Here is a 72,089-nt window from a genome sequence, read left to right on the forward strand (position 1 = left end):
TGTGGTATTCTAAGTGTGTCATTGGGCTTTGTGGTATTCTAGATGTGTCATTGGACTTTGTGGTATTCTAGGTGTGTCATTGGACTTTGTGGTATTCTAAGTGTGTCATTGGGCTTTGTGGTATTCTAAATGTGTCATTGGACTTTGTGGTAATCTAGGTGTGTCATTGGACTTTGTGGTATTCTAGGTGTGTCATTGGACTTTGTGGTATTCTAGGTGTGTCACTGGACTTTGTGGTATTCTAAGTGTGTATTGGACTTTGTTTTATTCTAGATGTGTCATTAGACTTTGTGGAATTCTATGTGTGTCATTGGACTTTGTGGTATTCTAGATGTGTCATTGGGCTTTGTGGTATTCTAGATGTGTCATTGGACTTTGTGGTAGTCTAGGTGTGTCATTGGACTTTGTGGTATTCTAGGTGTGTCATTGGAATTTGTGGTATTCTAGGTGTGTCATTGGACTTTGTGGTATTCTAGGTGTGTCACTGGACTTTGAGGTATTCTAAGTGTGTCATTGGACTTTGTTTTATTCTAGATGTGTCATTGGACTTTGTGGTATTCTAGGTGTGTCATTGGACTTTGTTTTATTCTAGATGTGTCACTGGACTTTGTGGTATTCCAAGTGTGTCATTGGACTTTGTGGTATTCTAAGTGTGTCATTGGACTTCGTGGTATTCTAGGTGTGTCATTGGACTTTGTGGTATTCTAGGTGTGTCATTGGACTTTGTAGTATTCTAAATGTGTCATTGGACTTTGTAGTATTCTAGGTGTGTCATTGGACTTTGTGGTAGTCTAGGTGTGTCATTGTATTTTGTGGTATTCTAGGTGTGTCATTGGACTTTGTGGTATTCTAGGTGTGTTATTGGACTCTGTGGTATTCTAGGTGTGTCACTGGACTTTGTGGTATTCTAAGTGTGTCATTGGACTTTGTGGTATTCTTGGTGTGTAATTGGACTTTGTGGTATTCTAGGTGTGTCATTGAACTTTGTGGTATTCTAGGTGTGTCATTGGACTTTGTGGTATTCTAGGTGTGTCATTGGACTTTGTGGTATTCTAGGTGTGTCATTGGACTTTGTGGTATTCTAGGTGTGTCACTGGACTTTGAGGTATTCTAGGTGTGTCGTTGGACTTTGTGGTATTCTAGGTGTGTCATTGGTCTTTGTGGTATTCTAGGTGTGTCATTGGACTTTGTGGTATTCTAAGTGTGTATTGGACTTTGTTTTATTCTAGATGTGTCATTGGACTTTGTGGAATTCTATGTGTGTCATTGGACTTTGTGGTATTCTAGATGTGTCATTGGGCTTTGTGGTATTCTAGATGTGTCATTGGACTTTGTGGTAGTCTAGGTGTGTCATTGGACTTTGTGGTATTCTAGGTGTGTCATTGGACTTTGTGGTATTCTATGTGTGTCATTGGACTTTGTGGTATTCTAGGTGTGTCACTGGACTTTGAGGTATTCTAAGTGTGTCATTGGACTTTGTTTTATTCTAGATGTGTCATTGGACTTTGTGGTATTCTAGGTGTGTCATTGGACTTTGTTTTATTCTAGATGTGTCATTGGACTTTGTGGTATTCCAAGTGTGTCATTGGACTTTGTGGTATTCTAGGTGCGTCATTGGACTTTGTGGTATTCTAAGTGTGTCATTGGACTTTGTGGTATTATAGGTGTGTCATTGGACTTTGTGGTATTCTAAGTGTGTCATTGGGCTTTGTGGTATTCTAAATGTGTCATTGGACTTTGTGGTAGTCCAGGTGTGTCATTGGACTTTGTGGTATTCTAGGTGTATCATTGGACTTTGTGGTATTCTAGGTGTGTCACTGGACTTTGTGGTATTCTAAGTGTGTATTGGACTTTGTTTTATTCTAGATGTGTCATTGGACTTTGTGGAATTCTGTGTGTCATTGGACTTTGTGGTATTCTAGATGTGTCATTGGGCTTTGTGGTATTCTAGATGTGTCATTGGACTTGTGGTAGTCTAGGTGTGTCATTGGACTTTGTGGTATTCTAGGTGTGTCATTGGACTTTGTGGTATTCTAGGTGTGTCATTGGACTTTGTGGTATTCTAGGTGTGTCACTGGACTTTGAGGTATTCTAGGTGTGTCGTTGGACTTTGTGGTATTCTAGGTGTGTCATTGGTCTTTGTGGTATTCTAGGTGTGTCATTGGACTTTGTGGTATTCTAAGTGTGTATTGGACTTTGTTTTATTCTTGATGTGTCATTGGACTTTGTGGAATTCTATGTGTGTCATTGGACTTTGTGGTATTCTAGATGTGTCATTGGGCTTTGTGGTATTCTAGATGTGTCATTGGACTTTGTGGTAGTCTAGGTGTGTCATTGGACTTTGTGGTATTCTAGGTGTGTCATTGGACTTTGTGGTATTCTAGGTGTGTCATTGGACTTTGTGGTATTCTAAGTGTGTCACTGGACTTTGAGGTATTCTAAGTGTGTCATTGGACTTTGTTTTATTCTAGATGTGTCATTGGACTTTGTGGTATTCCAAGTGTGTCATTGGACTTTGTGGTATTCTAGATGTGTCATTGGACTTTGTGGTATTCTAGGTGTGTCATTGGACTTTGTGGTGTTCTAGATGTGTCGTTGGACTTTGTGGTATTCCAAGTGTGTCATAAGACTTCGTGGTATTCTAGGTGTGTCATTGAACTATGTGGTATTCTAAGTGTGTCATTGGACTTTGTAGTATTCTAGGTGTGTCATTGGACTTTGTGGTATTCTTGGTGTGTCATTGGACTTTGTTGTATTCTAGGTGTTTCATTGGACTTTGTGGTATTCTAGGTGTGTCATTGGACTTTGTGGTATTCTAAGTGTGTCATTGGACTTTGTAGTATTCTAAATGTGTCGTTGGACTGTGTGGTATTCTAGGTGTGTCATTGGACTTTGTGGTATTCTAGGTGTGTCACTGGACTTTGTGGTATTCTAGGTGTGCCATTGAACTTTGTGGTATTCTAAGTGTGTCATTGGACTTTGTGGTATTCTAGGTGTGTCACTGGACTTTGTGGTATTCTAAGTGTGTCATTGGACTTTGTTTTATTCTAGATGTGTCATTGGACTTTGTGGTATTCTAGGTGTGTCATTGGACTTTGTTTTATTCTAGATGTGTCATTGGACTTTGTGGTATTCTAAGTGTGTCATTGGACTTTGTGGTATTCTAGATGTGTCATTGGACTTTGTGGTATTCTAGGTGTGTCATTGGACTTTGTGGTATTCTAGATGTGTCGTTGGACTTTGTGGTATTCTAGGTGTGTCATTGAACTTTGTGGTATTCTAGGTGTGTCATTGAACTTTGTGGTATTCTAGGTGTGTCGTTGGACTTTGTGGTATTCTAGGTGTGTCATTGGTCTTTGTGGTATTCTAGGTGTGTCATTGGACTTTGTGGTATTCTAAGTGTGTCATTGGACTTTGTGGTATTCTAGGTGTGTCATTGGACTTTGTTTTATTCTAGATGTGTCATTGGACTTTGTGGTATTCTAGATGTGTCATTGGGCTTTGTGGTATTCTAGATGTGTCATTGGACTTTGTGGTATTTTAAATGTGTCATTGGACTTTGTGGTAGTCCAGGTGTGTCATTGGACTTTGTGGTATTCTAGGTGTATCATTGGACTTTGTGGTATTCTAGATGTGTCATTGGGCTTTGTGGTATTTTAAATGTGTCATTGGACTTTGTGGTAGTCCAGGTGTGTCATTGGACTTTGTGGTATTCTAGGTGTATCATTGGACTTTGTGGTATTCTAGGTGTGTCACTGGACTTTGTGGTATTCTAAGTGTGTATTGGACTTTGTTTTATTCTAGATGTGTCATTGGACTTTGTGGAATTCTATGTGTGTCATTGGACTTTGTGGTATTCTAGATGTGTCATTGGGCTTTGTGGTATTCTAGATGTGTCATTGGACTTTGTGGTAGTCTAGGTGTGTCATTGGACTTTGTGGTATTCTAGGTGTGTCATTGGACTTTGTGGTATTCTAGGTGTGTCATTGGACTTTGTGGTATTCTAGGTGTGTCACTGGACTTTGAGGTATTCTAAGTGTGTCATGGGACTTTGTGGTATTCTAAGTGTGTCATTGGACTTTGTGGTATTCTAGGTGTGTCATTGGACTTTGTGGTATTCTAAGTGTGTCATTGGACTTTGTGGTATTCTAGATGTGTCGTTGGACTTTGTGGTATTCTAGGTGTGTCATTGAACTTTGTGGTATTCTAGGTGTGTCATTGAACTTTGTGGTATTCTAGGTGTGTCGTTGGACTTTGTGGTATTCTAGGTGTGTCATTGGTCTTTGTGGTATTCTAGGTGTGTCATTGGACTTTGTGGTATTCTAAGTGTGTCATTGGACTTTGTGGTATTCTAGGTGTGTCATTGGACTTTGTTTTATTCTAGATGTGTCATTGGACTTTGTGGTATTCTAAGTGTGTCATTGGGCTTTGTGGTATTCTAGATGTGTCATTGGACTTTGTGGTATTCTAAGTGTGTCATTGGACTTTGTGGTATTCTAGGTGTGTCATTGGACTTTGTGGTATTCTAAGTGTGTCATTGGGCTTTGTGGTATTCTAAATGTGTCATTGGACTTTGTGGTAATCTAGGTGTGTCATTGGACTTTGTGGTATTCTAGGTGTGTCATTGGACTTTGTGGTATTCTAGGTGTGTCACTGGACTTTGTGGTATTCTAAGTGTGTATTGGACTTTGTTTTATTCTAGATGTGTCATTAGACTTTGTGGAATTCTATGTGTGTCATTGGACTTTGTGGTATTCTAGATGTGTCATTGGGCTTTGTGGTATTCTAGATGTGTCATTGGACTTTGTGGTAGTCTAGGTGTGTCATTGGACTTTGTGGTATTCTAGGTGTGTCATTGGAATTTGTGGTATTCTAGGTGTGTCATTGGACTTTGTGGTATTCTAGGTGTGTCACTGGACTTTGAGGTATTCTAAGTGTGTCATTGGACTTTGTTTTATTCTAGATGTGTCATTGGACTTTGTGGTATTCTAGGTGTGTCATTGGACTTTGTTTTATTCTAGATGTGTCACTGGACTTTGTGGTATTCCAAGTGTGTCATTGGACTTTGTGGTATTCTAAGTGTGTCATTGGACTTCGTGGTATTCTAGGTGTGTCATTGGACTTTGTGGTATTATAGGTGTGTCATTGGACTTTGTAGTATTCTAAATGTGTCATTGGACTTTGTAGTATTCTAGGTGTGTCATTGGACTTTGTGGTAGTCTAGGTGTGTCATTGTATTTTGTGGTATTCTAGGTGTGTCATTGGACTTTGTGGTATTCTAGGTGTGTTATTGGACTCTGTGGTATTCTAGGTGTGTCACTGGACTTTGTGGTATTCTAAGTGTGTCATTGGACTTTGTGGTATTCTTGGTGTGTAATTGGACTTTGTGGTATTCTAGGTGTGTCATTGAACTTTGTGGTATTCTAGGTGTGTCATTGGACTTTGTGGTATTCTAGGTGTGTCATTGGACTTTGTTTTATTCTAGATGTGTCATTGGACTTTGTGGTATTCCAAGTGTGTCATTAGACTTCGTGGTATTCTAGGTGTGTCATTGAACTATGTGGTATTCTAAGTGTGTCATTGGACTTTGTAGTATTCTAGGTGTGTCATTGGACTTTGTGGTATTCTAGGTGTGTCATTGGACTTTGTGGTATTCTAGGTGTGTCATTGGACTTTGTGGTATTCTAGGTGTGTCATTGGACTTTGTGGTATTCTAAGTGTGTCATTGGACTTTGTAGTATTCTAAATGTGTCGTTGGACTTTGTGGTATTCTAGGTGTGTCATTGGACTTTGTGGTATTCTAGGTGTGTCACTGGACTTTGTGGTATTCTAAGTGTGTCATTGGACTTTGTTTTATTCTAGATGTGTCATTGGACTTTGTGGTATTCTAGATGTGTCATTGGACTTTGTGGTATTCTAGGTGTGTCATTAGACTTTGTGGTATTCTAAGTGTGTCATTGGACTTTGTGGTATTCTAGGTGTGTCATTGGACTTTATGGTATTCTAGGTAAGTCATTGGACTTTATGGTATTCTAGGTGTGTCATTGGACTTTGTGGTATTCTAGGTGTGTCATTGGACTTTGTGGTATTCTAAGTGTGTCATTGGACTTTGTGGTATTCTAAGTGTGTCATTGAACTTTGTGGTATTCTAAGTGTGTCATTGGACTTTGTTGTATTCTAGGTGTGTCATTGGGCTTTGTGGTATTCTAGGTGTGTCATTGAACTTTGTGGTATTCTAAGTGTGTCATTGGACTTTGTGGTATTCTAGGTGTGTCGTTGGACTTTGTGGTATTCTAGGTGTGTCATTGGACTTTGTGGTATTCTAAGTGTGTCATTGGTCTTTGTGGTATTCTAGGTGTGTCATTGGACTTTGTGGTATTCTAAGTGTGTCATTGGACTTTGTGGTATTCTAGGTGTGTCATTGGACTTTGTGGTATTCTAAGTGTGTCATTCGACTTTGTGGTATTCTAGGTGTGTCATTGGACTTTGTGGTATTCTAGGTGTGTCATTGGACTTTGTGGTATTCTAAGTGTGTCATTGAACTTTGTGGTATTCTAGGTGTGTCATTGGACTTTGTGGTATTCTAGGTGTGTCATTGTACGTGTTGAGTCTAAGATGCAATAAATAATCAAAGGATTTTTAATAATTCTCCCCATAACAATAACAATGCAATTCTTCACTATGTATATGCGCGGAAAATATAAGTACATGCGAATACCATATATACCATGTCTTGCAAAAGTTAATAGACTAGTGTCGTGTAAATATAAGTACATGCAAATACCGTATATACCATGTCTTGTAAACGTTAAGACTAGTGTCGTGTAAATATAATTACATGCAAATACCATATTGACCATGTCTTGGAAAATTTAATAGACTAGGGTCGTGTAAATATAAGTACATGCGAATATTATATATACCATGTCTTGCAAAAGTTAATAGACTAGTGTCGTGTAAATATAAGTACATGCGAATACCATATATACCATGTCTTCGAAAATTTAATAGACTAGTGTCGTGTAAATATAAGTACATGCGAATACCATATATACCATGTCTTGCAAAAGTTAATAGACTAGTGTCGTGTAAATATAAGTACATGCGAATACCATATATACCATGTCTTGCAAAAGTTAATAGACTAGTGTCGTGTAAATATAAGTACATGCGAATACCATATATACCATGTCTTGCAAACCTTAATAGACTAGTGTCGTGTAACTATAAGTACATGCGAATGCCATATATACCATGTCTTGCAAACGTTAATAGATTAGTGTCGTGTAAATATAAGTACATGCGAATACCATATATACCATGTCTTGCAAAAGTTACTAGACTAGTGTCGTGTAAATATAAGTACATGCAAATACCATATATACCATGTCTTGCAAACGTTAACACTAGTGTCGTTTAAATATAAGTACATGCGAATACCATATATACCATGTCTTGGACAATTTAATAGACTAGTGTCGTGTAAATCGTAACACAATTTGATAATTTATATGCAGTATTAAAATATAATAATAACAACTTTTGTACAACAATTTAAGGCTGCTGTTAGTAACTCTGAGGGCGCTCTATAGAGTATGTTTGACACGATCTTTGAGCAGAAAGTGAACCAATGAGCAAGACTGCATATCATGCTTGTCGTAACCATAGCGACAACAAATTCCTGTTAGCTCCATGTCCTATTTAAACACAACATTCATTTTTATATAATTTATCTGTTATTTTCATTTTGATAATTGCAGTGCACTTTTATGAATACAAGTTCTTCATTCCGAATCACGCCACCAGTGAAAAACGACTGAATCATCTCGTGTTTATGCAGTGAACCGAGTCTACGACTTCAAATGTTAAGTGCCACTAACGGCAAACCTTATTTGAAACAAGGTGTCTTTAGAAATTGCGATATATATTCTCCTGTTTAACTACTCACTAGTTTGGGTAAATTTGGACTACAATACATTAATTTTAAAGCTAAATTGTATTAGTAGTTTCCAATAAACTAACACGCTTATATTAACACTGTATTTTTCATTGGATACAGTAACTGTCGTGTGTTCTGAGAAAGAACGGTTTTTAATTTGTACTAAATTATAATTATATTAGGTATTAATATACATCATCAAAATTACACGTGGTAGTATCTATTTAAAAGGTTATGGAAGATTATGTTTTTGTGTTGCTTGTATGTGTTGTATATTGTTAGTAGTAGAAACATCGAATTCATATACTGCGGTGCAAGAAGACTATAGTACATTTGTAATAATAAATGGTACGTTAACAAGTAAAATGTGACTAATGGGGTACCATTAAACAAGGAGTGATCGAATATAATTTGTAGATACGGATGACGATAAAATAGCAAAACGTGAGAGTTGATTTTAAATGTACCTATTTGTTTGTACATGTTTCATAGCGTCAATTACCAGTGCTTAATGTACTCGCAAATTTTCTGGCAATTGTGAAACAAAATTTAGACCAATTTAACTGTTCAGGTAAACAATGACAAGATACAAGATTATAGAATACAATAAGTTGGTCTCAATCTCGCTTAGATTCAAATGGTCGTCAAAATCTTGTTAAGAATGTGAGTTTCACTAGACTTTGCAATACGCGCTACTTTCATCACCTCGATGGCGAAGGGTGAAAACTAGATTTGAAGGGTGGTGGTCGTCGCGTCGCGCAAGTGCGACATTTGTGTTAATAAACATTGATTTTCCCACATTCCAATGCACTTTTCTAATGAAATCACGAGTATGAGTTTTGCCCTTGGCGTCAATCGCACTAACTAAACTGGCCGAAAGGACGAGACTAAGATGCACGCGAAGACGCTATATATAATAACGTGACATAATCTCAAATGTACGTTGAATGAAAATCAGTTCAAAGTTAAAGAATGGAATGTCATACAATATCACTAAAAATTTTAAAATTAAGAGATGTAGGCTTTGGAACTTTTTAATAGCACTTTTGTCATCTGGAACATACGGTTGATTTACACAATATTATATTAGATTGGCAAACAGTGGTAATGCTTAAAACTTTGAAGCAAACAACCTTCTTATAGATCTCCGGTTATCATCTGACAACTATGTATTTGTGTGACCAGACCGTAGTCCAAATCGGCAACGTTATTGTCTTTTGTTGCTAATGATATATTATTGTTGTTGACTATGTTGCTGTATAAATGATTGATGACGTCATTGCGATGTTATAGTGTGATTAGGAGGAGGTGTGTCTCGCAATAAGTATGCATTGTGTATTGGTGAATTGGACACGCTACCTACATATCTCACAAGCAGATAAGCCGCGCAATAGTTTTTACCTGCTGTCAAATCTTTACGACAGTTATTTACTCGCTCATTACATATCTGGATATATTCAGTATTTATAATTTCATGTATTTCAAAAGTTGTGCTATATTTTTGTTTGTTATAACTTTGTTATAAAATCAATTCCGTGTGGGTAATATAACACCGACACTTTGTATAAGAGGAAAATTGGATGGAATTCTCATTAAAATTAAACAACCGTTATGCAAATTAAATAATGGTACAAATTAAGTAACCAAGATTATAACAGTATACCAAAATGTGCACTAACATGTGCGTAGACGTTGCTGTTTATTGTCATTTGTGATGAACAGATTAACAGATATTTAGATATTTAGCTGCAGATGGTCCCATTAAAATGGTTACAGAAAAGTAATGAAAACAAAATGACTTAAACAGCCATGATATAAAAAACTGTAATGAAAAAAAATACCTTATTATGCAATCAAAGATTCTGTCAAAAAGGCGAAACATCTTGTATTCAAAACATTGTTACTGTACAACTAAAATGAAGTATACAAAATTTATTAGAACTAAGAAAAATATAAAATGGATGACACTATTCAGAATGAATATTGGTCAATACTAAAACAGCTTTGCTGTTCTAAAAACAATTATAATCAGTCCATGAGTAATATGTCATGAATTAGTTTTCGCGTATCTGTTGTCCGACTTATTTAGCTGATTACTAGTGAATGGCTGTGTTATGTGTGTCATCGTTTACGCTCATGGATGTCCTGGGCGGAACTTGACTCAGTGATTTGGAACTAATTACGATATAACCGTCGCTTTCCGGACTACTATTTCTGACAGTTGGGTATTCGCAGTTAGTAATATAGTGAACGATTAATCAAAAGATATGACGTGTCCAGTACTTAGTTTGATTGGCTATGTGCGATTTGAATGTGTTAGAGTCTTTAAACTTCTTTGTAATTGGTTAAGGTTTTGAAAGTGAATAAAGGAGTGTTAGTTAGTCTTGGCGAGAACACCACGAGAGACGCAGTCTTGGGTCAGTCTTTCGATAGTCTTGGGGACTTTTCCCCAGGGCGCTGTGTCTTATAGAATACTCGACTGACCGACTAAAGACGAGAGTTGATACGTATTTCGTTGTGTGCGTCTATTTGACTGTAAGGTTTAAGTGACTTTCCCGGTCCGGTACCTCAAGCAGACGAAATATATGGATTTCCCCCAGACACGTGTGGAAGAACCCCCGACCCCAGAGGAGAAGAAATTCCCCGTGATAAATACAAGCTGAATAAACCGTTTCATCAATATATATAATGAATATACTAAAAACAAATAGCAACAACATATCATAAATAAGAAGCATAAATAACTATTAGAAACGTGATTAAATACTCGAAATTAAATCATTAGTTGAAAATTTGATAAAATAATTTAATTGTATCCAGTGGATTACCAGTGAATAATTTCCTAAAATCTGGAAATCAAGATGTTCCATTTGTTCCATTACATAAATCAGGAGATAAACTAGACCCCAAAAAATATCGAGCAATTATTTCGCCAGCTGCTTATCCAACTATTTACATAATTATCAGTACTAGATATAACTTATCCTATCTTGAAAGCATAGTGACAGATGTACAGTTTGATTTTAGAAACGAAAAAGTCGCACAACTGTTTTCTTATAGCATAAATCTAGTTAAAAACTGTCTAGTATTATAGCGCATTATAGAATATTGTGTAATACGATTGGCTTTGGTGAAGGTTATGTTTGGTTTTAATAACCAACCTAATGTCCTCTTGGATGTAATCTCCCAAAATGCAGCACACTATCTCCGAGTTCTCCCTAGTTGTGTAATGGAGTGATGACATTGCAGTATGTAATTGGCTGTTTAGAGTTTATGCTCCGCGTGATCATCTGGAGCATAAACTCAACATATGTCAACATTAGCGATTGTTGAACATTAGTGTAACGACCAACGTCCGTAAAATGCTGTTACAAAACAGTTGTCATTTGGTTTTTTGGTGACGAATACTTTACCATTAATAAAACTCCCCTGCACGGTAAACTTCTTTAAAATTGTAAAATTGCTGTTATAATAAATTCTACGTGAAAACAAAAAAAAAACAAATACTATAACATCAAGGGAATCCATGGTATTTGTATATGTAAATGATTGGGTATTGGTGCCATGACAAGCGGGTGATCTACGATGTACATGAAACGTTACGGAAGTTTTCGTCCATTGGCCATCTTTAACACAACAGCACTCTTTTAAGAATAGATGAAATAATTTTGATAGATTCCCATTAGATTACAAAAGGATTTAACCAATTATCAAAAAATATTTCTACATCAAAGTTTTGACTATTCTTTCTGTTTGTAAAGATAGAAGCAGATACTTAAGAAACACAGCGTTGAATGTAGGATACTCGGTTGGGATAGTTTTACTGAAATGGGGCGATTTTATCATTTATCATGAAGAGTGATGAGGAAACGACACGATGTTTCAGCCAATAGTGTCACCCCGTTCAAGCAACGGCTTTCCTATATGCAAATGTACGTGATAAAAATCTTGTACAGGTTTCGTGGTGTTAAGTAATTTTTCATGACATTTCTGGTACCCCCATTGCATGTATAACACACTCAGTTTTGAATATGATTAGTTCAATTATATTTTTGTAAATATTGTTTATTTCTGCCAGGTTTCAAAAAACGGTACTTAGTTTGCTCTCAGACCTCATTTGCATATGGGTTGTGGAAATACCGATTTCAGGGACGAATCGAAATAAACTGCAGTACATATGTAATGCTAATATTTATCTTTGGTAGTATTATACATTAGATAACGATAATGGAAAAAACTAATACAATTAGCGGTTATCCGACGTTTCTGTGTATGTAAATGTATATAGTGACTGTGTCCTGTTTTTACTGTCTCGTATGACCGACAGTTAATGAAGATTCATTCGATTCGAAAAATACTTGGAGATCTATTATTTTCTTCCAAAGATTGCATTGTCATTAATGAGTTAGCTCTAAGAGTAAGTGGTTGATCCCCTTAATATATCCTTCACTGACAAATCATACGAACCCAAAACGTTTTAGGCAAACTATTGTTTTAAATTAATAATATGTGATCACTGTATGATGGATTAATTTTGCACGCTTACCGAACATTATTTCCTGAACTTTATTGCAGTACAGTATATCGTCTATGCTTTACTATCGTGTAATATGCTCTGTGAACGGTGTCATCTTGCTTTTTCAACTTACGGAATGCTTACGTATTCTGGGATATAGGAATGCAATGTATATATGTCGGGAATATTGTCTAGTAATTACACACAGTCTATATGCATTTCATTGGAGATTAATGTGTTGAATCGAATGAGTCACGATATTACTGTAGGGGTTCGTGCGTGACAGAGCGACAACAGTGGACATAATTAACTATAAGCATTGACGTCATAACCACTTACGCCTTTAGTCATTACAGCCGCTGAACTGCAAACAAGGCTGAGAAGACAGGAATACAGGTTACGAAGGACAAAGCCAAAACAATTGTCAATAGTAGTTTCACATATTGACAACGTTAAGCTTATACGATCGTTAACATAGCAATAGACGTCATTCCATAAGAACACTTAATAGCACACGCAAAAACAAATTCGCCAACAATGTCAACATCGGCCTTCTTTTTTTATCACGTGATCGAGTACACATAACATAAAGGCTCATATCCCAGCAGTGTTCGCTACTATGATGTTTATATATAACTCTTAGAAAAGTCAGCAAAGATGCCAGCTATAAAAGCAGTCTAAAATACATCAATGATTTTCCAATCAAATGCAATTTATCAATATTGGCTACTACATTTGATGTTAATAAATAAAACATTAATATATTATTATCATTATCAATATTATTACATAGAAATAGTTTATTGAATTTTACCATCATTGGTAACTGGTTTCCCTTGGTATGTAAATACACACATAACACATAGATAAACGTTCTATTCCATGCCAACAGTTGACACTTGCCATTTCAATAATCATTCTGTGCGCAGTGTCTGTGCAGGAAGAAGGTAATTTCTATATGACGCTAATGGCTACAAACTCAGAAATTGAATCGATAGAGAGGGTGTGAAAGTTGATAAAATGAATATAAATGATATATTTATACACCAACGCAGCGAGCATTTCTATCGAGAGGTCGAATTTCATGCAGGGTTCATTCAGATATGTCGATGTTTTCTTGAAAAGGAGTCACTTTATTATCCAGCGGATTTGTACGCGTCTTGACAAATATACTTTCAAAATGTGAATTAATTGAAAATCCGCACTACATTAGCAGTAACAGGGAAGTGAGTTTTCATTAACACAATTCCACAGATCAGAGGTACATGCACGACGATTCCTCCTACACAATAAACTACTCTCCTGGTAAAAAAAAGTGGTATGAACAGGGGCGTGTAATACATATTATTTTTGAAGTAATACTGAAATGCACTGCTTGAGAAAGCGTAATCAATAAACGTATGAATGTGAGAATGGCAGTCAACAAATTAGAATCATTTGCCTGAATCCCAGTGTTCCTTATGTTTTCATAGTGCTTTGATAGTGGCTTTGCGTAGTTTTTCTGAATTTCGATTGATGACGTTGAACAATATGAAGGTCATGGATAGAATATGAAGTGAACATAATTCGGGATATTTGCCTTAATTATGCGTGACGGGTTTCCTATTTTAATGCATTTGATTTCATTCAATTATATGTCTTATTGGTTAGCACTTCATACGCTGTACTGACGTTGGCATGTTTCCTATTTCTGGCACTCAGAATTAGTGTCCAACGCTCTGCTTGTTGAATTAGAATGTGTTAATCAAACTAGGCAGGTCAGATTTATTAGTGCCCAGCAGGGTCGCTGGGAAAATAAATACATTGTATTAAATTCTTTACAAAACTTCTAATGTTCATTCATTTACATGAAGCTGAATGGTCAGCGGATGAATTAGAAAAATACACACTCTTACCCATGGTATCGTACCGAGAGGACGTTTGAAACAAATGAACCATCTGAGTATGTCCATGATTGTACAATGTGGATTGGAATTACTTTGCTAAGTTTGTTGCTTTGAATTTTTAACTCTGGTCGTTTAGATGTTTTAATGAAATTGACTGACTCATCACAAACCTTTTATGCAAGTAACAATGCGTGGGTTGTCGTTATTTGCTAATCTAAAGTGTCAATCGTGTATCCATAGTTTACCAAAACAGAAACAAGTATAGCGTTTTAAATCGTAATTAAACGTAATAGCGTTAATAGGAATTTATTTTTAAAGCGAAAACTAGTGTCTTAATTGAGTATAAATATTTATGTCAAACAGCACGCCTCCATTGAGGAATAAAACGTGCAAAAACGGCGCATCTGGGAGTTCTTCAACCAAGGAATGTAATTTGTTTCTTGACACAATAATGAGAACACATGGAAGTAACTGAATACAGATAGGACTATAAGGACAAATGAAAGGTTACTATGTGTATGTGAATTTGAGGAAACGTTTTATTGGAACAGATATGCCGTATTTGATATTCAATTTATTCCATGAATAAGGTTCGGTATTACACACCCAAACAAAGAATATACGCGAAATACATGGTTGTGACCGTAAGGTGCGAGCAAATATTTGTCAGAATAATAAACCTTGCAACAATTCTAAACAAGTATATCTTTGAAACCAAAACAGTAATTTACTTCTTAATGTTCTCGTAATAACACATATCCCATTGTAAAGAAAGACAAGAATTTATACAAGTCAGTTAAGCTGTGTGTCTTCTTTATGCATTTATGATTTACCAGTACTTAAATAAATGTCCATGGTGTCCTGTCATATTATGCAAAAGGTGTTTATGTGACAAGATCGCTACGATTCGTGTTTGTTTTGACAAATAACTTTAGATTGTTGTCAGATCTCTTTTGAACAAAGGATTGTTGATTTTTTAAAAGGTTTGTTAATAACAAATTAAAAACAACAAAGATAATTGCAAAACCATCTATTCCCCAACTACGTGTTAACCGATTATTTGCTGGTATCATTAAAATGCCTGTATAAAAGTCGTGTCTATCTCTGTATTCTTATAAATCAGGATGAGAATTTTTGATATATGTGTTACTAAATGCATACAATTTTGCAATGCATTATATAATACAGTAAGCAATAATTCAACTTAAATCTAATTTAAACCATCGTCCGATTCGCACGGTTTCAAAACTGGTCATCCTGTCTTTATGAACTACGGCCGAATAAAAGAACCTTGGCTGGCGACGATGGATTTAAACTTTTTAGCCATTATGATGGCCGACACATTCAGGCCAGCTGCTTTAAAGTTTGCAGTGAAAAGTATGGTAGTAAAAGTATGGTTGTCAATCACTTACCCGCTGTATAATACGTAACACAGCATCATAATGTAATTCTGCACGGATGACAAAATCAGTTTTAAAGTTAATCATGTGATTGTTACGAACAAGAACGGAACACAGGGAAACACATGTGCACCCTTCAGACTGGACCTTATCTTTGAAACTTTGAATGCATATCTATAGTTCGCTGAACGGTTCATTTGATTTATTCGTGCTGTCGTTATTACATTATGGTGTTCTATTGGAAATAGTAATCATTTTATTTAACTTTAGTAGTTGAACAATTGCGATGTGACTTGCATTACCAAGTCGGTGTAAATACTTGCATTCATGCTGCTACTGAATTATGTTAAATCCAAACACGCTTATGCTGAGTTGCTAAGCCAATTGTTAATGTGACATCACGTGCGTTAAAATTCACTGTATGCTACATTTGTCTCGTCCAAAGAACAAAGTTTATATATTAGATCGAAATCAAAGAAACATTCGCTTAATTTTTGTGTAATATTAGGAACTGTATACGAATGTGATAAATACATATTTCTTACTTATGTAACGTCTCCTTGAGTCCGTGACTTGTTGTAACCCTGCCCCTCCCACGAGTCTTTTTTCTGGAATTCACTTGTTCGCGATGACGTCATTCTTGTTCAAAATACAGAATATAAAAATATTATCTACAAATCAGGTGTGTCTAATGTGTATGCTTTGCATTCCACCAACGTTGACTTAACCGTATTGTCTGTCGTTGTAGTAAGGTAAAATAACCAAGCTGTAAATACGTTTGAAATAGAAATATATTGTATTCTTCGCGTGTTTGACTTTCCTGACAATTCTACATCAAATTTAGTTCTCGGGGAGAAAAATCCCTCAAAATTGACATTGCGACTGAGCATATCGATCGGTATCCAAATAGTGATAACTCATGTATGTATGTATTTTGTACATATGTTCAGCTGTATTTCGTACATATGTTCACGTTTCTGAAATATATCGCAAAGATAAGTTCATGTTTTTATTATACATTGGACTTTTACACTTCACGTGTGAGTACAAAGAGTCGTGCATTCCGTAGATTATCTTACTATTATTTCATATCCATAGTTTCCTGACACGTGGTTTGCTGCGCTACAACTAGTCCACTAATCAGTCATTGTATTCCCCCTGAGCACACCTATATATATCTACTGTCAAATTATCCTTAAGCAATTATCAAGAATTGTATAAAAATTGTAAACTTTGAATAAAACAATCTTTCGTAACTTATAATACATAAACTGTAATAAAACAGTGATTGATAATATATTTCCATTAAAATTAACTTTATCCAAATTACTTTCTAATTTGTATATCGAGATACACTGCCAACAATACAATCACAACGGCTTTATCTTTTATTATTTCAATATTTGTTTAAGAATTTCTGAACACATATAATGTTTACCAATATATCCCCACCATTTTAACGTTTAACAACCACAGTCGTCGATTTGAATCTAACTTTTGTATGTTAAATACGTGATAGTCCTAACGCGGATTCGATGAATTTGCACGAGTCACGGTTCCTCTAGTTCAACCTCAAACGTATCAAAACTTGAGTGGTGCTCGAATTAACATGCCTGATGTATCTTTGTGTTTAAGAAATCATTTCCTTCCTTCCGCAAGTCGCCTCCCACGCACGGTATGGGCAGTTGAAAAGCCGTGATCGTAGCCATGCTGTCAGAACTTCCAGGGGTCTGATCGAGCGAAACAGTCGATAGCTCTTCATCTTCTCGTGCAGAACATTATATTGGTAGGTAAGTACCGTGTTGTTTTACGTACGTGTCCTTTACCAATCAGACTACGCACATAAGATGTTATAGACAGCAATCTACTCATTCATAAAGAATTATATGACTACACCCTGTGTTTCAGAATAGGTATTGAACATTCAGATGTTCATAGAATCAGTCAGTCATACAGTCAATTTATCTGGATTCTGATTTGTATTCACGCAATAGCGTCAGTAGTGTCAGCCTGCACAGTAACAATGTATCACTGAATCCCATATTATCAAACCCCGCAATGATAATTTTCTGGTCTTTTCGCGTGTTTTGCGTTCGTGGAAAAAGAATCACCTTTTAATCACGATTTAATGACAAAGTGATGTTTTACAGATTTACCTCGTTTGATCTTTAAGTGCGCTTCAATTGCTCTTGAATAATTAAGTCATTGCATTGTATTCAATCCAATTCTATTCGTCTCGTATTTCCTGAACTCTACGGCGCGGCAGAAAGTAATTTTTTTACCTCTAGGTACATTTAATTTCCCAATGAGAGAGAAATGCATTTAAGTATCGCCGCGTGTTACATAAATTGTAATCTTGTATTTAGAAAAGAACGAATGAATATTTGTTGTAACTTTGTTTTCTCAGCATCCCATGTTTAGGTTTTTAGGTAGAGCGCGTTCATGTTCGTCTTATTCATAAATAGATTTATACGATGTTGTAAGTTACGTAATAACATCGTCTTGCATGCGAAGTGCAACGTGAAAGGCAACGAAACATCATTCAAATCGAAACTAATAAATTGTAAACGAATGCATTTAATGTTATGACATTCTTTATTGATCGATGTATCAGTAAAAATCAGTGTATAGTTAGCTAGTTACAGTTTGAATACACGTTCTGTGGTACCGCATACAGAAACTTTTTGAAACTGTTATTAAATAATGTTACAAAAAAGATACAAATCATTCTGTTCTTATATAACATGGTTGATTATCGCTGTGCTACCTTCTGAAAATACTTCAACTGCAGGACATCTTATTTCGTTACTTTTAAAGTTCACTAGTATTCTGAATGAAAAATAATATTAATGTCACTGGTCATGCTGTGAGATTATTCATTGATTGAGTACATTGCCATGACGTCATACTTCGTTTACATTACACAAACTTGTGTTTTCAGTGCTTTAATATGGTACACATAGAAAGGCATAATACTGCGATCAAGCAGAGAGTCCATGTATGGAATATGCACTACTAAATGTAATGACGCCCACATCACGGATGCCAATTACCCGTTCAATTAAGTGAAACGCAGATTAACGAGTTACTGATGAGTAAAATTGTCATTGACAAAATGTCAAACCACTTTAAATGGCTACCTTGAGGCAGAGTGGCACTCAAGAGGACGGTCACCTTGTCTTCAATATCGTTTGGCTGAAATCTGAAGGCATTGTATGTACCATGCAATTAGTCAAACCCCCAATCACTGGAGATTATCAATCGACTGCACGACGCAAGACAGCGATATTCGTCTTCTCGGGTGTAAAGCGTGTATCGCATTTCCCTTGTATGACAATGTGTTTGAACTAGTCGAAAAAATGTAACTGACATACGACGTATTAGCGAAAGAAAATAACGTTGGACAGTGTTTTGTTCAGTTCTGAGAAAGTTAATATCAAATGTAAATTTCAACAGTTCTACAGTTTACACACGTACTATGTAGATAATTACACCACACTCTCACCCATTCCCAATTGTGACAGTACTCGTTAATAATGATAGATAAAATTGTGTATTATGTATAATTAATTGTCAGGGTTACATTATTTAACTGAAGCTTAAACTGTTATATTGCATGCACTTCTACATTAAAATATTTGATTTCACTAGTCATTGCCTTAAATGGAAACAAATTATTTAGACTGTTTGTAATTATTTCCTTAACGCTATTTCTCAGGGTTACCCTAAAAAGGGGCTATAAGGTGTTTGGTTGCCATGACGATAACGACCTCCGAATGTTGCCGAGATAATATAACCACAGGATGGTATCGTCTTGTCTAATATATAGTTAACGTCATGGCTAGTTGTCAATTACATGTTCAAGTTTAGCTGACTGTGGACTTTACGATACTAAACGAGTTTTTTGATAAAAGGTTACTACTTCGTGGGTTTTTATAAAAATGTTCAATTTAGGCAATTTACTGTATCCTGTGGACCAAAATGATATTAACTGCCATTCTCTGTTATTATACATGCCCTTGGAGTTTACTATTTGATATTGAAGACGAATAACGTTTTGTAATAATTTTTCTTTCTTTGAAACTTTTAGAAGCAATTACATCTAAAAGTATTGTTATAACCCACCATTGTTTTAAAATTGTGTTAACTTAATAATATCTGAGAATACCACCTTATTCACAAATTTGCCTGCTTTTGTCTACCACGCTTCAAAACTGAGAAGAGAATTAAAGAATGATTCACTTTGACCATTGATATATTCTGTATTTTGGGCCACGAGCCATATATTACAATAAAATTCATATACATTCGAAACAAAGTCGTTGAGAACCGAAATAAACACAGTTTATGTCTTAAATGAAAATGAAATTATGCTGGATATTCTACTAGATAAAACTGAGATATAATCTGGCAATTATTTGTATCATTCCGATTCCAGAATCAATTCGATATTGTATTTATATGACTTGTCTAGTCATGTACATTTATCTTGGTCTAATTATAATCTCATGTTTTAATTGTCACTTGCTCATAATTACTACGTCACTTGCATATCATTATTACACCACTTGCATATCATTACACGTCACTTGCATATCACTACACGTCACTTGCCTATCATTACTACGTCAATTGCCTATAATTATTACGTCACTTGCATATCATTACTACGTCACTTGCATATCATTACTATTTAACTTGCCTATCATTACTACGTCACTTGCCTATCATTACTACGTCACTTGCATATCATTACTACGTCACTTGCATATCATTACTATTTAACTTGCCTATCATTACTACGTCACTTGCCTATCATTACTACGTCACTTGCACATCATTACTACGTCACTTACATATCATTACTACGTCATTTGCGTATCATTACTACGTCACTTGCATATCATTACTACGTCACTCGCTTATCATTACTACGTCACTTGTATATCATTACTACGTCACTAGCATATCATTACTACGTCACTTGCATATCATTACTACTTCACTAGCATATCATTACTACAACGCTATTGTTTTCTCACATCACCCCGAATACGGCAATTGGGAGTTGACATCAAAATTAGGTTCATGACCAACAGCCCGAGGGCAGACAACAAATCGTGATATTGCACGAATGACCATGTGTTATTTATTTTATCACATCAAGCAGACATCCACCATGCACAATTACATCACTCACACCCGTTCTCCCACAAACTAATAACACTTATATTTGAAGTATGCAATATTTTATTTTATGTATTTTAACAAGTTTCATATTACTCATTAGCATACATACATTGTTTTCTGAAAAAATGCGAAATACACAAATGCTATTTTCAACTACGGATATACTTTTTTTAATAACAGTGTTTCCACAGTGTGAACCAATCAATTTGTCGAGTATAACATTTTTGAAATTAATTGAGAAATACTCAAACGCAAGTTATTTTACCACTCGCCCAAATACAAATGTCAGAGTGCCGTAGAAGTGGTTAAAATTACTTTCTCACGAACGTACTACACCTTGTATTTACAAGTCACACAGCTTAGAGCGTTTTCGGTTAACATCGGCGTGGAACATGAACGCGTAGAACTCCTCACATCGTAGAACGCGCCGCAGTGATCCCGGCTGCGACGTTTCAGTGGCGGCTTTGCCATACATTTTTGCTTCATATAAAAAAATATCCTTAGTATCTTACTTAATATCCATTCTGGTACGTTCGCTGTCTATTTCGGATGGCTAAATATCCTTCAAACCTTGAAAGCAACCCCATAGCAACAACGGCCGGGGCAGCACCAGTGCAGCGAACGACAATTTGTTATGCGCAGTAGTTTCAGTGACGTCATCCATGAGATATACCCACGTAATATCAACTTGCCGGGTAATATACAAGGTAATATTCATTTTTATCCAATGTCATGTGACCAAGTTTCGACCAATCATAGCAGGCGTAACAGCAGTGAGATGTGATAAACAAAATAATAGCGTGAGAGATAACTTCGAGAAAAAATCAAATTTAAACTCCAGATGAGTTGATATTCTGGAATCTTAAACACGACGATGTATAATTCCATTCAGTGTAATCAATAAATTCTTCATCTAGTTGCAGGAATTATACACAGAAATATTGCCCTAACCGACCTAAAAACTATAAATACAGAAAATAATTTGCATTATAACATGTATAGAGAAGTGTAAGAGGAGTATAAAGATAACATAACGAGAGGTGTTCAAACAGAAAAGTTAAAATCATATTTAACAATTTATTTTTTAAATTTTATATATTTAAACTAATGTTAAACAAATCCTGATTTTCATTTTGTCAAATCAACCATGGTTACAAACTCTAAACTCAGTCTCTGAAATCATGCTTGGTATATACGTGTGTTGCCTAAACCACGCATAATTCTGGCAGGTCTATGTATTTAGAGTGATTCAAATACTTTCAACGAGCATACACTCTAAGTAGCATGTGATGAAAAAATACCAACCTGTTTTGTCAAAGTAAAAATAAAAGCACGGAGAACAATGTTTTTGACCTTATCACATGACTTATAAAAATACATTCCTATAAAAGTAAAATGTTATTAAATGTTTTCTATCCCATAACTGATACTAAACCATTGCTTACATTTTATATTACAGTATTCTACGTTAGCTTGTTATGTTTCAAACAATCCTTTTCATAGATCTTATTTTGCAATTATCTCCAGGCGGTACTAAATGTAGTTAATGGAGTATTAACATAATTGGATTCTAATATGCTTTCTCGTTATACAGCATACAGTGCTTTGAATTAACTTGACCTGGAGTTTTGCTTCTCCCCGTGTAGCGACTCTAATGTCAACTTATTCAGCATTAATATCGTCAATACTCCAATCTGGTTTTCATAATGAACGATTTGTAACATACTATGGACATTTCCATGCCAAAATATAAAAACAAATATAGGAATTTTCAAAATACTAATCCAGTTTCTATTTTCATGGTTACCATATCGAAATAGATTGACGTGACGTTGCTTGCCAGTCTAGCTGCGTACTGGCATTTCCTACAGAAAATATTACTGGCTCAAAATATCATTTGCAAAGTTTTGATTTTCGTTTCCACTTATAGTCCATTATATATTGATATGGATAACGAAATAACTGATAATATTAAGACATCCTTGTCGGATAGTATTATGTAGAATCTCCAAATGGTAACGAAAGACATCGCTAGATTATCACTTTCTGACCTAAGTTTAATTCATTTTTCCCTTGCATATACCAGTAGTAAAAATATAAAAAAAATCTTAAATACAACAATTTATAAATTATTGTACATTTTAAAAACAAAAACAGTATTTTTTAATTCAGCAATGTTTATAGGAAAAAAAATAACGTCTGTCCACTGATGTACATCTCGCAATGACTAGTGAAATACGTTTCAACTTCAAATTGTAATGCATACTTACTGCACAATCTATAGCATAACCTATCAGCGCTATCTATACCATTAGAAACAGTTATCGTGTTCACCATTGGACTGAATATTCTATATATTTATCTTCAAATACTTGCCTGCTACACAACAAATCATTGACAAAAAATAAACGTAACATTACTGTTCCCAGCGTTCCCAGCGGTATTGTTTACGTAAATGTTGACACACTTGAAGTAGTTACCCAAACTTGTTAGTAAATGTAATGCAATTTTTTGGAATCAAATTAAAAATAACTGAAAACTTTCGAAACGTTGAGGGCGAGCATAGTATCTTTCTGAACAGAAAGATGCACAACTAAACAAACGTGTCTGCATTGATTATATATAAACACAGACTTCTCACAGTTATAATTGTGGAGTTGTAACACAATGTACTACAAAAAAAAATAAAAAAAACACAAAAAAACATACACACTCAAAAATGTACTTGTTTCAAATGCCCTGCATCCTTTCACGGATGTACACAACTAATTTCAAGGAAAATTCTATTGTCTACGGTTATGCCGAAACCTATATATAATGTACTGGGAGTAATATTCAACAAAACAGTAATTGATTCGTTTATATGATTCTATATGTTAAGTGCCTGTACAATTCACTTTGGATAAAAGATTGTGCAAATTAACCACTTTTCACTTGAGCACGGGTTTCCAAACTTTGAATAGTTCCTATGAATTTGTTGCATATTGTGTGTGACCTGTTTATCCACAAAAAAAAAAAAAACGCCTGGAAATATTGGCTGTGTAATTTATTACTGGGTAATACGTTCGCCACATGGTGGTCATAAAAAGGTCATAAACTCAGGGAGCTATTTCAGATTTTTAAATAGGTTTTTATTATGGTCTATTTGTCATATAGAAATTATGAAGAGTGTGCTGCAAACACTACATATAGATACATGTATAATAAACCATACACGTACTCGCTTGAGAACCTGCATATATATTTTAAAATATGGAAATCTGTGTCACAATTCATTTACATCATCAAGATATTCAAAATAAACAACAGACTATGATGGTTCGTAGCTCTGTTAAGTGTCTCTCATTGAGATGCTATAAAATATGCCATAACCAAACAACGCACGAACGCTTTATGCGATTCTGACTTCGAATGCCTTTGTAGCGTTGTACTCTGAAAACACAATGATTCTGCAACACTGCCTTTGGACAAAACCAATGGAATCGTTTCATAGTTACTATACGAATAATGGAAATGAGTTATATATACATAATTTTTCATCATTTTCTGTATTCCATATCCTATGCAAAATGCCTTGTTAAATGTCAAAGTAGTTATCGCTGATAGTCATTCGCGTTCGTCATTATCCTCTGTGAGGGATGATTTTTTTATTCTTAAACATACAACTGAATGCGTAGTTACACGGTCCGTGTTTTTGCATTGTAGTTTGTGGAATGGATGATGTAGTATCACAACCACAACACAAACTATTAATCATGTGTAAACATAAATATCGGTAACTGTTTTGACCCGTGAACCATCATTTCAGTCTAATGAAAAATGTACAACAACAAAATCACGAACATTTCGTAAAACATTAATGATAACTATTTTATCACGTGGAAATAATAACACCCGGTTATACATCACAAATAAATAATAACACCTTGTCATATATAACGACAACTTATATAACAATTGTACCAATATGTTAAATCCAAACAATTATGAATATTACAACCCAGATTTAATGGAAATAATGACACCCTATAATACATCACGTGATATGAATAACCCATATAATATATCGCACGGGAACAATACTAGCCTATAATAATATATCTTACGCAAAGATTAACAATCTATTAAAGATACCATTGAACAAATTATACACAATATCACATCGCATACGGCACAGTTAATCTTCAAATGATTATACATCTAATCATATATTACATGGAAAAATTGTCAATCTAACATCCCCTAAGAATATATTACATGGAAATACCACACCCTGCCGATAAGAATGGAAATGGAATTCTTGAAATCCAGACCATCTATAACACAAATATACTCTGTTTCTGTTTCAGACAATTATCAAACAGTAGCGAAATTCGAGCTTGACAGAAATGCGGAGAGTGACGTCATTCGTAGTTGCCTGCATCCTGGTGTTCTGCAGCATACTCAGTGACGCATATATGGGGGATCTTGAACGAGATGTCATTCTAGCGAGAAAAAAAAGCATAATACAGCGATGGTTACGCGAATCATTTATTGAGTGGCTGGAACAAAGACGCACATCACTGGGAGATAGTCAGATAGAAATTGACATGATTAGTAAACCTCTCGTCAAATCGGGCGTGATATCAAGCGAAGAGCTCGAAGAAGAAGAACGGGAAATAAAAAAGAACCGTCCACCGTGGCTACAGCCATGCACCATGGGTCATTTTTGTGGAAATCGAAAAGGGAAAAATAAGTTATTCGGGAGGCGCAAATAGACTTTAAGCAGACCTGAGATTGGATGAATTATATTTTCAATAATCATATTTTTGAAAAGAAATATGTTTATCTATCTATAGCAAGAATTTGTGAGATACTGGTACTGACGATACACAACTCCTAGACTACGGTCATTTCTACATGAATGTCAGTTTTTGCTGTTACGTGGTAATAATTTTAGTCATGTAATTCTCAGTCTATTATTTGAATTCTGTTGAAGCACTGTGCCCATGCCACTACACAAATATTATATGTGAAATCATGTGACCACATCGATTCCCACAATATTAAAAGACATTTAGTGCATATGGTGACCATATGATCACATCGACACCCACCATGGTAACACACAAATACTGTATGTGAAACCATATCACCACATCGACTCCCACAATGGTAAAACACAATTAATATTTGTGGGGACCATATAATCACATCGACGTACACCACGGTAACACACAAATACTGTATGTGAAACCATATCACCACATCGACTTTCACAATGGTAAAACACAATTAATGTATGCAGGGATCATACGACCACATCGACATACATCACGCTAACACACAAATACTGTATGTGAAACCATATCACTACATCGACACACACCATGGCAACACACAAATACTGTATGTAGAAACCATATCACCACATCTACTGCCACCATGATAACATACAAATATCACCACAATCGACTCACACAATTGTAGCGCAAATATTGTATTGGACATTGACATTCACCGTGGTAACACTCGACTACTATATTGTAAACGATATGTGTATTTCTTTATTTAAAAATAATTTGCATAGCGTTTCGGTGTGTAATGCTTTTGGTTTATTTTAAATTTGATTTACTATCAGTCTATCAATGTATACTCAATACAGTGTTATTAGCTAGGTTATTATCTCAATGTTACCCATAATGTCGTATGATTTTGTGATTGTTTTATTTTTTAGAAATATCCTAAAACAAATTGCGTATCATCTTGGTAATTTGGAATTATTGACCGGGATACTTTTAAGCTCCGACTTTTTAAACAATTCTTACTGATATGCTAACATCTAGCTGACATGGAGGTTTTACAGATTTGTGCATAACACGAAAATACGTATTCGGTTTAGTCAGTTCTGTTGGTTTTTACCGCATTAACACTCGAGACGCAGAGCGCTGAATATTTATAGCTATATTATCTTTCAACAAGGTTGGTGAAATATAAACATTATTTTGGCTAAATGTTTAGCAATTATAAGGAATGTCTTAATTTTTCATCAATATATTAAAAACACAACTATAAATAATTGTTCTATTTTTGTACACAAGTTGTATTACAGGTTGTAATAAGCTCTACATGCTTTAAAATTCAACATTGATTGTTTTATATTGATTTGAATAGACATTAGAGTACTGTATATATTGTAGATAATTATGCTATCTTAAAATGTTATCCGGAGTTGGTATATATGCATTCAATTTATTGACTTATCGCTGTCCAATTGAGAAGTCAATAAGCGACCACCTTACAGTTGGTTTCAAATACCTCTCTCTGGAAGGTGTTCCTCGTGTGAAGATGTGTTTGTATGCAAGGAATTTTCCACGAAAAAAACGGCGAATGAGATCCAATTTTATTAGCGGTTGGTTGACTTAATGTTAAAACAAGACTTGTAGGGTGTGTGTGTATTTAGTTGTCTTCACGTAATAACTCTTCTGTGTCTTGTTTTGTTGGTTGGACCGATTTTTGTTCACAGTTGGCAGGCAGGTCACACCTTCACTCTAGTTACTAGTAGGTGGTAAAATCTAAAACAACAGCCAAAATAGTAATTGTTGAATACCTCTGCGATAAATGTGTCTATTCCTACAAATCTTAGAGTGAAACCTAGGAATATCTCATTCTACTCAGCACGCGCTGGAATTAAGTCCCAAGTGATGATAACATCATACGCTAAACACGCAGAGGCTCATGGTTAGGCGCTTGCTTGTAAACAATGACACGCTATGGTCATCTGACGCGTGCGCAGGTGACGACTCCCCCGCTTTAATTATGGGCTCAATTTCTTTTCATTCATTGCCGAGATAATTCGCCTCGAACTTTGGGTATTTTTTTCGCCAGAAACGGCAAAATTTTGCTGTCAAAATGCAGAAATAGCGTTTTAGAAAACCTATATTTCAACATTGTTAAAGGGGGCATACCCCGGACGTCCTAGCCTAGTCGGCGCAAGGGATGGTTAGCAGATCTCGCCCCTCCATGCAAAATTTCATGCCGTCGCCTGTGAGTCTTGAAAATGTGTGGAAATGCCCCACTGATCAAAATCGCCATCAGCACTTTTTACGTCATAATCGACATCATGATACCCTAGATCGAAATCTACAGCACCGGTATTTTATTACGTTGAAACTGACAACACCGGTATTTTTTTACATTGAAAACGAAATCAAGTTGGTTTCGAGTGAGTCGGTATCTGGCGAGTTGGTTTAGATGCGACTCAACTGGTACCCGATGTCAACCATACGATGTCCATATAGTCATACAAGCTTGCAGTGGATTATTACCTAATTACGCACATACTATTCATTTCTGACTCAATTATGTAATAATGTTTAATCTGCATTGTCACAACGGATATATCGTCTGTAAATAATATACATGTATTTTGTAAGCTAAATATATACCCAAGGACGAAATTAAAAAGAGCATAAAGAAACTAAAAAATAATAAAGCCCCTGGGCAAGATAGAATTTTTTCGGAATTTTGGAAATATGCACCACAGAAAATTGTTGAAATGTTATTTATTTTATTTAATGTATTACTTGAACAAGGTTATTTTCCTGAAAAGTGGGCAATTGGATTAATAACACCAGTGTATAAAAATGGCATAGGGATAACCCTGAAAATTATCGGAGCATTATGCTTTTAAATGTTATTAGTAATATATATATGAATATCCTGGTTATGGTTTGATAAATATAGTAGAATTGTTGAAAATCAAAGTGGTTTTAGAAAGAAACGAAGCACATTAGATAATATGTTTATTCTGAGCACAATTATTGATAAATATGTATTTCATCTCAGTAGTCAATTATATTGTGCTTTTATAGATTATGAAAAAGCTTTCGATAGGGTCCACCATATTTCACTATTTTATAAATTAATAAAAGGCAGGAATGAGAGGCAGACTATTAACAACTTTGTTCTCAATGTATACACATGTTAAGGCAGTAGTTAAAACCCCACATGGTGTGACTGGTCTGTTTAAACTTGGAACAGGCCTGCAACAAGGTTCAGTTATTTCCCCATTACTTTTTTGTTTTTATATAAATGATATAGAAGAAGCTCTTACAAAAGGTGTTGAAACTGTAATCTATGTAAACACTTTAAAATTAATGTATTTATTATATGCTGATGACCTCGCATTATTTAGTAATCTACCATTGGTCTACAGCGTCTTCTAAATAGATTAGCGAATTACTGTAAAAGATAGAGGTTAACAGTAAATTTGAATAAATCAAAAATTTTTGTTTTTCGCATATCAAGTAGACTAAAGAAATCTGAAAAGTGGTTTTGGAATGGGAATGAAATTGAAATAGTTTCAAAATATAACTATTTGGGGGTTCTCTTTTCTAGTTCAGGTATCTGGTATCAGGCCCAAAAACACATTGCTGAACAAGCATCGAAAGCCATGCACAGTATTAAAAGTATTCTTTATAAATATGATGGGTTCAAACCAGCTATTGCATTTCGCGTTTTTGACTGCAAAATTCTCCCAATCCTGCTTCATGGCAGTGCAGTATGGGTAACACATAAATCTTACGATATAGAAAAAGTTCATCATAAATTTTGTAAATTTGTTTTAGGGGTACACCCATAGGCCACAAACTCTGCTGTGAGGGGGGAGTAGGGAAAACATCTAATTAGAACATATGTGAACAAAGAAATAATTCGGTATTGGTTAAAATGTATAAGTGCTGATTCCTCTGTTTTAGTAAATGAATTATATGGCTATCAATATGGACAACATATGTTAAGGATTTGTTATGTAATTTTGGTTTTGCACACATATGGGAAAGCCAGTATGTGAATAACCCAAATTGTTTTCTGCTACAGTTTAACCAACGGTGTCTAGATATTTCCCAGCAGTGGCATGATCAGATTGGTAATAGTTCAAAATTATGCATTTATTCTAAATTAAAAAATTATTAGCCGGGGAAAAATATCTGGATTCTATCACCATAAGTGTTTTTGGGAAATCTCTCACTTGTTTTAGATTAACTGCTCATGATCTTATGATTGAAAAGGGTAGGGCATTGGGAATACCACTTGACCAAAGATTGTGTTGTAATCACATTGAAAACGAGTTCCACTTTCTATTACAATGTCCCAAATTTGAGGAAATTGGAACTCGTTTTATACACACGTTTTACTATTGCCCATCGCTTGAAACGTCATAGTTTGTTGGAAGGAAATTTAACTGAAATATAAATATAATTTGGTATTCATAGGTGAAGTATAAGTTTGTAATATTCAGACAAGTAGTAGCAGTGGTTATTCTTGTCTATTTATTTGTGTTACATTTAAGTGTGTACATGGCCTATGGCCAATGGTACTGAATACAAATATATTATTATAAATATATGCCCAAGCTTCGCAGCCACGTTCCTAGTATCAGCGAGATGAGTTGATATTATTCTAGTGTTATCAGCTAACTACTGACACTTCGGAGTACGCTACTGTTTGGTCCCATTCCTGCTTACACCATCGATTCAAAACTAAATCAGTTACCATCTTCACAGAATTGTATTTCATTTGCATTTGATTAAACGACAATTGCTAAAAGCACTTGAAGGAGTCCCCCCGCCCCACGAGAGGTATTGCGTGTGTAGACAGACAGGGTCGCTTATCGCGTCGTAATCTGGAAAACTTGAACGTTACTTGAATGATCTTTCAAATGACCTAACTTGATTTTACTGTAAAGCCATTTATTTTTACTGATATTTTGGTGTTTGTAGCATATTCACTATGTTTTAAATTCACGAATTTGTCAGTTGAATTAGTTTTATTGTTAGTTAACATTTTCACATAGATTTAATTTAGCGGATTTTACTTATCAGCGAAAATAGTAAAATTAAAACCCAGTAAATAATTAATGCGTTTACAGTATTTCTCAACAGAAGTATGAGCTTGATTTGTTCCTTGATATATAGTTGCAGAACAGTTGCTAGTTGCGTCCCAGTTTATTTAATCAATATGTAAATTAAAATGAAGTTTTCAGTCGAGCTGTTCCAGCATACCTAGTGCAACTTTTCGTCATCTACACGAAAATAATACATAATACATGTTCTGTCCAGGCATTGTGATGTACCGTGACAGGCCACTTACAAGCCTGGGGATTTTGATAGCAAATGAAACGTTTCACAAATAACGCGTTTTTATTCAAAAATACAAGCCTGTCGGTCATCGCGTCGTGTTCGGTTCCGCACTACGTTTACAAATTCTACCGCTCTGGTCAGTGGAATGAAAATAATTGGATAATAATGAAGTCCTGCTACTGATTTCTATTTGGCAGAAGGAATTTTAGATTGATACACGCGGAACCTACCCTGATAGCCATGTTTACGGGATTACTGCACAAAAAGACAAGGAATTGAGGTGAGATAAACCCGCAGAACTGTGCGTAAAACTTTTGAAGTCGATATTCAAAGAAGTAATTGACAGTAATAACTGTAGTGGAAGGGTACGAATATGTTCAAACACGGATCTAACTACAGAGAGGGTGCTGCACAGGCCTAATATACAAATACGCCGGCGCTTTTAATGTCATGTGATCGCAAAAAAAATACGCCACTGTAGAGCTATTGCGAACACTGTGGTCTCACTGGCCCTACAACGGCGTATTTCTAGCCCGTGTGAACCAGGTAATTGTTTACATGATATTCGAACGTGAGCTTTATGGCGAATGGTGCGAAGTTTCAAGTGCGGTGGTTGTGCGTTTGACAGGGGTCCCACACTACGCATGCAAGTCAAACACGTTACTTTGATTATTTTTCACAATTCGAAGGTATTCCAAAAGACGATCAACAATCTAAATTGTTAAAATAATAACTATTGACGATTTTACAAATTTGCATTTTGTAAATTCTCGTTCAATTACACGACTCTAATATATTAGTATAAAAATAGCCACGTAATTTATATTTTAAAAGTAATTGTCATGTCACCGCTTGTCTCACGACAAAGGTTTTATTACATTATTATTATTATTATTATTATTATTATTTTGATAAATCTGTATGACATGGTTACATGTCGGTATCACATACGTCTACATGACATAAGGAGTTTTTCCCATGACATAATATAAAGTAGTAAAATGTTAAAATCTAGGCTGTCTGGAACGCTATTTCCTGCATTTTGATGGGCAACCTGATAGCCTTGTTTATTGACAAGTACCGATGACCTGTGAATTCGGGCCACTCTCGATTAGATATTTCCAAACTGGATGCTTTTCTGAGGATATTGGAGGTAGAACGCCTGACAAAATTGTGTGTCCATTTTGTAGGAGTTTGAGCTCACTAACATGTGATTTACTGGCTAGAATTGTATTACAAATGTACATACATATGGTTTCAACAAATTAAATTAAACAATATTTTGATCATTGCAACCTGTTTTTGGAGAAGGTCGCCCAAATGCTAACATTGGCTTTCTAATATTATGAAACGTTACAGTGACATATGTGTAATAATTATTAAACATATAAAGCTGTTACAATTATTCGACAATGACAAATCACGTCACTATTTATGTTAAGTAGCCATGATAGTTCCCCTTATATCAGACCAAATAAAAAAATAAATAACACGAAAAAGTAATAATTAGGTTCAGAATGAATTGCGCCACTACATTTATGATACTAATTTTAAATTCAATAAAATGTATACAACAGACCCTGAACACAATCTTTTGTTATGGAACACTGATATTGAAAACAAAATAAATGTTATCAAAATAAATGTTAACAAATAAATAAATATAACTGTTACAGTGAATGCAGTTTAAATGTACAATGTTAAAATTATTTGTGTTTTCCCTGATTAATATACAATTGATTTGAGATCACGTGTCTAACATTCTGAACAATGTAAATTTTTATAAAGTCTAACATGTCACAAATATTCATATTTGTATTCTCGTTATCTCTTCATTAGCATAACACTTGTCACTACTTTAGTAATGTATCTCTTCATTAGCATAACACTTGTCACTACTTTAGTAATGTATCTCTTCCACTGAAATAGAGCATGACCTTTGCTGAAGATATTATCGGAATTTTGGCGTGATTTTATTTCTTAATTCCCTGCAAATAAAAAAATAATACAATCGTTATTATTCGATATATATTTATTATTATTGTTGTTAGACATATATTAAGCAAAACAACAATTTCCAATATAACCTACAATATTGATTTTGAAATATTTTTCAACTAGGATTAATTTTACCTTTATAATATTAAACGTGCATAGAAATCACATATAGTTAATACAAATTTTCGGATGTACTTTTATAATGTGGTCCATTTCATTTTTTCCTCTGAGAATGTTAATATACATGTAACCGCACATACACTATTATCGCCTACTACTACCGCGTAATTTAACCATTAACAATGAAGGTATCCATATATCTATATTTGTGTTTAATCTAGAGCTGCATTCGCATTGTGTTTTTGCTTCAGTGTGCGTAAAGAACAAACGGGATGTAGTGTATTGCCAATGTCTATGTGTCTGTGTGTGTGTGTGTGCGTGTGTCAAATTGTCTTCAACCTATAACTCTAGAGCTGCATGCTGGTTTGAAAAGACAGCACACAGCTCCAGACCTGATTAGATGTTGGTGCGACTCAATGCACGTTGATTAGGTAGTTTCCATAATAACTAACAAGTTTTAGCATTTTCATTTTGTATCTGGGCATCTGTAATATTGTATCTGTAGTACATGGTTTGTTTTTAATGGTTGGCAGTTAAAGATGCTATTTGTGTAGAGTAATATCTTAAAACGGTTTTAGTAAGGCTATGCATAACATTTAGCTAATTAGCTAATTAGCATGTGTTCTACCTGTTTATTCTGTATTCTTACGTGGCTTGAAATTTGGTACATGTGTGTGATTAGTTGAATGTCAAACCTTAGTTTGATATTAGTCTACTCAAATTCAAATATTAATACTTTTTATTTATGTATTAAGCCAATATTTTAAAAACAAGTTATATTGCCCTTCCTTATGCGAACACAAAAACACAATACGTTTGTGTTCAGTTGAGCAATCGACTGTTCACATTAACTACTACGACTATTATATCAAATATGAAGAGTAAATGACATTTCATATTAATTTCAGTCCCAATCTAACGTAACAACAACACTTACACATTTTCTTTTGCATGATATACACATAGAGCCATGACAACCACAGCTATAACACCTACAATAAGAATGGTTATCGCGGTAGCTACAAACGCAGATATGTCATCTGATGTTTCATCGTGTTCCTGGAATAAGCAAATAGCACATATATAAAAAAACCACAACAACTGATATGAATATATTAATATTTTCTATGAACACAGTGTTTAGGATGTGATTTACTATGTATCAATACAGTATACTCCTGAACTGAAACCAAGTTTGCGATTGTCAAATCAACAATTATAGCTGGGCTTCATTATGGAATTATTTCATGCAAAGAGAAGGATTTTTTTATTAGCAAATATTTTGAATTTATACATTTTTTTGCATTATATGAAATTTGTTAAATTCATAACTTATGATTTTATATCCGGCGATGAATGACGATAGATACAGATAGTAATAATTGTAAATTAATTGTATTTATATAATCACTTCAAGCCAGTACTGTGGGATGTTACGTGAAATATGTGCTCACCGGTGCTCCGGGCAAAATTGTTATTTCAACGTAGGTTGTCGAAGATGTATCATTTGAATCTTGAGATTCATCAATTTCATTTGCCTATGACAAAAGACAAATTAATGACAACACTATACGCATAATAGATTTGGTTTTGTACTACTATTACTAAATGCACGCCACAAACGGCAAACGTTCTATATATAGTATTTCTGCCATGAATTGGGGGAATCACACAAGGAAGACAGCATCATTTGTTTAAATAGCGAAACGTGCCTTACCATTATTTTGAGGCGACGTTCTCCTAGACTGTTATTGCTCAATTGACGTACCAGGAATATTTCACCAGTTAATGTATTGATAGAAAAATCATTGACTGAACTGTTGCTTGAGGAATCTTTAAAATAAAGCACATTCATGTCAATTTGATTAATATAACAATGTCCATTATATATATATTTACACGAGCTGGACAATATTTGATTGAATGATACATTGTCAAGGTAAAATTAAAGAATGTGTTATATACATAAAAACTTGTCTTACCGTCCACGAATTCATATTCCACGGGTCTTTTTTGTGATTCGTCACCGTCTGTTGCAAATACAGTTATTATTGATGTATTCTGTACAATTGAAAATGTCAAATACAACATATACTCATTAAAATAGCAATTATGTAAACGTTTAGCTATGATGATATCTCACGAGTGAACCTACAATATCAGATTTATCCTCATTATTTTTAGTAAATCTGATATCGTATTGTTAACATTTGATATACTGTTTATTCCACTGTTTCGGAGCTTCTAAAAGCTAAAAACTTAGCCAGTAATGGTATTTTTGTGGCGCGTATTCGAAACATCTGAACGACTTCTTGTTCATTTACATAACAGAGTGATTTCGCGACCTATTACCATCAGTTTTTTTTAAAAAATGTGGTTATTTCCCACTATTAGTTATGTAATCACTTTAGCGGCGTTTGAAAACATATTCGCAGCCAAGGTTCGTTTATTCGGCCATCACTTCACCTGGCCTGGATCCATGCTGTACGTCGAAAGAACTGGCGAATGAAATCGACTATCATTCGACCAACTGTAGTCTCTTTATTTCAGTACAAGGCCACCATTCTTTGCGATTCAGCAAAACAAGCCTACCAATCAGACCTATGCATTTTACAGAGGTAAATAGGCGACCTCTCGGTAGAATCCGGAACGGGTTCGTGGTGGTGTATGTTAACTTTCAGCTCACGGAAACAGAATAATTCGGACGATGGGGAGAGAATGGAAATCAAGTTTACTGCTCCCCTCACTCTCAACAATTCACCGTTTTATACAACTCTTGGTAATGTGACCAAATGTTCTGGCCGTTGGTTATGACATTTCCCTCGGTACGCAGTATATGTTTACATGGTGTTGCCTCGTAGCATTTAGCCTCTTTGTGTTCTACACTCCTTTCATTCAGTTTTATTCACGAGGTAGCTATTAAGCAGAGTATTTTCGAAGTTTAAATAACAATAATAATTTGTGTATTGCAGTAAGCATACTTCATTACATGCATAGGGGTGAAACTTGCCACCCTCCCCCAGGTACATTCGAGCATGTGGTGGGTGCAGATTTTCATAGGTTTTCAGTCCCGTCTTTATTCAGGTTTTTATTTCTGTTTTTTCTGTGCCGCTTACAGGGATCACAGTTTTTACTTCTATGTACGATAGTTGCTAGTGTTCAATTTCATTCAGCTCTATTTCCGAGGTAGCTATCAGGCAAAGTATTTTCGAAGTTTAAATAACATTATTTATTGCAGTCAGCATACTCGTAGATGTACAACTCCATAACATGTATAGGGGTGGAACCCGCCACCCTCCCTCAGGCGCATTCGAGCATGTGGTGGGTGCAGATTTTCAGACGCTTTTACTCCCGTCATTATTCAGGTTTTTATTTTTATTTCTGTTTTTTTTTTTTTTACTAGTCCATGTACGATCGTTATTAGTTTTCAATTTCCTTCATCTATGTATACGTAGTTTGTACACAGATTCGTTAATAAATCTCGAGATCCGTGTACTGCTGGTAACGGTATTACGCTCTGATTATCCGTGTGTGCGTGGCTTCATGGTTTGCCAGTGTGGTAGATTATAAACTACATTTTAGCAATTACACACATGTCTCTTCGCCTGATTGCTAATTGTTAATCTGCCACACGTGTGGCATATTATGTAAACCGCCTTCGGTCTCGTGCGCTTAAAAACTCCGGCATTTGCAGTTGTAAGCGCAATCGAATTCGTGCAATTAACTATCCAAATCAGAGGCTACATCCAGGGATTGTGTTTGTGTCTAGCACCAGCAGTATCTACGACATGCGTGAGTTGAAATACAGTGGTCAGCGGTGTGTGTTCGATAAAGGCACTATCATATATACAACGCATAACAACGTGTATGTCCAAATTGTCAATAGCGGCGTGTATTTACAAGGAATATCTTCTATATTTGCAAGGAATATCGTTGAATTCGAATTCCAATTTTCCACTACTGAGATTGTTATTGCGCATGTATGCAATGCATTATGGGATAGACGCTCCCATTGTTACCATTGGTTAAACTGTATATCATGATTTTTTTCCCATGCACATACTTTAGATATTAAGTAATAATATCGCCATAGAAACTAGTATAAACATGTCAATGTTGACCATTTTAATGACATTTTGTTCCAATGATAGCCAATTTTCGGTGTCCTCGATTGCATAATAAGGAAAGTATGACAAACAAAAACATATATAAATTTCGGTTCTATCTTTCTTGAATATACTTACAACTGGAGTTGTGTCATATACCAACGCAATGTAAGGTTCTCCAATCCAATATGGCGGCTCATCCTGTACATCGACTACATTTATAGTCGCCGTGGTAGTACTAGTCAGTTGCGTGTCTTTGCCATCATCCTGCAAACAAATTTATAAATAAGCGAAACGAAATTAATTGACTTAAATAGCAAAGAATTTAATTAAATACACATAAAATAATTGAATTTGAGTTAAATCAAATTAATTGAATTATGAATTAATCAGATTGAATTGATTATTACTCTTAATTTGACCAAAAATTGAGCAAGAACAAATAAAATATTTGCTGGCACAGAAATGTTATGGCATAAATTGTCTTTTTTGAAATATTGATATAACTATTGTTAATAATAGCATTCGTTACCTTGACAACTATCAACAGCTCGTACAAGACTCTAGCTTCAAAATTCAGCTTCATCAGCATAATAATATCGGCTAAAATAGTTCTTCCATCAGATGACACATGTTGTGACAAAGAAAACACATCGCCAGTGCTCTGTAACATTATACAATATTGTATATTGTAAAATTTATTTTCAATATTTTTTAAATTAATACAATTGCTCAGATGGAACGCACTTCACTTGAAACTAAATTGTGCAAATCATGGTAAAATTGTGAATTTAATTTATTGAGAAATACTCGCAAAACTCGCACTTTTCTATATAATATCTCAAATTGCTTATTTCATTAGCTGAAAATTGGTCTTGCACTTATATTACATTTGCTAAAGTTGTAATTTCACAGTTTTATGCGTAAGTGTCCTTAGTGAAACAGAAATCATCAAAACACATAAATCTTAATGAATACTTACATTTTTCTCAGTCATGGACAATGTTATACGACCGTTAGCTCCACTGTCGATATCTGTGACGTTAAATGACAACACTGTTGTCCCAGCATGTTCATTCTAAAAAGACACGTGTTACTCTTTAATTTTCATTTACAAATAACCAAATTGTAAAACACTACAACTGCCGGTCACGTGACGATGGGCCACCAAATATATAAATGCATCCTACTCCTATCTTGTTGTGTAATGATAATTTTGTAAAATAGAATGGCATGCAAATATATTCTGAACATATAATGTATAAACATGCTACACACGTGCTTTGAAATCATGACCACGGGAAACACTGCACTACACTACACTACACTACACTACACTACACTACACTACACTACACTACACTAATGCATTGCTCCACTGCACTACACTGCACTACACTACACTACACTACACTACACTACACGACACTACATTGTACTACATTACACTACATTACACTATATTACACTACACTACACTACACTACACTACGCCACACCACACCACACCACACCACACCATTTAGTAAAATGGAATGGCATGCAAATATATTCTGAACATATAATGTATGAACATGCTACACACGAGCTTTGAAATCATGACCACGGGAAACACTACACTACACTACACTACACTACACTACACTACACTACACTACACTACACTACACTACACTACACTACACTACACTACACTGCACTACATTACACTACACTACACTACACTACACTACACTACATTGCACTGCACTGCACTGCAATGTACTTCACTTCACTGCACTTGACTGCACTGCACTAGACTAGACTAGACTAGACTAGACTAGACTAGACTAGACTAGACTAGACTAGACTAGACTAGACTAGACTAGACTAGACTAGACTAGACTAGACTACACTACACTACACTACACTACACTACACTACACTACACTATACTATACAACACAACATGTTCCCAAAAAGACGGTTGGAAATAGTCTACAATAAAGACAGTCATGCACAGACTAGATTAAATGTATGTAACGTTTGTGCAATAAATGATTATAATATGTTTTCATGCTCCTACTTCCGTCACTGCAACTGTATACGGTGCTCCGATAAACAACGGAGCATTGTCATTGACGTCCACAACATAAATTGTAATATCCGTTTCAACCTGTAAAACAAAAATGTACTAGTTGAATTTTAAACGTGTTATATTATTTGGCAGGAAATAGTAAAATTACATTTGGTTTACTTACATTTGAGATAAATTTGATACTTGTGAATAAATAGTAAAATAAAAATGAAGTGATCAATTAAATATTACTTACTCGTAGAAGGCATTGTTATGTAAGTTAACGATGAGAGTATTTTTACAAAGTGATTTGAAGACACGTTTTTGATAAGGTTATTGTGGAACTTCCTAAGGGTTTAAGTGTTCACTTAAATTTACTAACCGGGATGTTATTGCCGTCATTCAGAGTCCATATTATTTGGTGTTGTGTTGCAGTCTGCAAATAAAAATACTATGAGGTCATTACGAGAAATATATGCACGAAGACAGTACAGCGAAGTATCAGCGGAGGTCGATGCGACGGCGTGTTGTCGGAGTGCATACTTTGCGGCGTCCTCGTAATAACCTTACTATTGTACATCTTTTTCTCCCAATGATACATCATGGAAATGCCGAAATCCTTAAAGCTTACAACAGAATCAGCGAACGTCTTTGTGCGGAGTCCGGTCAAACCATTGTGGCAGCCATGTTTGTTTTTTTAATATTAGAGGAAGCTTACGCGCTTAATCATTCCATATTTTGAATTCGCATTTTCTAATACGGTAGAATTGAAATACCCCGTAACATGCCATACAAATACGGTATGCTGTAACTTATGGTGTTACGTTGTATAAATAATATCTCACATTTTCAGTTTTATTCCTGAGTGGCAATGATTACGTTGATACAATTATCATGAAATACAATAATGGGTTTATTAATTGAATTATATCAAGAGTGATACTCACCTCATAGTCTAACGGTTTAACGAGATTGATTCTAGCGTGTGTATTGTTTTGACTTGCCACCCCAAAGTAGTCACTGCCAGTCTGAATACCAAATACTATGGCATCATTGTCTGGATCACTGGCAATCAATGTATAAATAACAGGTCCTATAACATAGTTGATACTATCCATCAGTAAAGAACTAAGTCGACAAATCAAGCTAAATATTAAAGCTAATTCGTATTTATAATATAAACATCATATATGTTTTCTCCTTTAACAACAGAAGTAATATGAGAAAAATAAAAATACGTTGCTCAGAGTGTTGCCTCCTGAATAACATCTTGTAAACCGGCTTCAAATGAAATATAAAACTTCCAGAATCAATATGTTGCTCCAGAAATGGATTAAATTTGCGCATAACGAAATAATAACATAATAACTAATTCTCAAAAATAATACACATGTAGTGAATTCCTAATATTGTTGTGAATTACATACTATATGCACAAACGTTCTTATAATTAAGTTTTCGGAATCAACAATCCGACACATAATGGGATATACAAGGTTTCGAATAAGTGAAAGAATCGCGTCACTAAATGGGTGAGGCAATTAGCAATTCGCCTTGTGAACACATACTTGTCGCCATGTGTATTAGTTTTCGCGTATCTGTTGTCCGACTTGTTTAGCTGATTACTAGTGAATGGCTGTGTTATGTCTGTCATCATTTAGGCTCATGCGAGGTCCTGGACGGAACTTGACTCAGTGATTTGGAACTAATTACGATATAACCGGTGCCATCCGGACCGCTATTTCTGACAGTTGGGTATCCGCAGTTAGTAATATAGTGAATGATTAATCAAAAGATATGACGTGTCCAGTACTTAGTTTGATTGGCTATATGCAAGTTGAATGTGTGATGGCCACGCCTTAGAGTCTTTAAACTGCTTTGTAATTGGTTAAGTTTTGATTTGTAATAAACAGACTAAGTCCTTGGTCACAAGGAGAGAGAAAGAGAGAGAACTCCACGAGGCGAGGGGGTCTTGGTCCGTGCTGGGCAGAGAGGCTCAGACGAGGCAGTTTGCCTCGAGGCGTTCTCGATGTGGCTAATGACTAGCTATTGAAACGTATTTCGTTGTGTGCGCCTATTTGACTGTAGAGTTTAAGTGACTTTCCCTGTCCGGTACCTCAAGCAGACGAGATATAGAGACAGACGAGAATTCCCCCCGTGACACGGGTTGGAGAAACCCCGAGACCAGAGAAGAATTCCCCCGTGATAGTTGCTTCATTCTTTGCCTCCTAAATTTCCCTATGAAAAAAATGGCCTTTGCGAATCAAAAAAATATATGACATGCTCAAATTGGTCAAGTCATACCTATTAATCAATTACATTTGAAAATGTAGGTTATAGGCGTACCTCTCTCTTTTATTAAATAATACATGCACATGTGAATCTCAATCTGCATTGGTACACACGCTAAGATGTATACATACCGACAGGCGTATCTTCGCTGTACCGATCCCTGTCCATATTATAATATTTAGTCGGGTTTGTGCCGGGTATTGCCACAAAGCTCGGCGGAGAGTTGGCGTGTGTTGTAACTAAGTGAAAAAAAACAACAAAATTAATGACGTTGATCTACGAGCACTTACCAGAATTAATGTAAATATATAATTATCAAAGGTGTATTTTTTTTCAACATTTTCAATATAAGATAAACCGTCTCTGTGTATTTCCGCTTTAACAACAAGGTAATATATTACATGTACTAATTAACCCGTAATTGATGGTAATAACGTAATGTGATTATGAACGTGAACCTGCCTATTGTAGCCTTGGTTTATGTAAATCCAGGTATTATAATTTACAGCATAGATGTACCATAAAACTAACGCAATGTAAATCAAATTTAGTACACTACTTTACAAGTAGAGCACGACACTGCCAGTTATACTTAATTAAAATTCATTTTAAATTGGTTACAAACAAAGAAAAGATGGCCAGTGTAAATGGGTTCAGTGACCTTATATCATAAATAGTTGTACGATAATAACCACACTAACGAGCTTACTTGAGTGATGTTGCTATGGTACGGTTAAAATCATATCACTTGATAGATACCAGGTTTATACCAGTATACAGTGAGTAGACACAATAATAGGTTGGAATCTCTTTATAAATTGAAATCAAAATAAAGGATTGGCACAGAATTCAACGTTCTCAGTTTATCGCAAAGAGAACCAGAAACAACAAATAAAAAAACAAGGTCTATAGTTCTTACCTGCAGTTACAACAAGCAGCAATAATGCAGTATTACTTGATAGCTGAAAAATAGCCATTACAATCCTATGACCATTCTAGCTAGTCAGTAACTAGAACATTCGTTCATTTTACTGGAGGCGTTTAAAGAAACAATTCAACAAGTCAGGTTAAAGCTGTCGTCGACGTTCTACTGTAGAGAACTATGGCAAGAATGCTAAAGCTGAAGACAGTTGCTAGGAGAGTGTGTTTGTAATTTTATTGGCATAAATCCAATAGTGTTTGGACGATCAAATATGTTAACATGAAAACACAGGTACAGGGTACAGGCATATAAATCATACACCACGATTGTTTACTCTACAGTAACATTTGACCTTGTTCACAGTTTACATTATTGGGTTTACATTCTTTTGTTCTGATGAGGGGTGGGGGGTACAATGGAGGTTATGTTTAAGTAATTAGTATATAGTAATATTACACATTACATCTCCTTGACTAAATATGTTACACACTCCTTTCAGAATACTCGGTCGTTTTATCAGTATAAATTTTATATGTATATAAACAACGTTATATTAGTAACATACCGGTTATTGGGTTAGTGACGTAGTCAAAAAGCAAAGCAGTCTTTACCTTCACAGTTTAACGCCAAGTACCATAACGTACAACAATGCTTATAGATAATATACAACAACGCGTTTGATCGTATACTTTAATAGTAAATAATATTATAATAAAAATAATATTATAATAAAATGCGACAAAATACATCAACGAGAAACACAAGATCAATGAAATCGATGTGACGTCAGGTTATATATTGAGACCAAACAGTATCCTTCTAAGCAACACAAATATGTGTAACCACTTCAAGTAGTTTAATGAATCATGTCATTTTTAAATTCGATGTCGTTAAATTTATTTGAAGCTGCGCGGCATATATACTTTTGTCGTACAGACGTAGTAATACATATTATTTTAAGAGTTAGCGTTACAGTTTACTCAACGTGTAGTTATTAATCCTTATCCAAACACCAATATCATCTCGTGTGAATTAACGAGATCTCGACTGTATATTGAACTCTGAGTCTTAGTTTAAACGTCTCATATATCTGTAATGTTATGCCAAATAAAACATGTACTAGAACATATACGATGAACACCGATCCCTGTAACGTAATTGCAAACCTTTATTTACTTCAATTAATAGTAAAATGATGCTAATGAAATTCATACAGGAGGTAGTTTGTTAAATACATGTTCACCTGCGTATGGGGATTTGAGACACACAGACGACTGTAAGTCATTAATTCCATCTACGCGTTGATTTCACGCCATTGCTGCTGTATTTTAGCGTGACGAATTTTGCTATGCGTGATAACTTCTGCTTTGTAACCTTTCAATATTCATTCTAACTTAATATGACATTAAAGACCAGATACACATATTTTCGGGCCATTCTTACCATCTTTATAATTTGCCTTGACCTACATTTGATTTACAATGCAATATATTTCCACTTAAGGTAGCGAGAAGGGTTTTGTGACGTTTTCGAATAAAACATTCTCTGTCTGTTGTCTTGTTCAGAACAGTAATTTAGCTTATATATTTCAAAAGACTAAGTATAGAGGTACAAGTTCGCACAAACTGGACAGTCATTGTTTACATAATTATCACGTGACATCAAAAATGGCGAATCTTGTAAAAATGACTAAGTCCTCGATTGCGAGAGCACACTGCGGAATTTCCTGCTGAAATTTACGCCATGCATTGTCCGTAATCAAGTCCATTGAAATGCGTCTCGGATAATCAAAAGACCTATTATTCCGATTTCTATGCAGGTTTGTTTTTTTGTCCTCAAATTATTTCATACTTGGCACCTTTAGCAGACTATTATTCTGTGACAAAGCATTTTCTTTAAAGACCCAGACATATTTCGCACCATCATTATCTTTTGAACGATAACTGTGAGTTTGAATGTCCTAGTCCGAACGCACTTGATTTGGCGGCGGTCCCAATGAGTCGTACTCAATCGAAACTTCAATTCGAGAAAAACGCGAAAAACAGTTTTGGTTAATAAAACACTGTAGATTTGCAGCATTATTATAAATATACACTAAAAATGGCCAAACATAGTAACCACTGATATCATAGAGCTCATAAAGAGTGTCAGATAATGAATAATTTCAAGCTCGAGCGTGAAAAATGAAGAAAACAGCTGGCATTTGAGTCCCCACTCCAGGAACGTTCGGGTTTCCATTGTTATGCAAACGAATAACGAGGGATAATCCTCTGACAAACATTACTGTCCCACTGTACACGCTGACAGTTTACAAACAAGCTAATCCTTCAAGTGTCTCTGATAAGTGATCTAATAAAACGGTTTTCATGGTGAAACAAAATGGCCAATGTTTGAAAAAACATTGCTGTGTCAGTGCGACACTGAGTGGCAGATTTTTCTTTGCTGCATCTGTCAACGCTTTGTTTTCCTTTCTTTTTTTCCGCCATTGCGTTAGAAAACATGGTATTAGTAAAATAGAATATTGACTTGGAAAATAAAACGATTTAAAAGAAAGTTGCGCAAATTTACAGTACTCATTTCGCACTACCTCCCGCCCGCTCTGAAAGAGTATATTTCTAAGCCTAAAATAAACCTAGTCTTTCGTTGATAATTTCGATTGTTTGGAATGTCTATCAACCGTGTCCCAATAATTTGTTTGGAATGTCGATCCCCGTTGGTTCTCCCACAGTTAGCTGGCATCGTTGTCGCTGGGTGTATATGATAGAGCACAGTCCCTCCACTGTGGACAGAGGGAAGTTGTGCAACCAAATTTGCCGAGTTCGCAGTTTTTCGCCGATAAAAAAATAACTAAGGCAAAAACTCACGGTTTTTCAGCATTTTTGTAATAACGACATTATTCTCTATCAATAATCGGCCCAAAATAGGAACATTTCTACTTATTCTTGTGTTTTTTCGACGTTTTTCGAAAAACCTGCGATTAGGCTGCGAAAGTAGAACATTCCGGGGGGGATGAAGATCATCGCCAGGCAATGGACGCGGAGTTCTTTGGTAACGACCGCAAACGTATCCGTGTCCAGCCATTGGTTGGCCACACAGAGGTCAAAATACGCGTTCTATTTTTATGCGTTAAGTTTGGCTCTTCCGTTTCACCGCCTCCGGAATGTTCTACTTTCGCAGTGGTGTGAATCTTGAGTTTCGAAATTGTTCTTCGACTGGCCACCAAATATTTATGGCTGTAACTAAATTTTTAAGCACAATAAATTATTCATACATGTCAAGCTCTGTTCGATTTTTTCAGGGCATGTGGCCGTTTTTAGTCGAAAATATTTTTTGTGGGAACAATTTTACGTATACGTATACGGTTTAGACCGAAGTCATTCAATGATCATGACCTAATTTTAAAAATTGAATGTCAAATTTTACCAGACATGGACCGACGTGGATTCGGTATCGTTATTTTTGGAATTAATCATTAACATTTCCTCGTTTCTCTGCTCTGTCAAAATGAGTTACCTATGTTTGTTTTTTTCACGTAACTGTCTCATTAAAATAAAATAACATATTACATTTAGAACAAGCACCCAAAACACGTAACAAGCCTGAGAGGTCCCAGTCCAGTTGCTTTCACGATACAAGTGTCATACAACTATTAGATTTGAAGTGCTGTTCAGAATTTAATAATAGTTAATACTAGTTAGTTGTACGTTCACACTTTACTATCAAAATCACCATTTCGACTACTCCTGCGCCAGTGATCAGTGTTTGGGCGAGCGGTTGGGTTGGTGTTTTCAATGAGCGAGCGAGCCAAAAAAAAAAAAAAAAAAAAAAAAACGCGATTAAAATGCGGTCGGTTTCCGGTCGGACAAGACCGCATGGTCGGAAATTAAGCGTTAAGCGGTCGATGTAAAAGCGGAAGGTTGGGCGAAATGAGTACTGTATGACCATGTTTCTCCAACGAAGTCTCGACTGACAATAATGCTGACAATGAACGTTAGACAAACATGCATTGTTTGCGACTGGAAGCTTATCACCCGTTATATCAGAATCGCCAACAACGGAGTATACAGATAAGATGTTATCATTTAAACCCTTTCAAAGATAAACAATATGCAAACGGCAGTTGTAGTCTTTTCTGCTAGCGTTTTAAAACACTGATTTGAGCGACGTTATTCCGCAATTTCGATCTTTCGTAAACCTGGGATGATGTATCAAGGTCTAAAGTGAACGTTTTATCAATTTTTGAAAAATCAAGAAAAAAGTGAAAATTTCCCTTCTCGCTACCTTAACAATCCCAACTAACTAACGACACTAACATTTGCATACATAATTTTGCTTGTTATTTTTTTTATATTAGTGTATGCCAACATATAATACATCCCGGTATAAAACAATGCACGCAAACATGTATATTACATATTATATATACAAAAATACCAATAAACGAGTAGTAAACGTCTTGAAAATGTTGTTGTGATTGGTCAAAATATCCATTGTAATCAATACTAATGATACAATGTATAAAATGCATATGTTTCTCTTATGTAAGCCGAAATATGAATAGCATATAATAATAAAAATCCGCTATATTTGAAAATTGAGTTTATAATGTTTAAGTCTAAAAAAACGAAGTTGTTTTTGTTTCTGAAAGTTGGTTGAAGCTGAATGTGTCAAAACTGTCGACATCGTGAAAAGGGGAAAAATCTAATTTAATTGCAACTTTCGGAGATTCCATTTTGATGTGGCTCGATAAATTTAATAAAAGCTGTGATGACCAGGAGGTCTGTGGCTAATGACGGCCAAGTGAATTTCTAAAATTTTTCTGGAATCTAAAATCGCGGCTTTTGACGTAATTTCAACTGATGAATTAGCGGCTAATAATCACAATTTAAAGTTTAGCTATAGTTTTTAAAGTTATGCTTGGGGTGGCAACATCGTATGGGGTGCCGTTTATGCATTTAATTATTTAACGTTTTTTTATGGATTTAAGATTATTATATGTAAACGATTCTGTGATGTTTCATTATTAATAATTATGATATTTCGAATCAATATAAATTTACCATTTTCAAATTAATGTGTTGGACACTATATAATCTTAATATTTTACAATCCATATCCTTATATTTGAATCTGTTTCAAGACATTTGAAAAACAATATTTTAGAAGCATAACAATACAACAACTAGATTTGGTGTCACAGTTTGCTCCCAATTCATACTGGAATATTGCCAGCAATAATTAATAAAGCTTGTTCAGAAAACCATTTATTCTCGACATCGTATTCAATGGCTAGTTCTCAGGATCTACAATAGTAAATAAATAAACAGAAATCATTTTGATGCCATGTTTTTAGACGACACCGCCATATCGCACAGATATTCAACACCGCCATATCGAATTTGGATTTGGACCATACCATTTCAAGCTGTAGGGTGTCTAAACAATGACTCAACAAACAATAAACACATCTTCCACCCACCACACAAATTTTAGCCATAATTGAACAACCAAGAAAGCAACAAATATCAGGCTGCATCCTGAAAACAACGAGATATCGCATTACAACCAGTCATTACAAACATGAAATCCTCCACCCCTCCAAGTACACCCTACAGCATTAATGGTTCCTATACTCATTTGCATCTATGTACAACAAGCTCCTGACTCATCCAACTTTTGACCAACCACTCATTCTAAATATTGTTGATAAATTGTTTTAAATAATTTTACTTTCATTCTTTCATTACTCAAATGTTATTAAATTATGACTTGAGATATGTTATACATATAAAGAAATTATGAAGGTCGAGTTCAATTCTATGAAAATAATCTTTGTTTCAGCATTTATTTATAAACCAAGAATCAACGTATTATATTCTTTATTTATATTTATTTGATTTATTTACAAACAATTGTGTTTCGTATATAATCAGAAAGGTGTGTAATATTATTTACATATCATGTAGCATATATTTAAGCTCGTTATTTGTAAATAATAATACAAACTCGTGTATTTCTTATTTCATTGCCAGATAAATTTGAATTAGCGCATTGAATGTAAATAACGAAGCACATCAAAGTGTATGAATAATTGCAACTCGACGAATATAACTTATTTTGCAAACTATGAACTTTGGTGGCGTTTTCATGATATATAAAATAATGACGGTCTCAAAATTGTTTAAGAATAAATAATGCATGCCAGATTTGTACAGAGTCATTGTATTCAAATAATACCACTATTGATATGGTTTACAAGCTCTAAATATTATGATAACTAAATAATAAAAATGTGCACACTCGGTGCGATTAAAATCATTATATAGCAAAATGGGTGAAACGATTGTGTTTGATTAATAACTAAATGGTTTTGGCGAGCTAGAAATGTTAGCACATCGCTTCTACATTTGAATGGTTTGCATACAATTTCTTGCAATGCAAACCGTGACTTATATAATAAAACAACGTACGCACCCTTATTATTTTACAAATAAAAACCATGACGACCTGGAAGTTGATAATACAAACGATAGCGCGGCAAATTCGTGAAAAACCACAATCAGCTGGCACACAGGCCAGGACCCCAGGACCGTCTTGTCTGTTTCTCTGATTTGTGGTGTTGTTATGGTCATTGTTGCATACAAATCGCTACAATTAAAACGATTTAAGAAAATAGCATTAAACCATCACCCACCAGGTAAAATACTTGATTTTCCATTTTGGTATTCTTTACACCGCGCATCTCTGACGTGTCAAAAATAACAATAATGTCCTAATAGAATAGAGCGTAATTAACGCCAAAATTAAGATAAGAAGTTTGCAAGTTAAGATATTAAGTTTGTAAGTTAAGATATTAAGTTTGTAAGTTAAGATATAAAGTTTGTAAGTTAAGATATAAAGTTTGTAAGTTAAGATATTAAGTTTGTAAGTTAAGATATTAAGTTTGTATGTTAAGATATTAAGTTTGTAAGTTAAGATATTAAGTTTGTAAGTTAAGATATTAAGTTTGTAAGTTAAGATATTAAGTTTGTAAGTTAAGATATTGAGTATGTAAGTTAAGATATGAAGTTTGTAAGTTAAGATATTAAGTTTGTAAGTTAAGATATTAAGTTTGTAAGTTAAGATATTAAGTTTGTATGTTAAGATATTAAGATTGTAAGTTAAGATATAAAGTTTGAAAGTTAAGATATTAAGTATGCAAGTTAAGATATTAAGTTTGTAAGTTAAGATATTAAGTTTGTATGTTAAGATATTAAGTTTGCAAGTTAAGATATTAAGTTTGTAAGTTAAGATATTAAGTATGTAAGTTAAGATATAAAGTTTGTAAGTTAAGATATTAAGTTTGTAAGTTAAGATATTAAGTTTGTAAGTTAAAATATAAAGTTTGTAAGTTAAGATATTAAGTTTGTAAGTTAAGATATTAAGTTTGTATGTTAAGATATTAAGTTTGTAAGTTAAGATATTAAGTATGCAAGTTAAGATATTAAGTTTGTAAAATACGGCAAAATAGCGGCAAAGTAGTGGCAATGTACTGCAAAGTGCGGCAAATTAGCGAAAAGTATGGCAAAATAGTGGCAAAGTACGGTAAAGTAGTGGCAAATTACGGCAAAGTAGTGGCAAAGTACTGCAAAGAAGTGGCAAAGTATCGTAAAGGAGTGGCAAAGTACGGCAAAGTAGTGGCAAAGTACTGCAAAGTAGTGGCAAATTACGGCAAAGTAGTGGCAAAGTACTGCAAAGAAGTGGCAAAGTATCGTAAAGGAGTGGCAAAGTACGGCAAAGTAGTGGCAAAGTACTGCAAAGTAGTGGCAAAGTACGGCAAAGTAGTGGCAAAGTAATGCAAACAAACGCAAAGTTCGGCAATGTAGTGGTAAAGTATTGCAAAGTACGATACATTAGTGGCAAAGTACGGCAAAGTAGTGGAAAAGTACGGCAAAATAATGGCAAAGTAATGTAAAGTAATGCAAAGTAGTGGCAATGTATGACGAAGTAGTGGGAAAGTACGGCAATGTAATGGCAAAGTATTGCAAACAGTGGCAAAATACGGCAAAACAGCGGCAAAGTAGTGGCAATGTACTGCAAAATACGGCAAATTAGCGGCAAAGAATGGCAAAGTAGTGGAAAAGTACGGCAAACTAGTGGAAAGTACGGCAAACTAGTGGCAAAGTACGGCAAAGTAGTGGCAAAGTACGGCAAAGTAGTGGCAAAGTAATGCAAAGTAGTGGCAAAGTACTGCAAAGTAGTGGCAAAGTACGGCAAAATGGTGGAAAAGTACGGCAAAGTAATGGCAAAGTATGGCAAAGTACGGCAAAGTAGTGGCATATTACGGCACAGTAGTGGCAACGTACTGCAAAGTAGTAGCAAAGTATCGTAAAGTAGTAGCAAAGTACGGCAAAGTAGTGGCAAAGTACTGCAAAGTAGTGGCAAAGTACGGCAAAATGGTGGAAAAGTACGGCAAAGTAATGGCAAAGTAATGCAAAGTAATGCAAAATAGTGGGAAAGTACGGCAAAGTAGAGGAAAGTACGGCAAAGTAGTGGCAAAGTAATGCAAACAGAGGCAAAGTATGGCACAGTATTGGCAAAGTTTGGCAAAATAATGGCAAAGTATTGCAAAGTACGATAAATTAGTGGCAAAGTACGGCAATGTAGTGGCAAAGTACTGCAAAGTAGTGGCAAAGTATCATAAAGTAGTGGCAAAGTAGTGGCAAAGTACGGCAAAGTAATGGCAAAGTACGGCAAAGTAGTGGCAAATTACGACAAAGTAGTGGCAAAGTACTGCAAAGTAGTGGCAAAGTACGGCAAATTAATGGCAAAGTAATGCAAACAGACGCAAAGTTCGGCAATGTAGTGTTAAAGTCTTGCAAAGTACGATACATTAGTGGCAAAGTACGGCAAAGTAGTGGAAAAGTACGGCAAAATAATGGCAAAGTAATGTAAAGTAATGCAAAGTAGTGGCAAAGTATGACGAAGTAGTGGGAAAGTACGGCAATGTAATGGTAAAGTATTGCAAACAGTGGCAAAATACGGCAAAACAGCGGCAAAGTAGTGGCAATGTACTGCAAAGTACGGCAAATTAGCGGCAAAGAATGGCAAAATAATGGCAAAGTACGGCAAAGAAGTGGCAAATTTCGGCAAAGTAGTGGCAAAGTACTGCAAAGTAGTGGCAAAGTATCATAAAGTAGTGGCAAAGTAGTGACAAAGTACGGCAAAGTAGTGGCAAAGTACGGCAAAGTAGTGGCAAAGTACGGCAAAGTAGTGGCAAAGTACGGCGAAGTAGTGGCAAAGTACGGCAAAGTAGTGGCAAAGTACGGCAAAGTAGTGGCAAAGTACGGCAAAGTAGTGGCAAAGTACCGCACAGTATTGGCAAAGTTCCGCAAAATAGTGGCAAAATATTGCTAAGTACGATAAATTAGTGGCAAAATACTGCAAAGTAGTGGCCAAGTACGGCAAAATGGTGGAAAAGTACGGCAAAATAATGGAAAATAGTGGCAAAGTACGGCAAAGTAGTGGCAAAGTATTGCAAAGTCGTGGCAAAGTACGACAAAATGGTGGAAAAGTACGGCAACGTAATGGCCAAATAATGCAAAGTAATGCAAAATTGTGGCAAAGTACGGCAAACTAGTGGCAAATACGGCAAAGTAGTGGCAACGTACGGCAAAATAGTGGCGAAGTACGGTAAAGTAGTGGCAAAGTACTGCAAAGTAGTGGCAAAGTAATGCAAACAGAGGCAAAGTATTGGCAAAGTTCGGCAATGTAGTGGTAAATTATTGCAAAGTACGATAAATTAGTGGCAAAGTACGGCAAAGTAAAGGAAAAGTACGGCCAAAATAATGGCAAAGTAATGTAAAGTAATGCAAAATAGTGGCAAAGTATGCCGAAGTAGTGGCAAAGTTCGGCAATGTAATGGCAAAGTATTGCAAACAGTGGCAAAATACGGCAAAACAGCGGCAAAGTAGTGGCAAAGTATGGCAAAGTACTGGCAAAGTACTGGCAAAGTACTGCAAAGTAGTGGAAAAGTACGGCAAAGTAGTGGCAAAGTACGGCAAAGTAGTGGCCAAGTACGGCAAAATGGTGGAAAAGTACGGCAAAGTAATGGAAAATAGTGGCAAAGTACGGCAAAGTAGTGGCAAAGTACGGCGAAATAATGGCAAAGTAATGCAAAGTAGTGGCACAGTACGGTAAAGTAGTTGTAAAGCACGGCAAAGTAATGGCAAAGTAATGCAAACAGTGGCACAATACGGCAAAATAGCGGCAAAATAGTAGTGGCAATGTAATGCAAAGTGCGGCAAATTAGCGAAAAGTATGGCAAAATAGTGGCAAAGTACGGCAAAGTAGTGGCAAATTACGGCAAAGTACTGGCAAAGTACAGCAAAGTAGTGTCAAATTATCGTAAAGTAGTGGCAAAGTACGGCAAAGTAGTGGCAAAGTACTGCAAAGTCGTAGCGAAGTACGACAACATGGTGGAAAAGTACGGCAACGTAATGGCAAAATAATGCAAAGTAATGCAAAATAGTGGCAAAGTACGGCAAAGTAGTGGCAAATACAGCAAAGTAGTGGCAACGTACGGCAAAATAGTGGCGAAGTACGGTAAAGTAGTGGCAAAGTACTGCAAAGTAGTGGCAAAGTAATGCAAACAGAGGCAAAGTATTGGCAAAGTTCGGCAATGTAGTGGTAAATTATTGCAAAGTACGATAAATTAGTGGCAAAGTACGGCAAAGTAAAGGAAAAGTACGGCAAAATAATGGCAAAGTAATGTAAAGTAATGCAAAATAGTGGCAAAGTATGCCGAAGTAGTGGCAAAGTACGGCAATGTAATGGCAAAGTATTGCAGACAGTGGCAAAATACGGCAAAACAGCGGCAAAGTAGTGGCAATGTACTGCAAAGTACGGCAAATTAGCGGCAAAGTATGGCAAAGTACTGGCAAAGTACTGGCAAAGTACTGCAAAGTAGTGGCAAAGTACGGCAAAGTAGTGGCAAAGTACTGGCAAAGTACTGCAAAGTAGTGGCAAAGTACGGCAAAGTAGTGGCAAAGTACGGCATAGTAGTGGCAAAGTATTGGCAAAGTACGGCAAAATAGTGGCAAAGTATGGCATAATAATTGCAAATTAGTGGCAAAGTAAGGCAAAGTAGTGGCAATGTAGTGGCAATGTAGTGACAAAGTACTGGCAAAGTACTTGCAATATACTGGTAAAGTACTGAAAAGTACTGCAAAGTAGTGGCAAAATACGGCTAAGAAGTGGCAAAGTACGGCAAAGTAGCTGTAAATTACAGAAAAGTAGTTGCAATGTGATGCAAACTGTGGCAAAGTATGGCAATATAGTGGCAAAGTACGTCAAAGTAGTGGCAAAGTAATGCAAAAAGTGTCAAAGCACGGCAAAGTACTGGCAAAGTACTGGCAAAGTACTGCAAAGCAGTGGCAAAGTACGGCAAAGTAGGGGCAATGTAGTGGCAAAGTACAAAAAAGGTAGTTGCAAAGTTCGGCAAAATAGTGGCAAAGTAGTGGCAAAGTACGGCAAAATCGTGGCAAAGTATGGCAGAATAATGGCAAATTAGTGGCAAAGTACGGCAAAGTAGTGGCAATGTAGTGGCAATGTAGTGGCAATGTAGTGGCAAAAGTTGTGGCAAAGTAGTAGCAAAGTAATGCAAAGTAGTGGCAAAGTACGGCGAAGTAGTGGCAAAGTACTGCAAAGTAGTGGCAACGTACGGCAAAATAGTGGCGAAGTACGGTAAAGTAGTGGCAAAGTACTGCAAAGTAGTGGCAAAGTAATGCAAACAGAGGCAAAGTATTGGCAAAGTTCGGCAATGTAGTGGTAAATTATTGCAAAGTACGATAAATTAGTGGCAAAGTACGGCAAAGTAAAGGAAAAGTACGGCAAAATAATGGCAAAGTAATGTAAAGTAATGCAAAATAGTGGCAAAGTATGCCGAAGTAGTGGCAAAGTACGGCAATGTAATGGCAAAGTATTGCAGACAGTGGCAAAATACGGCAAAACAGCGGCAAAGTAGTGGCAATGTACTGCAAAGTACGGCAAATTAGCGGCAAAGTATGGCAAAGTACTGGCAAAGTACTGGCAAAGTACTGCAAAGTAGTGGCAAAGTACGGCAAAGTAGTGGCAAAGTACTGGCAAAGTACTGCAAAGTAGTGGCAAAGTACGGCAAAGTAGTGGCAAAGTACGGCATAGTAGTGGCAAAGTATTGGCAAAGTACGGCAAAATAGTGGCAAAGTATGGCATAATAATTGCAAATTAGTGGCAAAGTAAGGCAAAGTAGTGGCAATGTAGTGGCAATGTAGTGACAAAGTACTGGCAAAGTACTTGCAATATACTGGTAAAGTACTGAAAAGTACTGCAAAGTAGTGGCAAAATACGGCTAAGAAGTGGCAAAGTACGGCAAAGTAGCTGTAAATTACAGAAAAGTAGTTGCAATGTGATGCAAACAGTGGCAAAGTATGGCAATATAGTGGCAAAGTACGTCAAAGTAGTGGCAAAGTAATGCAAAAAGTGTCAAAGCACGGCAAAGTACTGGCAAAGTACTGGCAAAGTACTGCAAAGCAGTGGCAAAGTACGGCAAAGTAGGGGCAATGTAGTGGCAAAGTACAAAAAAGGTAGTTGCAAAGTTCGGCAAAATAGTGGCAAAGTAGTGGCAAAGTACGGCAAAATCGTGGCAAAGTATGGCAGAATAATGGCAAATTAGTGGCAAAGTACGGCAAAGTAGTGGCAATGTAGTGGCAATGTAGTGGCAATGTAGTGGCAAAAGTTGTGGCAAAGTAGTAGCAAAGTAATGCAAAGTAGTGGCAAAGTACGGCGAAGTAGTGGCAAAGTACTGCAAAGTAGTGGCAAAGTACGGCAAAATGGTGGAAAAGTACGGCAAAGTAATGGCAAAGTAATGCAAAGTAATGCAAAATAGTGGGAAAGTACGGCAAAGTAGAGGAAAATACGGCAAAGTAGTGGCAAAATACGGCAAAGTAGTGGAAAGTACGGCAAAGTAGTGGCAAAGTAATGCAAACAGAGGCAAAGTATGGCACATTATTGGCAAAGTTTGGCAAAATAATGGCAAAGTATTGCAAAGTACGATAAATTAGTGGCAAAGTACGGCAATGTAGTGGCAAAGTATGGCAATGTATTGGCAAAGTATGACAAAGTAGTGGCAAAGTCGTGACAAAGTAGTGGCAAAGTAGTAGCAAAGTACGGCAAAATAGTGGCGAAGTACGGCAAAGTAGTGGCAAAGTACTGCAAAGCAGTGGCAAAGTACAGCAAAGCAGTGGCAAAGTTTGGCAAAGTAGTGGCAACGTAATGCAAAGTAGTGGCAAAGTACGGCAAAGTAGTGACAAAGTACGGCCAAATAATGGCAAAGTAAAGCAAAGTAATGCAAAGTAGTGGCAAAGTACGGTGAAGTAGTGGTAAAGTACGGCAAAGTAACGGCAAAGTCATGCAAATAGTGGCAAAATACGGCAAAATAGCGGCAAAGTAGTGGCAATGTACTGCAAAGTACGGCAAATTAGCGGCAAAATATGGCAAAGTACTGGCAAAGTACTGCAAAGTAGTGGAAAAGTACGCCAAAGTAGTGGCAAATTACGGCAAAGAAGTGGCAAAGTACTGCAAAGAAGTGGCAAAGTATCGTAAAGGTGTGGCAAAGTACGGCGAAGTAATGGCAAAGTACTGCAAAGTAGTGGCAAAGTACGGCAAAGTAGTGGCAAAGTAATGCAAACAGACGCAAAGTTCGGCAATGTAGTGGTAAAGTATTGCAAAGTACGATACATTAGTGGCAAAGTACGGCAAAGTAGTGGAAAAGTACGGCAAAATAATGGCAAAGTAATGTAAAGTAATGCAAAGTAGTGGCAATGTATGACGAAGTAGTGGGAAAGTACGGCAAAGTAGTGGCAAAGTACTGCAAAGTAGTGGCAAAGTACGGCAAAATGGTGGAAAAGTACGGCAAAGTAATGGCAAAGTAATGCAAAGTACTGCAAAATAGTGGCAAAGTACGGCAAAATGGTGGAAAAGTACGGCAAAGTAATGGCAAAGTAATGCAAAGTAATGCAAAATAGTGGGAAAGTACGGCAAAGTAGAGGAAAATACGGCAAAGTAGTGGCAAAGTACGGCAAAGTAGTGGAAAGTACGGCAAAGTAGTGGCAAAGTAATGCAAACAGAGGCAATGTATGGCACAGTATTGGCAAAGTTTGGCAAAATAATGGCAAAGTATTGCAAAGTACGATAAATTAGTGGCAAAGTACTGCAAAGTAGTGGCCAAGTATGGCAAGGTAGTGGCAAAGTGTGACAAAGTAGTGGCGACGTAGTGGCAAAGTAGTGACAAAGTAGTGGCAAAGTACGGCAAAGTAGTGGCAAAGTACGGCAAAGTAGTGGCAAAGTCATGCAAACAGTGGCAAAATACGGCAAAATAGCGCCAAAGTAGTGGCAATGTACTGCAAAGTACGGCAAATTAGCGGCAAAGTATGGCAAAATAGTGGCAAAGTACATCAAAGAAGTGGCAAATTTCGGCAAAGTAGTGGCAAAGTACTGCAAAGTAGTGGCAAAGTATCATAAAGTAGTGGCAAAGTAGTGGCAAAGTACGGCAAAGTAGTGGCAAAGTACGGCAAAGTAGTGGCAAATTACGGCAAAGTAGTGGCAAAGTACTGCAAAGTAGTGGCAAAGTACGGCAAAGTAGTGGCAAAGTAATGCAAACAGACGCAAAGTTCGGCAATGTAGTGTTAAAGTCTTGCAAAGTACGATACATTAGTGGCAAAGTACGGCAAAGTAGTGGAAAAGTACGGCAAAATAATGGCAAAGTAATGTAAAGTAATGCAAAGTAGTGGCAAAGTATGACGAAGTAGTGGGAAAGTACGGCAATGTAATGGCAAAGTATTGCAAACAGTGGCAAAATACGGCAAAACAGCGGCAAAGTAGTGGCAATGTACTGCAAAGTACGGCAAATTAGCGGCAAAGAATGGCAAAATAGTGGCAAAGTACGGCAAAGAAGTGGCAAATTTCGGCAAAGTAGTGGCAAAGTACTGCAAAGTAGTGGCAAAGTATCATAAAGTAGTGGCAAAGTAGTGACAAAGTACGGCAAAGTAGTGGCAAAGTACGGCAAAGTAGTGGCAAAGTACGGCAAAGTAGTGGCAAAGTACGGCGAAGTAGTGGCAAAGTACGGCAAAGTAGTGGCAAAGTATGGCAAAGTACGGCAAAGTAGTGGCATATTACGGCACAGTAGTGGCAACGTACTGCAAAGTAGTAACAAAGTATCGTAAAGTAGTAGCAAAGTACGGCAAAGTAGTGGCAAAGTACTGCAAAGTAGTGGCAAAGTACGGCAAAATGGTGGAAAAGTACGGCAAAGTAATGGCGAAGTAATGCAAAGTAATGCAAAATAGTGGGAAAGTACGGCAAAGTAGAGGAAAATACGGCAAAGTAGTGGCAAAGTACGGCAAAGTAGTGGAAAGCACGGCAAATTAGTGGCAAAGTAATGCAAACAGAGGCAATGTATGGCACAGTATTGGCAAAGTTTGGCAAAATAATGGCAAAGTATTGCAAAGTACGATAAATTAGTGGCAAAGTACGGCAATGTAGTGGCAAAGTATGGCAAGGTAGTGGCAAAGTATGACACAGTAGTGGCAAAGTAGTGGCAAAGTAGTGACAAAGTAGTGGCAAAGTAGTGGCAAAGCACGGCAAAATAGTGGCGAATTACGGCAAAGTAGTGGCAAAGTACTGCAAAGCTGTGACAAAGTTATGCAAACAGAGGCAAAGTACGGCACAGTATTGGCAAAATTCGTCACAATAGTGGCAAAGTATTGCAAAGTACGATAAATTAGTGGCAAAGTACTGCAAAGTAGTGGCCAAGTATGGCAAGGTAGTGGCAAAGTGTGACAAAGTAGTGGCGACGTAGTGGCAAAGTAGTGACAAAGTAGTGGCAAAGTACGGCAAAGTAGTGGCAAAGTACGGCAAAGTAGTGGCAAAGTCATGCAAACAGTGGCAAAATACGGCAAAATAGCGCCAAAGTAGTGGCAATGTACTGCAAAGTACGGCAAATTAGCGGCAAAGTATGGCAAAATAGTGGCAAAGTACATCAAAGAAGTGACAAATTTCGGCAAAGTAGTGGCAAAGTACTGCAAAGTAGTGGCAAAGTATCATAAAGTAGTGGCAAAGTAGTGGCAAAGTACGGCAAAGTAGTGGCAAAGTACGGCAAAGTAGTGGCAAATTACGGCAAAGTAGTGGCAAAGTACTGCAAAGTAGTGGCAAAGTACGGCAAAGTAGTGGCAAAGTAATGCAAACAGACGCAAAGTTCGGCAATGTAGTGTTAAAGTCTTGCAAAGTACGATACATTAGTGGCAAAGTACGGCAAAGTAGTGGAGAAGTACGGCAAAATAATGGCAAAGTAATGTAAAGTAATGCAAAGTAGTGGCAAAGTATGACGAAGTAGTGGGAAAGTACGGCAATGTAATGGCAAAGTATTGCAAACAGTGGCAAAATACGGCAAAACAGCGGCAAAGTAGTGGCAATGTACTGCAAAGTACGGCAAATTAGCGGCAAAGAATGGCAAAATAGTGGCAAAGTACGGCAAAGAAGTGGCAAATTTCGGCAAAGTAGTGGCAAAGTACTGCAAAGTAGTGGCAAAGTATCATAAAGTAGTGGCAAAGTAGTGGCAAAGTACGGCAAAGTAGTGGCAAAGTACGGCAAAGTAGTGGCAAAGTACGGCGAAGTAGTGGCAAAGTACGGCAAAGTAGTGGCAAAGTATGGCAAAGTACGGCAAAGTAGTGGCATATTACGGCACAGTAGTGGCAACGTACTGCAAAGTAGTAACAAAGTATCGTAAAGTAGTAGCAAAGTACGGCAAAGTAGTGGCAAAGTACTGCAAAGTAGTGGCAAAGTACGGCAAAATGGTGGAAAAGTACGGCAAAGTAATGGCAAAGTAATGCAAAGTAATGCAAAATAGTGGGAAAGTACGGCAAAGTAGAGGAAAATACGGCAAAGTAGTGGCAAAGTACGGCAAAGTAGTGGAAAGTACGGCAAAGTAGTGGCAAAGTAATGCAAACAGAGGCAATGTATGGCACAGTATTGGCAAAGTTTGGCAAAATAATGGCAAAGTATTGCAAAGTACGATAAATTAGTGGCAAAGTACGGCAATGTAGTGGCAAAGTATGGCAAGGTAGTGGCAAAGTATGACACAGTAGTGGCAAAGTAGTGGCAAAGTAGTGACAAAGTAGTGGCAAAGTAGTGGCAAAGCACGGCAAAATAGTGGCGAATTACGGTAAAGTAGTGGCAAAGTACAGCAAAGCAGTGACAAAGTTATGCAAACAGAGGCAAAGTACGGCACAGTATTGGCAAAATTCGTCACAATAGTGGCAAAGTATTGCAAAGTACGATAAATTAGTGGCAAAGTACTGCAAAGTAGTGGCCAAGTATGGCAAGGTAGTGGCAAAGTGTGACAAAGTAGTGGCGACGTAGTGGCAAAGTAGTGACAAAGTAGTGGCAAAGTACGGCAAAGTAGTGGCAAAGTACGGCAAAGTAGTGGCAAAGTCATGCAAACAGTGGCAAAATACGGCAAAATAGCGCCAAAGTAGTGGCAATGTACTGCAAAGTACGGCAAATTAGCGGCAAAGTATGGCAAAATAGTGGCAAAGTACATCAAAGAAGTGGCAAATTTCGGCAAAGTAGTGGCAAAGTACTGCAAAGTAGAGGCAAAGTATCATAAAGTAGTGGCAAAGTAGTGGCAAAGTACGGCAAAGTAGTGGCAAAGTACGGCAAAGTAGTGGCAAATTACGGCAAAGTAGTGGCAAAGTACTGCAAAGTAGTGGCAAAGTACGGCAAAGTAATGCAAACAGACGCAAAGTTCGGCAATGTAGTGTTAAAGTCTTGCAAAGTACGATACATTAGTGGCAAAGTACGGCAAAGTAGTGGAGAAGTACGGCAAAATAATGGCAAAGTAATGTAAAGTAATGCAAAGTAGTGGCAAAGTATGACGAAGTAGTGGGAAAGTACGGCAATGTAATGGCAAAGTATTGCAAACAGTGGCAAAATACGGCAAAACAGCGGCAAAGTAGTGGCAATGTACTGCAAAGTACGGCAAATTAGCGGCAAAGAATGGCAACATAGTGGCAAAGTACGGCAAAGAAGTGGCAAATTTCGGCAAAGTAGTGGCAAAGTACTGCAAAGTAGTGGCAAAGTATCATAAAGTAGTGGCAAAGTAGTGACAAAGTACGGCAAAGTAGTGGCAAAGTACGGCAAAGTAGTGGCAAAGTACGGCAAAGTAGTGGCAAAGTACGGCGAAGTAGTGGCAAAGTACGGCAAAGTAGTGGCAAAGTATGGCAAAGTAGTGGCAAAGTACGGCATTGTAGTGGCAAAGTACCGCACAGTATTGGCAAAGTAGTGGCAAAGTAGTGACAAAGTAGTGGCAAAGTAGTGGCAAAGCACGGCAAAATAGTGGCGAATTACGGCAAAGTAGTGGCAAAGTTATGCAAACAGAGGCAAAGTACGGCACAGTATTGGCAAAATTCGGCACAATAGTGGCAAAGTATTGCAAAGTACGATAAATTAGTGGCAAAGTACTGCAAAGTAGTGGCCAAGTATGGCAAGGTAGTGGCAAAGTGTGACAAAGTAGTGGCGACGCAGTGGCAAAGTAGTGACAAAGTAGTGGCAAAGTACGGCAAAGTAGTGGCAAAGTACGGCAAAGTAGTTGCAAAGTCATGCAAACAGTGGCAAAATACGGCAAAATAGCGCCAAAGTAGTGGCAATGTACTGCAAAGTACGGCAAATTAGCGGCAAAGTATGGCAAAATAGTGGCAAAGTACATCAAAGAAGTGGCAAATTTCGGCAAAGTAGTGGCAAAGTACTGCAAAGTAGTGGAAAGTATCATAAAGTAGTGGCAAAGTAGTGGCAAAGTATGGCAAAGTAGTGGCAAAGTACGGCAAAGTAGTGGCAAATTACGGCAAAGTAGTGGCAAAGTACTGCAAAGTAGTGGCAAAGTACGGCAAAGTAGTGGCAAAGTAATGCAAACAGACGCAAAGTTCGGCAATGTAGTGTTAAAGTCTTGCAAAGTACGATACATTAGTGGCAAAGTACGGCAAAGTAGTGGAAAAGTACGGCAAAATAATGGCAAAGTAATGTAAAGTAATGCAAAGTAGTGGCAAAGTATGACGAAGTAGTGGGAAAGTACGGCAATGTAATGGCAAAGTATTGCAAACAGTGGCAAAATACGGCAAAACAGCGGCAAAGTAGTGGCAATGTACTGCAAAGTACGGCAAATTAGCGGCAAAGAATGGCAAAATAGTGGCAAAGTACGGCAAAGAAGTGGCAAATTTCGGCAAAGTAGTGGCAAAGTACTGCAAAGTAGTGGCAAAGTATCATAAAGTAGTGGCAAAGTAGTGACAAATTACGGCAAAGTAGTGGCAAAGTACGGCAAAGTAGTGGCAAAGTATGGGGCAAAGTACGGCAAAGTAGTGGCAAAGTACCGCACAGTATTGGCAAAGTTCCGCAAAATAGTGGCAAAATATTGCTAAGTACGATAAATTAGTGGCAAAGTACTGCAAAGTAGTGGCCAAGTACGACAATGTAGTGGTAAATTATTGCAAAGTACGATAAATTAGTGGCAAAGTACGGCAAAGTAAAGGAAAAGTACGGCAAAATAATGGCAAAGTAATGTAAAGTAATGCAAAATAGTGGCAAAGTATGCCGAAGTAGTGGCAAAGTACGGCAATGTTTTGGCAAAGTATTGCAAACAGTGGCAAAATACGGCAAAACAGCGGCAAAGTAGTGGCAATGTACTGCAAAGTACGGCAAATTAGCGGCAAAGTATGGCAAAGTACTGGCAAAGTACTGGCAAAGTACTGCAAAGTAGTGGCAAAGTACGGCAAAGTAGTGGCAAAGTACGGCAAAGTAGTGGCAAAGTACGGCAAAGTACGGCATAGTACCACACAGTATTGGCAAAGTTCCGCAAAATAGTGGCAAAATATTGCTAAGTACGATAAATTAGTGGCAAAGTACTGCAAAGTAGTGGCCAAGTACGACAAAATGGTGGAAAAGTACGGCAAAGTAATGGAAAATAGTGGCAAAGTACGGCAAAATAGTGACAAAGTACGGCGAAATAATGGCAAAGTAATGCAAAGTAGTGGCACAAAACGGTGAAGTAGTGGTAAAGCACGGCAAAGTAATGGCAAAGTAATGCAAACAGTGGCACAATACGGCAAAATAGCGGCAAAATAGTAGTGGCAATGTAATGCAAAGTGCGGCAAATTAGCGAAAATTATGGCAAAATAGTGGCAAAGTACGGCAAAGTAGTGGCAAATTACGGCAAAGTACTGGCAAAGTACAGCAAAGTAGTGGCAAAGTATCGTAAAGTAGTGGCAAAGTACGGCAAAGTAGTGGCAAAGTACTGCAAAGTCGTGGCAAAGTACGACAAAATGGTGGAAAAGTACGGCAACGTAATGGCAAAATAATGCAAAGTAATGCAAAATAGTGGCAAAGTACGGCAAAGTAGTGGCAAATACGGCAAAGTAGTGGCAACGTACGGCAAAATAGTGGCGAAGTACGGTAAAGTAGTGGCAAAGTACTGCAAAGTAGTGGCAAAGTAATGCAAACAGAGGCAAAGTATTGGCAAAGTTCGGCAATGTAGTGGTAAATTATTGCAAAGTACGATAAATTAGTGGCAAAGTACGGCAAAGTAAAGGAAAAGTACGGCAAAATAATGGCAAAGTAATGTAAAGTAATGCAAAATAGTGGCAACGTATGCCGAAGTAGTGGCAAAGTACGGCAATGTAATGGCAAAGTATTGCAAACAGTGGCAAAATACGGCAAAACAGCGGCAAAGTAGTGGCAATGTACTGCAAAGTACGGCAAATTAGCGGCAAAGTATGGCAAAGTACTGGCAAAGTACTGGCAAAGTACTGCAAAGTAGTGGCAAAGTACGGCAAAGTAGTGGCAAAGTACGGCAAAGTAGTGGCAAAGTACGGCAAAGTAGTGGCATAGTACCGCACAGTATTGGCAAAGTTCCGCAAAATAGTGGCAAAATATTGCTAAGTACGATAAATTAGTGGCAAAGTACTGCAAAGTAGTGGCCAAGTACGGCAAAATGGTGGAAAAGTACGGCAAAGTAATGGAAAATAGTGGCAAAATACGGCAAAGTAGTGACAAAGTACGGCGAAATAATGGCAAAGTAATGCAAAGTAGTGGCACAAAACGGTGAAGTAGTGGTAAAGCACGGCAAAGTAATGGCAAAGTAATGCAAACAGTGGCACAATACGGCAAAATTGCGGCAAAATAGTAGTGGCAATGTAATGCAAAGTGCGGCAAATTAGCGAAAAGTATGGCAAAATAGTGGCAAAGTACGGCAAAGTAGTGGCAAATTACGGCAAAGTACTGGCAAAGTACAGCAAAGTAGTGGCAAAGTATCGTAAAGTAGAGGCAAAGTACGGCAAAGTGGTGGCAAAGTACTGCAAAGTCGTGGCAAAGTACGACAAAATGGTGGAAAAGTACGGCAACGTAATGGCAAAATAATGCAAAGTAATGCAAAATAGTGGCAAAGTACGGCAAAGTAGTGGCAAATACGGCAAAGTAGTGGCAACGTACGGCAAAATAGTGGCGAAGTACGGTAAAGTAGTGGCAAAGTACTGCAAAGTAGTGGCAAAGTAATGCAAACAGAGGGAAAGTCTTGGCAAAGTTCGGCAATGTAGTGGTAAATTATTGCAAAGTACGATAAATTAGTGGCAAAGTACGGCAAAGTAAAGGAAAAGTACGGCAAAATAATGGCAAAGTAATGTAAAGTAATGCAAAATAGTGGCAAAGTATGCCGAAGTAGTGGCAAAGTACGGCAATGTAATGGCAAAGTATTGCAAACAGTGGCAAAATACGACAAAACAGCGGCAAAGTAATGGCAATGTACTGCAATGTACGGCAAATTAGCGGCAAAGTATGGCAAAGTACTGGCAAAGCTCTGGCAAAGTACTGCAAAGTAGTGGCAAAGTACGGCAAAGTAGTGGCAAAATACTGGCAAAGTACTGCAAAGTAGTGGCAAAGTACGGCAATGTAGTGGCAAAGTACTGGCAAAGTACTTGCAATATACTGGCAAAGCACTGCAAAGTACTGCAAAGTAGTGGCAAAATTCGGCAAAGAAGAGGCAAAGTACGGCAAAGTAGCGGTAAATTACAGAAAAGTAGTTGCATTGTAATGCAAACAGTGGCAAAGTATGGCAATATAGTGGCAAAGTACGTCAAAGTAGTGGCAAAGTAATGCAAAAAGTGTCAAAGTACGGCAAAGTACTGGCAAACTACTGGCAAAGTACTGCAAAGCAGTGGCAAAATACGGCAAAGTAGGGGCAATGTAGTGGCAAAGTACAAAAAAGGTAGTTGCAAAGTTCGGCAAAATAGTGGCAAAGTAGTGGCAAAGTACGGCAAAATCGTGGCAAAGTATGGCAGAATAATGGCAAATTAGTGGCAAAGTACGGCAAAGTAGTGGCAATGTAGTGGCAATGTAATGGCAATGTAGTGGCAAAGTAGTGGCAAAGTAGTAACAAAGTACTGCAAAATAGCGGCTAAGTACGGCAAAATGGTGGAAAAGTACGGCAACGTAATGGCAAAGTAATGCAAAGTAATGCAAAATAATGCAAAATAGTGGCGAAGTACAGCAAAGTAGTGGCAGCGTACGGCAAAGCAGTGGAAAATACGGCAAAGTAGTGGCAAAGTACGGCAAATTAGTGGCAAAGTAATGCAAACAGAAGCAAAGTATTGGCAAAGTTCGTCAATGTAGTGGTAAAGTATTGCAAAGTACGATAAATTAGTGGCAAAGTACGGCAAAGTAGAGGAAAAGTACGGCAAAATAATGGCAAAGTAATGTAAAGTAATGCAAAATAGTGGCAAAGTACGTCAAAGTAGTGGCAAAGTAATGCAAAAAGTGTCAAAGTATGGCAAAAATACTGGCAAAGTACGGCAAAGTAGGGGCAAGGTAGTGGCAAAGTGCAAAAAAGGTAGTTGCAAAGTTCGGCAAAATAGTGGCAAAGTAGTGGCAAAGTACGGCAAAATAGTGGCAAAGTATGGCAGAGTAATGGCAAATTAGTGGCAAAGTACGGCAAAGTAGTGGCAATGTAGTGGCAATGTAGTGGCAAAGTAGTGGCAAAGTAGTGGCAAAGTACTGCAAAATAGCGGCAAAGTACGGCAAAATGGTGGCAAAGTACGGCAACGTAATGGCAAAGTAATGCAATGTAATGCAAAATAATGCAAAATAGTGGCAAAGTACAGCAAAGAAGTGGAAAAATACGGCAAAGTAGTGGCAATGTAATGCAAACAGAGGCAAAGTATTGGCAAAGTTCGTCAATGTAGTGGTAAAGTATTGCAAAGTACGATAAATTAGTGGCAAAGTACGGCAAAGTAGTGGAAAAGTAAGACAAAATAATGGCAAAGTAATGTAAAGTAATGCAAAATAGTGGCAAAATACGGCAAAAAAGCGGCAAAGTAGTGGCAATGTACTGCAAAGTACGGCAAATTAGCGGCAAAGTATGTCAAAATAGTGGCAAAGTACGGCAAAGTACTGGCAAAGTTCTGGCAAAGTACTGCAAAGTAGTGGCAAAGTACGGCAAAGTAGTGGCAAAGTACAAAAAGGTAGTTGCAAAGTTCGGCAAAGTAGTGGCAAAGTACGGCAAAATAGTGGCAAAGTATGGCAGAATATGGCAAATTAGTGGCAAAGTACGGCAAAGTAGTGACAATGTAGTGGCAATGTAGTGGCAAAGTAGTGGCAAATTAATGGCAAAATACTGGCAAAGTACTGGCAAAGTACTGCAAAGTACTGCAAAGTAGTTGCAAAGTACGGCAAAGAAGTGGCAAAATATGGCATAGTAGCGGTAAATTACAGAAAAGTAGTTGCAAAATTCGGCAAAGTAGTGACAAAGTACGGCAAAGAAGTGGCAAAGTATGGCATAGTAGCGGTAAATTACAGAAAAGTAGTTGCAAAATTCGGCAAAGTAGTGACAAAGTAAGGCAAGTAGTGGCAACGTACGGCAAAGTAGTGGTAAAGTAGGGCAAAGTACTGGCAAAGTACTGGCAAAATACTGGAATGTAATGCAAACAGTGTCAAAGTACGGCAAAGTAGTGGCAAAGTACGTCAAAGTAGTGGCAAAGTACGGCAAAGTAGTGGCAAAGTAATGCAAACAGAGGCAAAGTACGGCACAGTATTGGCAAAGATCGGCAAAATAAAGGCAAAGTATTGCAAAGTACGATAAATTAGTGGCAAAGTACGGCAAAAAAGTGTCAAAGTACAGCAAAGCAGTGGCAAAGTACTGCAAATCAGTGGCAAAGTACGGCAAAGTAGTGGCAAAGTAAGGCAAAGTAGTGGCAAAGTACAAACAGGTTGTTGCAAAGATTGGCAAAGTAGTGGCAAAGTAGTGGCAAAGTACGGCAAAATAGTGGCAAAGCATGGCAGAATAATAGCAAATTAGCGGCAAAGTACGGCAAAGTAGTGGCAAAGTACTGGCAAAGTACTGCAAAGTAGTGGCAAAGTACGGAAGAGTAATGGCAAATTAGTGGCAAAGTACGGCAAAGTAGTGGCAATGTAGTGGCAATGTAGTGGCAATGTAGTGGCAAAGTAGTGGCAAATTACTGGCAAAATACTGGCAAAGTACTGGCAACGTACTGCAAAGTACTGCAAAGTAGTGGCAAAGTACGGCAAAGTAGTGGCAAAGTACTGTCAAAGTACTGGAAAGTATTGCAAACAGTGTCAAAGTACGGCAAAGCAGTGGCAAAGTACGGCAAAGTAGTGGCAAGTACGGCAAAGTAGTGGCAACGTACGGCAAAGTAGTGGCAAAGTACGGCAAAGTAGTGGCAAAGTAATGCAAACAGAGGCAAAGTACGGCACAGTATTGGCAAAGATCGGCAAAATAAAAGCAAAGTATTGCAAATTACGATAAATTAGTGGCAAAGTACAGCAAAGTAGTGGCATAGTATGGCAAGGTAGTGCCAAAGTAGTGACAAAGTAGTTGCAAAGTAGTGGCAAAGTAGTGGCAAAGTACGGCAAAATAGTGGCAAAGTACGGCAAAGCAGTGGCAAAGTACTGCAAAGCAGTGGCAAAGTACGGCAAAGTAGTGGCAAAGTACTGCAAAGCAGTGGCAAAGCCGTGGCAAAGTACGGCAAAGTAGTGGCAAAATACTGGCAAAGTACTGGCAACGTACTGCAAAGTACTGCAAAGTAGTGGCAAAGTACGGCAAAGTAGTGGCAAAGTACTGGCAAAGTACTGGAAAGTATTGCAAACAGTGTCAAAGTACGGCAAAGCAGTGGCAAAGTACGGCAAAGTAGTTGCAAAGTCATGCAAACAGTGGCAAAATACGGCAAAATAGCGCCAAAGTAGTGGCAATGTACTGCAAAGTACGGCAAATTAGCGGCAAAGTATGGCAAAATAGTGGCAAAGTACATCAAAGAAGTGGCAAATTTCGGCAAAGTAGTGGCAAAGTACTGCAAAGTAGTGGCAAAGTATCATAAAGTAGTGGCAAAGTAGTGGCAAAGTATGGCAAAGTAGTGGCAAAGTACGGCAAAGTAGTGGCAAATTACGGCAAAGTAGTGGCAAAGTACTGCAAAGTAGTGGCAAAGTACGGCAAAGTAGTGGCAAAGTAATGCAAACAGACGCAAAGTTCGGCAATGTAGTGTTAAAGTCTTGCAAAGTACGATACATTAGTGGCAAAGTACGGCAAAGTAGTGGAAAAGTACGGCAAAATAATGGCAAAGTAATGTAAAGTAATGCAAAGTAGTGGCAAAGTATGACGAAGTAGTGGGAAAGTACGGCAATGTAATGGCAAAGTATTGCAAACAGTGGCAAAATACGGCAAAACAGCGGCAAAGTAGTGGCAATGTACTGCAAAGTACGGCAAATTAGCGGCAAAGAATGGCAAAATAGTGGCAAAGTACGGCAAAGAAGTGGCAAATTTCGGCAAAGTAGTGGCAAAGTACTGCAAAGTAGTGGCAAAGTATCATAAAGTAGTGGCAAAGTAGTGACAAATTACGGCAAAGTAGTGGCAAAGTACGGCAAAGTAGTGGCAAAGTATGGGGCAAAGTACGGCAAAGTAGTGGCAAAGTACCGCACAGTATTGGCAAAGTTCCGCAAAATAGTGGCAAAATATTGCTAAGTACGATAAATTAGTGGCAAAGTACTGCAAAGTAGTGGCAAAGTACTGCAAAGTAGTGGCAAAGTACGGCAAAGTAGTGGCAAAGTACGGCAAAGTAGTGGCAAAGTACGGCAAAGTACGGCATAGTACCACACAGTATTGGCAAAGTTCCGCAAAATAGTGGCAAAATATTGCTAAGTACGATAAATTAGTGGCAAAGTACTGCAAAGTAGTGGCCAAGTACGACAAAATGGTGGAAAAGTACGGCAAAGTAATGGAAAATAGTGGCAAAGTACGGCAAAATAGTGACAAAGTACGGCGAAATAATGGCAAAGTAATGCAAAGTAGTGGCACAAAACGGTGAAGTAGTGGTAAAGCACGGCAAAGTAATGGCAAAGTAATGCAAACAGTGGCACAATACGGCAAAATAGCGGCAAAATAGTAGTGGCAATGTAATGCAAAGTGCGGCAAATTAGCGAAAATTATGGCAAATAGTGGCAAAGTACGGCAAAGTAGTGGCAAATTACGGCAAAGTACTGGCAAAGTACAGCAAAGTAGTGGCAAAGTATCGTAAAGTAGTGGCAAAGTACGGCAAAGTAGTGGCAAAGTACTGCAAAGTCGTGGCAAAGTACGACAAAATGGTGGAAAAGTACGGCAACGTAATGGCAAAATAATGCAAAGTAATGCAAAATAGTGGCAAAGTACGGCAAAGTAGTGGCAAATACGGCAAAGTAGTGGCAACGTACGGCAAAATAGTGGCGAAGTACGGTAAAGTAGTGGCAAAGTACTGCAAAGTAGTGGCAAAGTAATGCAAACAGAGGCAAAGTATTGGCAAAGTTCGCAATGTAGTGGTAAATTATTGCAAAGTACGATAAATTAGTGGCAAAGTACGGCAAAGTAAAGGAAAAGTACGGCAAAATAATGGCAAAGTAATGTAAAGTAATGCAAAATAGTGGCAACGTATGCCGAAGTAGTGGCAAAGTACGGCAATGTAATGGCAAAGTATTGCAAACAGTGGCAAAATACGGCAAAACAGCGGCAAAGTAGTGGCAATGTACTGCAAAGTACGGCAAATTAGCGGCAAAGTATGGCAAAGTACTGGCAAAGTACTGGCAAAGTACTGCAAAGTAGTGGCAAAGTACGGCAAAGTAGTGGCAAAGTACGGCAAAGTAGTGGCAAAGTACGGCAAAGTAGTGGCATAGTACCGCACAGTATTGGCAAAGTTCCGCAAAATAGTGGCAAAATATTGCTAAGTACGATAAATTAGTGGCAAAGTACTGCAAAGTAGTGGCCAAGTACGGCAAAATGGTGGAAAAGTACGGCAAAGTAATGGAAAATAGTGGCAAAGTACGGCAAAGTAGTGACAAAGTACGGCGAAATAATGGCAAAGTAATGCAAAGTAGTGGCACAAAACGGTGAGTAGTGGTAAAGCACGGCAAAGTAATGGCAAAGTAATGCAAACAGTGGCACAATACGGCAAAATAGCGGCAAAATAGTAGTGGCAATGTAATGCAAAGTGCGGCAAATTAGCGAAAAGTATGGCAAAATAGTGGCAAAGTACGGCAAAGTAGTGGCAAATTACGGCAAAGTACTGGCAAAGTACAGCAAAGTAGTGGCAAAGTATCGTAAAGTAGAGGCAAAGTACGGCAAAGTGGTGGCAAAGTACTGCAAAGTCGTGGCAAAGTACGACAAAATGGTGGAAAAGTACGGCAACGTAATGGCAAAATAATGCAAAGTAATGCAAAATAGTGGCAAAGTACGGCAAAGTAGTGGCAAATACGGCAAAGTAGTGGCAACGTACGGCAAAATAGTGGCGAAGTACGGTAAAGTAGTGGCAAAGTACTGCAAAGTAGTGGCAAAGTAATGCAAACAGAGGGAAAGTCTTGGCAAAGTTCGGCAATGTAGTGGTAAATTATTGCAAAGTACGATAAATTAGTGGCAAAGTACGGCAAAGTAAAGGAAAAGTACGGCAAAATAATGGCAAAGTAATGTAAAGTAATGCAAAATAGTGGCAAAGTATGCCGAAGTAGTGGCAAAGTACGGCAATGTAATGGCAAAGTATTGCAAACAGTGGCAAAATACGACAAAACAGCGGCAAAGTAGTGGCAATGTACTGCAATGTACGGCAAATTAGCGGCAAAGTATGGCAAAGTACTGGCAAAGCTCTGGCAAAGTACTGCAAAGTAGTGGCAAAGTACGGCAAAGTAGTGGCAAAATACTGGCAAAGTACTGCAAAGTAGTGGCAAAGTACGGCAATGTAGTGGCAAAGTACTGGCAAAGTACTTGCAATATACTGGCAAAGCACTGCAAAGTACTGCAAAGTAGTGGCAAAATTCGGCAAAGAAGAGGCAAAGTACGGCAAAGTAGCGGTAAATTACAGAAAAGTAGTTGCATTGTAATGCAAACAGTGGCAAAGTATGGCAATATAGTGGCAAAGTACGTCAAAGTAGTGGCAAAGTAATGCAAAAAGTGTCAAAGTACGGCAAAGTACTGGCAAACTACTGGCAAAGTACTGCAAAGCAGTGGCAAAATACGGCAAAGTAGGGGCAATGTAGTGGCAAAGTACAAAAAAGGTAGTTGCAAAGTTCGGCAAAATAGTGGCAAAGTAGTGGCAAAGTACGGCAAAATCGTGGCAAAGTATGGCAGAATAATGGCAAATTAGTGGCAAAGTACGGCAAAGTAGTGGCAATGTAGTGGCAATGTAATGGCAATGTAGTGGCAAAGTAGTGGCAAAGTAGTAACAAAGTACTGCAAAAATAGCGGCTAAGTACGGCAAAATGGTGGAAAAGTACGGCAACGTAATGGCAAAGTAATGCAAAGTAATGCAAAATAATGCAAAATAGTGGCGAAGTACAGCAAAGTAGTGGCAGCGTACGGCAAAGCAGTGGAAAATACGGCAAAGTAGTGGCAAAGTACGGCAAATTAGTGGCAAAGTAATGCAAACAGAAGCAAAGTATTGGCAAAGTTCGTCAATGTAGTGGTAAAGTATTGCAAAGTACGATAAATTAGTGGCAAAGTACGGCAAAGTAGAGGAAAAGTACGGCAAAATAATGGCAAAGTAATGTAAAGTAATGCAAAATAGTGGCAAAGTACGTCAAAGTAGTGACAAAGTAATGCAAAAAGTGTCAAAGTATGGCAAAAATACTGGCAAAGTACGGCAAAGTAGGGGCAAGGTAGTGGCAAAGTGCAAAAAAGGTAGTTGCAAAGTTCGGCAAAATAGTGGCAAAGTAGTGGCAAAGTACGGCAAAATAGTGGCAAAGTATGGCAGAGTAATGGCAAATTAGTGGCAAAGTACGGCAAAGTAGTGGCAATGTAGTGGCAATGTAGTGGCAAAGTAGTGGCAAAGTAGTGGCAAAGTACTGCAAAATAGCGGCAAAGTACGGCAAAATGGTGGCAAAGTACGGCAACGTAATGGCAAAGTAAATGCAATGTAATGCAAAATAATGCAAAATAGTGGCAAAGTACAGCAAAGAAGTGGAAAATA

At 37.0% G+C, this 72,089-nt stretch overlaps 1 protein-coding gene and 1 long non-coding RNA gene across 2 annotated transcripts; one reads left to right on the forward strand and one right to left on the reverse strand.

Moving 5' to 3' along the window:
* The first annotated feature begins 17,421 nt into the window (after positions 1-17,421).
* LOC144348763 (uncharacterized) lies at positions 17,422-25,775 on the forward strand. Its single transcript, XR_013419881.1, has 2 exons — positions 17,422-17,531; positions 25,281-25,775. It is a non-coding gene; the product is annotated as an uncharacterized LOC144348763 (long non-coding RNA).
* Positions 25,776-34,103: 8,328 nt separating this feature from the next.
* On the reverse strand, positions 34,104-42,601 carry LOC102803568 (cadherin-related family member 1-like). The gene is made up of 12 exons (XM_006814409.1): positions 42,544-42,601; positions 41,756-41,863; positions 40,280-40,425; positions 39,715-39,768; positions 39,342-39,431; positions 38,259-38,354; positions 37,809-37,940; positions 37,415-37,543; positions 35,153-35,231; positions 34,888-35,003; positions 34,625-34,708; positions 34,104-34,229 (listed from the first exon to the last, which is right to left on the reverse strand). The coding sequence occupies exons 1-12, from the start codon at positions 42,599-42,601 to the stop codon at positions 34,104-34,106; spliced, it is 1,218 nt and encodes a 405-aa protein (XP_006814472.1).
* Between the last annotated feature and the right edge of the window lie 29,488 nt (positions 42,602-72,089).

Source organism: Saccoglossus kowalevskii, chromosome 5 (genome assembly GCF_978046115.1).
Source record: "Saccoglossus kowalevskii chromosome 5, keSacKowa6.1, whole genome shotgun sequence".
NCBI lineage: Eukaryota > Metazoa > Hemichordata > Enteropneusta > Harrimaniidae > Saccoglossus > Saccoglossus kowalevskii.

Coding starts and splice junctions, on each gene's coding strand:
- LOC102803568 (XM_006814409.1), bottom strand. CDS start 42,601: ATGGCTATTTTTCAGCTATCAAGTAATACTGCATTATTGCTGCTTGTT. Junction 39,769..40,279: donor TTAAACCGTTAGACTATGAG/GTGAGTATCACT, acceptor TTTTATTTGCAG/ACTGCAACACAACACCAAAT. Junction 37,941..38,258: donor TGTCCATGACTGAGAAAAAT/GTAAGTATTCAT, acceptor ATAATGTTACAG/AGCACTGGCGATGTGTTTTC.